Below are 72,089 nucleotides of genomic sequence, written 5' to 3' on the forward strand. Positions count from 1 at the left end.
TCCCCGGCAACATCGCCATTTTTTATAACACTGAAATTGCTCTAAAAATGATTAGAAGAATAATAGGTCGTTAGCAATAAAAATACCCAACAAAGAGTAGGGGTCGAATATCACAAGGAGTGTTTTAGTGATAAAAAATCAACTAGGAAATTAAGAATGCAAGCTAATTCATTCTAGTCATTAGAACAAGTGGGTGGATGATTCCACCAAATTTAAAAAATGGGTTTTGAGTATCAATTATCAAAATTAAACTTAAAGCAATAAAGATTTCTCAAAAAAAAGTTGATCTAGGGTTGTAGGATTGGTATTGATGCCAAATAGGTGTACAGTTGCTTGCTCAATATTGCTAAATAACATGTTTAAGCTAGGAAAACTTCAATGACACTAATCTTGTTTTGATCTCATACCATCAATTCATAGAATCTCCTTTCGGTCCCATCCATGTGAATCACAAATCAATCCAATATCTTACAGAAATCTCTCTTTCGAGCAGATTTGGCGACTAGAATTGAACCACAATTTCTCTTTCGAGCAAACTGTAGAAATCAAACCGAAATTGCATGCATCAAGTTATTTACCCACTTCACTTGACCTCTTTCAAGTATCGATCAATGATCTTGACTAGGATTAAGCTTGCAACCTTAACTCATGAATTAACCCCATGCTAAATAACCCAAATTCATGGATTAATAGTAATAAAATAGAGCAAGGCACAAGACTCACTAAATAAATCAACACCCAACCCCACAATCACACCCCTAGAGTTGGGGTTTTAGCCACACATCATAAAAGGCAAATAAATTATACCTATGATGTTTTCAGCTATCAATACGTTGAAATGAAGAAATAAGCGTCTATACCCACTTTGATTTCAACCCTTAATTGTCAATTGTGAGGGTGTATTTGAAAACTCCAAAACAAAGTAAAAAGTGCAACTAACTATGAATTAAGAGAAAAGTTTTATGTTTCAGATTTTAATTCTAAAGACTGTATCTAAGAATGCATTCATTTTCTTTCTCTTTTGGGCTATTTATAGCTTTCCCAAAATTAGCCCAAAATTCCATGCATGGCCTATTCGGCAATATTACTCGGGCTCGCCTAATATGTTTGACAGATCACCCTTCTTCGCTCACCCTTCTTTTTCTTTAGGCTTCAGGTGTTTGAACCGCAGTTGGTGAACTCGAACGAGTCACCCTTTCACATTCTATAGATCATCAATTACCACCTTGTTCACCTATTCAGCTTTCATTTTTACTTAGAAGTCGATCACCTTCACTGATGTAACTCTAGCTCGCCTAATCGTCTTTTGTGAATTGCCTTTTTAACGTATAGTCTACCGACCTGCCTTGAATATTTTCAATTGTGAACCTTATCAACTTGGGTTTGGCCAATTATGCAATCCACTCTTTTGGTTAGGCGACTACTAGTTGGGATTTAGTGTTATTTTCAATATTTTTAAGTCCTTCTTTTCATGTATTTATTCTTGCCTTGTCCTTTAGCCTTCATAGCTGCAAAATTTCAAAATATCATCATAATAAGACACAAATGCGCATTGAGGACACTAGTTGTTAAACTAAATAGGCCTTAAATAAGTGAAAATCTACCATTCATCCTCTTAGCTCGCCAAACCATTTCGGTGAAATGCCAAGTTTGAGTTGACATCACCCTTCGTGTTTGAGTAAAACTTATTTTGGTCCTGTGAATTTCAACGAGCTAGTCGGACCTGTTAGGGGAATCGTCTACCCATTCTGTGAGCCACAGGGTCTTGTTCAAAATGTTCTTCTTTTTGCAATTATTTTAAACTAACCTTCACTCGATGTTTATTTGAAATGACGTGATTTACAAAAAATGTCAAAAACAAAAAGTCTGGTCTCTTCAAGGATTGTTTCTTGGGACTCCTAGAAAGATTCCACTCCTTTTCAACCTCCTTTCAAAACGTAAAAGGGGTAGTGATTAATGAACCCTCTGATAGCAACAAGTCACTATGCGCACCTCTACGCGTGTGACTGAAAAGTAGAAAAAGGTTGTAGAAGAAGATATACAGAAGAAGAGAGTGCTGAGTGATGAAAGATTCTCTTCCTCCTCCAACTCTGGTGTGGGGATAAATGTAGCTTAGAATCCACCAGAGCCTACGATGGCGAAGAAGATTTTGCAACAGAAGAGGAACATAGTATGTTGCAATTTACCTCAAGACCCTACCAAAAATGCTAGTACTTCTAGGGTGCTCCCAAAAATATCTCCACGGGCCCTCAACAGGCTCAAAGCGGTGGGAGAGAAAACTGTTTTAGAGGACCGATGAATGTCAATGGATGCGATGGTCAGTCACTACCTAGCATGTCACACCCCGAGGCTAACCCCTTAATTTAAACACAGGACCTAGGATCACGAGTGACCCCAAGCTAACCCTGAGTTGGCATATCATAAGCAAAACTGAGTATATCTATGAAAGATAAACTAATGCGAAAGCTAAATCATGAGATAACTAATAGTGGTAAATACCCAAAACTGGTCTGAATATAGAAATACTGAATAAGAGTTGAGTGATACTAAACAATCACTCAAATGCTAACGCTGAATCTAAACTATGTCTGAAAAAAGCCTCTAACTGACTAGAGTTGCTAGGACATGTCCCTAGCTAACCCTAGCAAAACCAAAATTGAAGTGAAAGATTAAATTTGAAACATGTCTATTGTCCTCGAAGTATGGGGACTCACCACTGAAACTGCTGAATGTGGATCGAGAACTGATCTACGCGTGATCTGAATGCTGAGGACCTGAACCTACATCATGAAAAGATGTAGCGCAAAGTATGTGTCAATGCATGGAAGGTACTGAGCATGCAGGATAGGATAAACGTTGAACAAAACATATAAGCTGAACAAAGCATAACTGAGTAATGACATAATCTGAACATGATGAAAATATTGAGATATAGTGAAAAAAACTGAATTGAATGCAATGACCAAGTACATAACATGCTGAGACTGAATATTGAAGTATAATTGAAAACCTAGTCAAATACACTAGAGTCTGACTGTGGGAACTACTATTAACCGACATAAAACCACGTGAGCTAAATGTGGAGTCCGATGTATACGCCCCATCGAGAGGACCCAATATACCTTGTCAGAGGTATAAAGGCATGAATGGCGCGATCACTAAAGCTGATGCCCAACAGAGGGGACTTATAAATCTACGGGGGCACGTAGTTCTGGGACTATGAGGGTACACTGAACCCTTGTCCAACTCGGTGTTAAGCCTACTCCCAACTAAATATGTATATGATACATTATGACTGAATTACTGAAATATTGAATAGCTCAAAATACTGACATGCAAATCTGAGAATGTAGCAATTATATATTGATAATTAGGGGTGGCAAATGGTTGGATTTGGATTGATTTAAAATGGTTTGAACAAAAATGGGAAATTATCCAATCCGCCCATATTCTATATGGGTAAATATGGTTTGGGTAATTAATGTACGGATTGGATATGAGTTTACCCATATTTCATCCACATTGACTGAAGAATTGAAAAATGAATTTATATGTTTTATATTTTTAAAGTAATTTTTTATTCTACTCACTCCACCCGGCCCCTACCTCCAATCACCCACCCCCTAATTTTATTTTATTTTTTCTAACCCCCACCCCGCTTTCATCCTCCACCCCCATACCCTCCCCTCTCCACCTCACCCTACCTTCATCCCCCTTACCCCCACCTGCACCCATCCACCCCTACTTTTTTTATGTTCTTTTTTAAAAAAAAAATAATCTACCCCAACACCTCTCCCCCCAATTTCCACATTTTTTAATGTTTTTTCACAAGAAAAATTGAGTTTATTTTTATGTTTTTTAAAAAAAACAAAATTACCCTCCCCCCCCCCTCACCTTCCACTAACCTACCCCTATTTTTTTTGTTTTCCAAAAAAAAAAATTACCGCCTACGCCCCTACCCCCGGACACTCCCCCCTTCCAGCAACATACCCCGATTTTGTTTTTTCTTTTCCAGAAAACAATTATATTTTTCAGAAAACAAGGGTTTGGGTCGCCTTTTTGCTCCTCTTTTATTCTAAATTTGATTATTTTTCAGTGAATGAATCGCTTAGGGAAAGATCTGACTAAGTTATTAGGCTTAAACTGACCAAAACTACATAATTTAGGGATCAAACGACGTAGTTTAAGTGCCCAATGCATTGGGGAAAGGACCAAAATGACCCTAACTTAATTCTGACGAAGGCCACCCATGGAGGGACCTACGGTCCGTGGATTGACCTACCAACCGTTGGTAGGGGTCGTCAATCAAGTCTGCCCAACAGGGCTTCAAAAAAACGAGCATAACTTTTTACTCGAAGATGGAATTTTAACAAACTCAGTGGCGGTTGGAAAGAGGATTCAATTATCTTTCATTTGATAGGTCATGGGCCACCTAATTAATTTTGTGCTTAAAGATATGACGGTTTGAAGTTGACCCAATAGTCAATTTCCTCCAATTGGCTACTGACCCTCACCTACGGTCCGTAGGTCCACCCACGGACCATCCTGTTCGACCGTGGGTGGGGTTAGAGACCATAAATATTTGGTGCCCAATGATGGACCCCACCTACTGACCATGTGTCAGACCACGGACCGTCGATGGCTTCCGTAGTTCTTGCAACAGGTCTGGAAAACTGCATTTTTTCTATTTTCTCAAATCTAAGGTGTTACAATATCTCCCCCTTCGAAACATTCATCCTCGAATGAAGTCTAAACAAGCTGAGTATGGAGGGAAGAAACTGAAATCCCTACCACTAAGTACTAGAAACTGATATCTGACTGAACTGAGTTCCAAGAACATGCAAATATGTTGAAATACAGGAACAACTGATGTAATAAGGTACTAAGACTGAATTTACACACGAATAAACTGAGAGACTGGAGAGGAAACTATTATCTCAAGCTGAAATGGAATCGAAAGGAAAGAGAAGAGGGTACTTGGACATCATGGCTGCTTCTGCTTCCCAAGTAGCTCCCTCTACGGACTGACTCCTCTAAGTTTGTCAAATCTCATCACCCTTCACAGGTGATACTTTCAGGAAAACTCAATCATCTATCTCAAACTCTAAGTTCCTTCTCCTTACATTTGCATAGGACTTCTATCTTAAATCTATCTCTGATGAGTTGAACCTTTACAATAGCATCATAAACCGAATCTTGCCCAATCAAGGCTGCTTCACCTACTCATCCACCTTAGTAACACATAAGCGACCATGACCCCCTTGGGAGAAAACCTTTACTTTCTGCTGATGATTTGCACCTTCCAACTGGAGTAATATAGGATCACTATCCTGTTTTTCCTTAACCTCCGCTACCAATGAAGATTCGGATCTATTCTAAACTATCACACCACTATCTGACATGTTCGTAAGACTAACTCCTAAGCGAGCAAGCCGGTGAACAACTTTTGCTAATTCCTTCCCTTTTTCCTCAACATGTGCTACACTACCCTTTAGAGATCATCTTTCTGGCCTTAAGGTATGTTATAAATCGACCTATAGGCACTGAGCTACTAGTTATACAATCGACTAAGTTATAACAGGAATGTAACCAATCCATGCCTAGAATGATATCGAAATCTACCATTTCTAACTCTACAAGATCTGTTGAGGTGCCTTTCAAAGAGATTGTGACAGGGCAATTTATGTATACTCGTCTAGCTATAACTGGGTCACCAACTGGAGTAGAGACTGGGATGGGTTTTGAAAGAGTTTCTGGACTGACACCTAAGATTACTGCTATATAGGGAGTTACAAAAGAAAGTGTAGCACCTGGATCTAACAATGCATAAACATCTAAATGAAAGACTCGTAACGCACCAGTGACAACATCAGGAAAATCTTCCTGGTCCTGGCGAGCCTGGAGAGCATACAACATGTTCTGGCGCTGACCGCCACCTGTACCAGATGACACACCTTGCTGAGTTGGGTGACCTCCTGGTGTTATTGGGATTGTAGATTGAGCCCTACTATTGTTACCTTTTTACCCCTGCCTGACAAAAGGGCAATTCTTCAACCTATGACCAAACTGACCACATCCAAAGCATTCTTCTTTTCCTGCAAGACACTTGCTCGGATAGTTCTTACCACACTTTGGGAAAGTTGGGCAGACTCTATTTCTTGAAACACTTCCCTGAGATTTAGAGCCTGGTGCCCTACTATTCTGATCCTGTCAAAATGGTGAGTGATTTCCACCACCCGATTTCTACTGAGAGTACTCATAGTTCCTTGTTCTAGCTTTCTTATTGTCCTTAGCTATTTCCTTAAGATTATCTCCATCAACCTACTGAGCATGAGTCATGAGCCTAGAGATATTCATATCCTCTAACAACATAGCATTTTTGCACTCTGTCTTTACTAATTCGGATACTCCAAACAGAAACTTACTCATTTGTGCCTTTGGATCGGCAACCATATGTGAAGCATACCTGGAGAGTTGGGTGAACTTAAGTCCGTACTCTTGGACTGACATTGAACCTTGTCTCAAATTAATAAACTCCTGAGCTTTAGCCTCTCTCAACTCTCTTAGAACCTGTCCAGAAAAACTCTGGTAGAACACTCCCAAGTCATAAGAGTTGCATCCACACTCCTATTTTCTTTCCACTGAGTGTACCATATGTGAGTCATATCCTTAAGATGGTAGGATGCCAACTATACCGTATCATTACCATTCACTTGCATCACTCTAAAGATTTTCTTAACATCATTAATGAAGTTTTGTGGGTCCTCACAAACTTGCGACCCTAAAAACTCAGGTGGATTCATCTAACAAAATCTCAAACTCTAGCTGCCACTGATCCACCATTTCTATTAGTAGGAACTAGAACCTGCTAATTGTTTTGGTTAGTCATACTCTGAGCCAAAAGCTGAATCGCATTCCTAAACTCTGCATTCGAAACCTCATAGTATAGGAATGGAGGGACTATGTTAGCATTGCATGCATTAGCATTCCTTGGGTAAGCTCTACGAGGAGGCATGATCTTAAGAGAATAACGACGGATTAGAACGAGGAAATTGGATCATACCTCACGCATGATAAAAGTAACAAAGTAATGCAGAAGCTAAAACATGGATAACTAATAGTGGTAAATACCCGAAACTGGTCAGAATATATAAATACTGAATAAGAGTTTAGTGATACTGAACAATCACTCAAATGATAAAGCTGAATCTAAACTATGTCTGAAAAAGCCTCTAACTGACTAGAGTTGCTAGGACATGTCCCAGCTAAACCTAGCAAAACGGAAACTGAAATGAAAGACTAAATCTAAAACATTTCTATTGTCCTCGAAGTATGAGGACTCGCCACTGAAGCTATTAAATTTGGATTGGAAACCGATCTACGCGTGATCTGAATGCTGAGGACCTAAACCTACATCATGAAAAGATGTAGCGCAAAGTATGCGTCAGTACTTGGAAGGTACTGTGCATGCAGGATAGGATAAAAGTTGAACAAAATATATAAGCTGAACAAAGCATAAATGAGCAATGACATATTCTGAACATGATGGAAATACTGAGATATACTGAACTGAATGAAATGACCCAGTACATAACATATTGAGACTGAATATTGAAGTATAATTGAAAACCTGGTCAAATACACTAGAGTCTAACTATGGGAACTACTATTAACTGACATAAAACCACGTGAGCTAAACGTGGAGTCTGATGTATACGCCCCATCGAGAGGACCCAATATACCTTGCCAGGGGTATAAAGGCATGACTTTTTGATGTATACTCCCCATCGAGAGGATCTAATATGCCTGGGGTATAAAGGCATGAATGGAGTGATCACTAAAGTTGATGCCCAACAGAGGGGACTTCAAACCTACGGGGGCACGTAGTTCTGGGACTATGAGGGTACGCTGAACCCTACTCCAACTCGGTGTTAAGCCTACTCCCAAATGAATATGTATATGATGCATTATGACTGAAATATTGAAATACCGAATAGCTCAAAATATTGACATGCAAATATGAGAATGTAAAAATAATATACTGACAATTTGACATTAGAAACTAGAGCATATAAATCTGTTTAACTGACCTAGCATGTGTAATTCATGAACTAAAAGAATCTACACAACTAGGGTTCTAAGTTTCATGCAAAGAACTAAGCAACGATTCCACGAAAACTTGATAATCTAATTAGGAATACTCTAACAACTAAATCACAACTAATATCTAAGGTTTTAGAAACCCTAGGTCTAAGCAAGATATAGAGAATCAAGAATCTGACTGAATTCTAGGGACCTAGTGGATGAAAGGAATCCACTAGTGAAATCCCATATACCTGGTTATGAATTTCACTGATAAATCTTTTGATTTCGGGGCTGGAACTGAAGAAAACTTGTTGCGTTCTTGAAAGGGTTTGGGTCGCCTCTTTTCACCTCATTTGTTCTAAGTTTGATGATTTTTAGTGAATGAAATGCTTAGGGAAAGATCTAACTAAGTTATTAGTCTTAAACTGACCAAAACTACGTAGTTTAGGGATCAAACGACGTAGTTTAAGTGCCCAACACATAGGGGAAAGTATCGAAATGACCCTAACTTAATTTTGATGAAGGCCACCCACGGAGGGACCTACGGTCCGTGGGTTGACCTACAAACCGTAGGTAGGGGTCGTCGGTCATCTCTGCTCAATAGGGCTTCACTAAAATGAGCATAACGTTTTACTCGGAGATGGGATTTAGCAAACTCGGTGGCGTTGGAAAGAGGATTCAATTATCTTTAATTTGATAGGTCATGGGCCACCTAACTCATTTTGTGCTAAAAGATATGACCGTTTGAAGTTGACCCAACAACCAATTTCCTCCAATTGGCTGTTGACCCTCAGCTACGGTCCGTAGGTCCAACCACAGACCGTTCTGGTCGACCATGGATGGGGTCAGAGACCATAAATATTTGGTGCCCAACGAAGGACCCCATCTACGGACCATATGTCAGACCACAGACCGTCGGTGTCTTCCATGGTTCTTGCACCAGGTCTGGAATCCTGCATTTTTTCTATTTTCTCAAATCTAAGGTGTTACATAGCCATTTGGGATACGATAAAAATTCCATAGGTTTGAGCTATTCACAAGAGCTCGACCCCTATTTGTCCTAGCTTGTGTTCGTGAGTTTTATTCTTCCTATGCTAAGGCATTTCCAAAGAAGAGAAAGTGCATTGATTAGGGACCCTTTGAAGAGGTGGAAGTGCGGGGGAAGATGGTTCAATTCCAGTGGGGAGCTATTAATGATACCTTGGGAATGGAAGGCAATATAGGTGACATATTCAAGATTTGAATGAAGCATAGCTTGGATTCTTTTAAAGGGTGGTTGGCACCCTTAATTTAAGATATTACTTCCCCGTGGATGGCAGATAGAGCAAAGATTGAGAAAAAGGATATAAGCATTGGAGCTCGATATTAGTTTGGGTTCATTAGCAACAACTTAATGTCATCACAAAATATAGACTGCCTCTATAGAAGGTGATTCACTACTTAAGCAAAGGAAAGGCTAGATCAATTAAAGGAGACACTATGAGCCCTCTACCACACGCATTTGACCAGCTCGCATGGTTCACTGATTCACCAACTACACCAGAAGAGTGATTCAGTATTACATTGGTGCACTTGAAGCAGGGTGTGTGCATACCTTATTTGGATTGGACCTTCCTAATAATGCCCCACAGTGGTGGGCAAATGTGGTGCACACTTCTTTGAATCAAAGATACACAGTTTGAACTATGATTTTTGAATGAGTAATTGTTCAAGGAGAGTTTCTAATGATTCTCTTCCTTAATTCTTTTTTAACAAAGCCGTACATTTTCCATTTAAAAGATATTGGGAAATAATATGACTTTTAAAAACTTAATAAATATGATGTAGGTTGTAGTTTAACCTCTACATAATCCACATCTCCTACCATTTAAGGGTTTCTAGAATCTAACAAGAAAGAAGTAACGAGGCAAATATTGATTTTTTTCTTCCTCATATGAACTATGTTAAAGCTGAAGATAACATTACTACAAAAAAGGTAAATAAAAAAGGCATGATCGTGTATGGTTGATTCATCATGATGACAAATTTCATGATAACCAAAAATGGAAATTATTTCCATATAGAGGTAGAAATGGAGGAGTTCTTAAGCCAAAATCTCGGATTAGATTTCCACTCAGACTCCATTTGGTAAGATTCAACAATAAGATTTAGTAAGGGACTCAGAGATACTGAAAGAAGAAATTATTAAACATAACCCTTATCATATCTAAAAGTATACTTTCTAGAGAGACATACGTGTATGTTCATGGTAGTTGGATTGAACCGTAGTAGCTTTGACTCAAACCCTTCACATGAGTAATGAAAATGACTATGATATATGTAACACCCCGAAAACTAGTAGGCTAAACTAGAGCTTTACGTGAGGGTTAGAGTCGTGAATTTAGCTTCTCGTACTTAGAATGAAGGTTTTAGGGTTAAAACGTCAAGATACGACTCCCCAAGGACCAACCAAGGGTCCTTAAGGAGGACCCTAGAACTGCCCAAGGCAATGCACCCACGAGGGAACCTACGCCCTGTAGGGGGTCCACGCCTTGTAGATGGCCTCGTGGGTCAAGGTCTCAAAAGTTGAGCCACAGAAACTTACCCATGATTGACCAGCATGGACCGTGGATGGACCTATGGCCCGTCAGCATGGTCTCGTGGGTTGAGGCAATGGCCACCTAGAGACAGTAAAGTGAGGGATATTGTGGAACATTCCGAAATTAATTAGTTATTGAGTGACGTAGTTTTATACTAATTTAGACTAAATATATAATGATTTAAGACCCCCAAATTAAGTCATCTTCCTCATAATTCCAAAATCCCAAATCAAAACCAACTTTTCCCCTAAAATTCTCTCTAAAACTCCAAGAAAGAAGAAGAAGAAGAAAGTTGAAGCTAGGGTTGAAGGAGCAAGATTTTCTACTCAATTTCATAGGGATTAAAATCTAAGGTATGGTAGTTCTTCATCCATGGATAGTTTTCATCCATGGAGTCCCTTGAAACTCAATTTCAAAGATAGAAATTTCCCCAAAAAGCTAGGGTTGTACTTCAAGTCATGGATTCCTTTCAAAATATGATTCTATTGATTTAATTACTTAATATTATGATTGAATTGATGATTATTATGGTTTTTATGATGAAATCTCCCAAGAATCCATTAAATCCCCTAAATTCCCAATTATGATCTTGTGAATGTGGGTTTGTTGATAGAAGAAGGATATTATGAGATTATTCTTGTAGTAATTGAGTTATTTGAATCATGTTATTATCCATGTCTAATGTATTAATTCTAGATGTGTTGATTGAATTTGATCTTTGATCCTTGAAGGGTTATAGTATGAGAATTATGCATGATTGTGAGATTTATGTATGTGCTTTAAGAACACTTTGAGAGTGAAGTGTCCATGATTATGATAATGTTGTTGTGTTGATTGAAAGGCTATTCTCATGAACACATAATGAACATGATGTGAAAGGTTTTCTCACATAATGAAGATTCTAGGTTGAAAGGCTTTCTCACCTAATTGAATCTAATGTTAAATGAAGACATGGACGGTGAAAGGTTATTCTCAGGCATGATCTAAGAGCCATCCTAATGAACTCTTTTGGATTGATTGTCAAGTACATCCTTCCATAAGACATGAAGAAAGTTATGACTTAATAAAGTATTATGTTGGAATTATGCTTAGCACCGAGTGGATATTGATATAAGATGGAAGCCTTCATATGAGTTGAGTCCGGGTTTCTAGGAGCAATCTCTTGAGATGGATGCCCTCACGAGAGTTGAGCCCGGGTATCTAGTAACAATCTCCTTGTCCAATAACTACGTTCCCCCATAGGTTATTTATCTATTGGATACTCCTAAGCTAAAGTAATGGTTCTACCTTAGGCAAGTAGTACAACCCTTTTCGGTGTGGGTAACACTAGATTCCATGTTAAGCTCACATGGTCTATGTCGGTTAAGGCTATTTCCCACAAGGTCAAGTCTAGTATGAACTATGGCTACCCAAGAAGCTTTACTTAGTATGGGTGAGAGTATGGGATCTCATAAATGTATTGCACAAGTATACTTTGAGGATAGTTGTGGTATGTTCCTTTTATGTTATAATGATTATGTAATGAATATGCTTATGACTATGTGCTAAGTATGTTTGATATGAGGACTCCTTGTAATGATACATGTTTAACTTGGATTGTTGTCATGAGTTTATTTCCTTGGTATGATTGACTAAAGGTGAATGTTCCCTTGTCTATGAGAAATAAGCTAAGAATGAGATCTAAAGATGGTAAACATGAATGAGGACCTAAAGTGATTTTACTTAGCATGGGTGGGATTATGGGGTCTTATCCATGCATTGCACAAGCTTGCCTTGAGGTGGCTCATGAAGTGTTTCTCTTATGTTATGCTAAGACTAGATTGTATTGACTATGTCTATGTCTATGATGTTATCTCTTATGTTCACTAGTTATGATTATTGTCTACCATGTTATAGCCTATGTCTTATTATGATATCACTTATGTTTATGACTTGTGTTTTTCCACTATCTTCAAAATGATGATTTACCATAGCAAATTGCATGCATTCAACTAAAATGTTCCTTTTAGCATGTTTTCAAGGTTTTTATGCATGACTATCATACTTAGTGCATTTTTGTACTAACCCATATTTTCCTACATTTTCCCCAAGTGTAGGGTCCGGTTCTCAAGGTGGTCCTCATTGCGGCTAGAGCTTGGATTTGATCATATCTCCTAGCTTGTTGGTGAGTCCTCATGATTCGAGGATGGATGCTATCTTTGTAGTTTCTTTTATTGTACTTCCATTTTCGGACATGTTGTATGGGTAAGTCCCAATTTGATTCAAGGATTGTAATAGATGGCTATATTGAGATCAGCCTAGACTTCCGCATTGCTTTTATGAAAAGCTTTTTAAGACTTGAAATGTATTTTACTTCTTATTGTTCTAATGCTTTATGTTATGATATGCTAAGTGGCTTACATGGTGCCCTTCGGGGTATTATGTGTCTTGTTACATCTAGGGGGTACCCCTGGGTCGTGATAATATAATTCCAAACACGAACTCATATACTTCACTTTTGTATAAGGGGTAAAACTGTTCTACTTCTTCTTCAGCAGTTCTCTTGCACGATACCTAGATTATGCCTCTTAAAATTAGTATACCATTAATCTATAAGCTTCAATTAGTATGTACTAGTATAAAGAAACAAAATTGAAACAGACTGAAAAAGAAACAATGTTGTAATCTGGAACCAAAATTGTACTAGTTAGCACCCAAGGGTGTAGCCTTGTGGTCAATGAAGTGGGTTGAACACCATGAGTTTGTTCTAGCCTTGGGAACAAAATTACCCAGTACCTATTTTTGTTGGGAGGTGACATGTGTTTTGTGAAATTAGTATAGGTGCACAGAAACTAGCCTGAACACCATAGATATAAAGAGAAAAGAGTACGCGGAAGACCTTTACTCCAACTTGTGAAGGTAGAAAGATTGTTTTCGAAAGATCCTCGGCTCAACTAAGACATATCAAAACATGTTTGGAGAGGAAATACAATAATGAAGAAACCCTTTCGAAGAAAAAAATAGAAGAAGAAATGAACAATACCGACAAGAAATAATATATAATAAATGCTTACTACAGTAAAGAAAACAACAGATAACATAAATGAAATATGGAAACCACATCTTTAGTCTTACACAAATTTGTCTGTTGGTAACTCATAATATCAAATAATTGCTGTAGAAACGAAACTACGAAAACCAAAAACAATGTTCGACTGCATTCTGATATTGTAGCTTGCTAAATCCCAGGTATCAGCTAGGATTTTTCCCTCAAACACAAGTTTTTGCAGATGAACTGTCATGTTTAGCTTCTGTAGAAGCCTTCACATCCTTGACCAACTCCAGCCTGTGCACTTCTAGTGTAATACTTCCACTACTCGTCTTGATTAAGATCTGTATTGTTATACTCTTCACCTTTAAGACAGACTCTTCATTGATATCACACTGATAATGTCTTCGAATCTTCAATTTTTTGTTTCCCAAGAAATAGATCCATAGAATTTATCGAGTAGCCAACTCTGCTTTTCTATAACTAGTTCCTGAACACGCGCTTTACGCGTGAACCCTATGTCAATAAGCATACGATTTTAAAAAAAAGTTACATCGATTGATAATATATTAGTGTTGTAAAACAAAATAAAAGTTTGTTATACTTTTTATATCCACAAACATGATGTTCGGTCGGAAAGTTGTAAGACAACAGAAAACGGCAATGTTAAATTATAAAGCTTATTAAATTGAAGGACCTTGAATAGATATTTCAAATTGTTTTAATTTATACAACCACAACAACAACGATATATCTATATAGTACCATAAAGTGGGATGATTTTATTATGTTAAAGTGTTTGAATAAATATTCAGTGTAATCCAACAAAGTGATCTAATAATTACATTTACAATAGTATTTTAAATAAAATAAATTATATTTATTTTTGCATATTACAATTGTTACTTATAATGTATATGTATATATAGCATTCGAGAGCTAACTTTACAAATGTAAAGGTTTCTCAATGCAAATTCATTGTGAATTCTTAAATAACAGTAAGATTTAATCCCAAAGATATACTATAATTTTCTTTAATTAATTAAGTTAATATGAATGGTTCTCATATTTGTATTTCTTTTAAGTTCAACTTTTTAAATCTTTGTTAGAACGAATATTGATATTTTAGCATAAACAATTGTAGTAAGATCAGTGTTTCACTAAAATTTAAAAAATCTTTCAATTCTTTGGTGATTTTTTAGTATGCAGTTCAACTTTATAAGTAAGAATTTCTCACTTTTAAAACCACCCATGTGAAAAAAAAAATGCATAACTCATGAATATTGTCAATTTGGGAAAAAACTACTACCATAAAGAATTTTATGACAATAATGGTAACTTATCTTACTTATACAGCGTGAGAATATGTTAAGCCATTTTTATGTAGGATATCTAGTAGTAGTATTTATCATCGTAAAATTGTTCTCTAACTACATCATATTATGATTACAACATATGTCATAATTGGATACTTTTGAGATTATGTAAATTCTCTAGCATTTTATTCCTACATAATTACTATTCTGTAGTATTAATTATCCAAATATAATTACTAATTAGAAAGTATATTAAGAGATTCTTGAATTGGGAAAAATGTAATCCTAAAATTAAAATTCAAAATTCATGGTAACTTGATCCAAAAGGGAATGAATTATATATTGATAAATAAAGAGTGCATGTTATTGTTTTGTAAATAATATTTATTTATTATTGCAAAGAGTATTCACACTACCTATATTTAAAGGGATGAGAAATTTAAAAGGAACGTAACTGATAAATGGAAAAAGGCAAATATGAAAAAACATAAGTTTCGTGGTATAAGAACTCAAAAGTTTCCAACAAAAAAAAAATGAAAAAAAAAAGAGAGAGAGAAAGGCAATATTAAAATTAAAATAACAATTACCTGGAAATTCAAAATAGAAGAAAGAATGTGATCATAATAATCATGAACTTCACAGTATCCATATACAACAACCCTGCTCGACGTCAAAATTAAATCATCATTGTTAAACAAGAAATATAGAGATCAAAAGATATGTTCATCACATTATTTTACACAAAAAAAAAAATATTTGGAGAAATAAAATATTCATAAATATTTCAATACAGACTATGAAATTTTTTTACCTCATGTAATCTTCAATTTGATATAAAAAAAAAGTATTTCATGTGCACAACAAATCTAATCTTATTTGCACTTGTGTACAACAATCCCTTCATACGATCGGAAAAGCAATTCCTTCAAATAGCTTCTAAACTCTGTTTGTTGTACCCATGTTTTCCAACAATTTCATATCAAAACTGAATATACATTTGTAAATACCTAAAAGTCTTATGAAAAGTTTTTTTAAAAAAGAAGACAAGTTCTTAATAGAGAAATTTTAAGAACAAAGATCAAAGAATTGAACAAAACATTAACAGAGGAAATGAAAAAGAATCTCAAACTCAAAATAGGACTCACCATTTTGGCTTAGAAACGATTGTAAGATCAATGGTGATCTTTGAACTTCTGTTTATAAGATATTACCCACATAACATAGACTTTTGGACTTCTTATTAAATAAAATGAAAAGAAATAGTGAAAAAAGATAACTAAAAGTGGGAAAATCTGATATATATTTTTACCTTAATAATGGAAATAGAATCATTTAATTTTACAAGGGCATTTTGGTATTTCAACTTTTTATTTGTGATGTTCCCACTTATAATAATATAATATATGATGATTGTTTTAATGTCGCGAATAATTAATGCAGCCTTGAATTCTATTTTAACAATTACATCAGTTGGCATTACCATAGAAATAAGCAACTTGTCACTTGGATTGGAAACCATATGAAGTGTTTATCCACTATGGATTTGTAAAAACCTAAGATTTTGTCATCTTCAAGAAACTTCCGATTATGAATAAGAGAAAATTGCTTTGAGTTTACTCCTTGTTTGATCCGAATCCTTTATTTGACATCCTGGATAGTATCGAAAGTCCTTGAATAAACTGTAATTGCACAATTAGCCTCTCTTCACAAAAAATACCTTCGGGAATGAATTGTCGATATAAGCATGAAAGGTGGAGTTTTCTATAATGCCACAATCCATTAGCTTTTGTTCGTCGTTTGTTAGGCGAACATCTTTTGAAAATAGCAGTTGAAGACATTCTGGTATTCCCTCCTCATCATGTAATAAAGATTTCACATATCTGATACTATCTGATTCTTTAACTGTTATAGTGACTGTTTTAATGACCTTCACGTCTATAGTCATATGAAAGAGGATAAACAAAAACAAATTATGGTCCATAACGGTTTAATCAACTGTCAACATGTATTGTTGCAAATATTCTATAGTTCAATGAATTCAGTTTCAGCACAAGAACATTATTTAAACTGTGCTTACAATCATAAACACCAGAAAACGAAAACATTCTAAAGCACAGACCAAAAGTACAGAGCATGCAATTTTTTAAGGTAAAAATCATGTCGTCAACAATGCAATTGTATATTCGGTTTTGCATGTTCAAAGGATTCGGATTGAACTCCTATTGCTTTCACTCAAACCCTACATATGAATAGATAAATGGGATTGTGGTAGATTCCAAACTAGAATTCATATTCCTAAAATCCTAAATCCGCCAAAGGTGGATGTAGAGCATCAGTTATAGATTTATTTGAACATATACCTCATAACTTTACCTTCGACTTTGTATACATGTGTTAAATGTTTTACTAAATAATTAATTTCGATTCCAAATAATCATATGAGTTAGGGTTGAATCCTAAACTTCAAATCTTGGTTGTGATAGCAAATCCCACCATTTTATTTCAAAATTTATATCGATAATTACTTATATGTGTAATTAAACGTGGAATAACATTTTATCTCAGATTGTTACAAGGAGCAAACCTTTTTTTCTTTTTCATCTTCTACAGCAAATCTCCTGCACTTCATGCTTGACTCCATCTTTTTCAAAGCTTTAAATCTCCTACAAAATAACACAAAAACAATAGAGAATATGAGAAGAAGAAAAAAGGTGGTGTAAGAAGCAAGTATTCTAAGCACACAAAAGAACTTTAACTTTCTAGTACAATGTCTTATATATGTGTATGTACTCGGATCAGATCAACCTCAATTTGTTGTAGGAAAAAATATTAAACATCAAAGAAAAATGTGAAAAAGATTAACTAATCTTATAATGTTAACATTCATTATGGAAAAAAATGTTAAACCTCAAATTAAAATGTAAATAGATCTAGTAATATCATCATTATACTCTTTTTTCCTTCTAAAAAACCAATTTAATTCTTAATTAAGTCACAATTAATCTTGAATGTGTGAATACGAATTGACTTGGATCATATCAACCAATAATCCGGGACTCCCGTGTGGAAGGACTCTCACTCAATGGATCAAAGGTTCATCGGGGATAACATGCTGATGACTTCCAAGAGCTCCTATTGGCGGAGTCATTTGGCACCTCGATGTTGACTCATCCCATCTTGAGGTTTAAGAAGGTCAGATGAGTTGAGGATTTTGACTTATTTAGGATTTATTATTCAAGGATTTAGTGTCCTCAATGCCTGCTTTACGCACATAACTGATGTTAATATGTTGATATGCAGCAATGAAGGCTTTAGAGTGATGCATGGATATTTAGAGATGGGGACAAAGATTGGTATGCGCCTCCTCATGAACGTCAAAAGCCTAAGGAACCAAGGGCTGATCTTGAAAGCTTTCGGACCAAGGATATGCTTTTTTGTATAGTGAACAAGGTGGAAGGGTCGGACAAGGTATTTTATGGTTCACTTAACTCATACTGTGCTAAAAGTTACGGTCGTTTGAAGTTGACCCAAAACTTAAAAGAACTTACGAATGACTTGAATGGATTCTCTTTAGGTACTTTTTTTTTTTTTTTTTGATAACCGAGAAATCCGTCTGTGACCCGCCCTTTGGACCAATCACAGCCTTCTAAACTCGGTGGATAATGGGCCCGTCCCTCTACCCTTCTCCACTTAAATACCGGGCTTCGCTTTGCATGGTGTGGGGCTTGAACCTGCGACCTAAGCCACAAATCCTCCACCTTTTGCCACTTGAGCTAGGCCTTGGGGGCTACATCTAGTGACCTTAACACTTAAGAAAATTTGAATTTCTCGGTAAAATCTTACTCACAGCGAAGAATGGTTTGAGTCTTAGCTCAAAAATTTTCCGGGGTGTTACACCTTCGAATAGAAAAAGTCATGTACTTCTCCCTTTCCTTAGAATAGAGAAAGACACATACTTCTCCCTTTCCTTAGAATAGAGAAAACACATACTTCTCCCTTTTCCCCTTAGAATAGATTCTTAGTTCTAGTCAAATGTGGGCATAATAAGGACCACGAAATTAATTACTAAGTCTTCATATAATGGAAATAATTCCAATTAATTAATTTGAATTATTCTTACCATAACAACTTACAAATCATTCCACTAGAAATTCGTAATTGCACTCCTCTATTTATATTTCGAAATTCTCTATTAAACACATATGTAATTCTCCATGTTAAGATTACAGATACTAATCAATTAATTAAAATACTGACGAATTTAATTCAATGATCAATTTCCTTTAGAGCACTGCTTAACTTATTTCATGTGTCGGATTCATAAATTCACTTGTAAAGTTTGACACGATGAAAACTTATAAGCTTCTCAAAAAGGCATATCATCAATCTCTATATCGAGACATGGATTCCATCAACTAACTTATTATTTCACCAATATGCATTATCATCATCAAATCTACCAGGCATATTGACCTATCTTAGAATCTCACATTTTAATAAATCAAAATGATAATTAACATATACAGATCATAATAGTTAAATCAAGATTAAGAATATATGTACAATTAATAGTTTAGAGGATATTATTTTGTTAGTCAGTCTAAAGCAACTATCTCTACTTGGTCCCATTCAATACATACAAAATACACTAGCACAAGAAGTTGGAACTATACCATTCCCATAATCAAGATAAACTACATATAATCTTGTGCTACAATCGTACTGATGACATTTCCAATTCCCATCTTAGATTGTGAATAAAAAAAATTATACTTATAAGAACTGATGATTTAGTGTATGAGCTAAAACTCTATACACTAAATCATCGACTATAAACATCAATTGGAGGAAAAGCTATATGTACCCTATTAATGAAGTGCAAACCATGGAGTATCTAAATGCAATATTGGGTGGGGAAATAGGTGTTTTGCCAACAACATATTTAGGGATGCCTCTGGGAGCTAGTTCTCAGTCTTATGAGATCTGGAACAAGGTGGTAGAAAAGTGTGAGATGAAGTTAGCAAGGTGGAAATCACAATATCTCTCCAGAGGTGGGAGATTTACTTTGATAAATTCGGTCCTTGATTCCCTCCCAACTTATATGATGTCGGTGTTTCTAATTCCTCAGATAGTCATTGACAGATTGGACAAAATCATAAGAAAGTTTTTGTGGCAGGGAAATAGTGAGAAAAAGAGTTATAACCTAGTCAAATGGGATGTTGTAACAGTGGGTAAAAGACAAGGGAGATTGGGTATTAAGAACTTGAAAAATCAGAACAAGGCTCTCAGAATGATATGGCCGTGGAGGTTTTGCAATGAAAATCAATCCTACTGGAAGGAAGTCATTAGTGCAAAGTATGAAGGGCAAGATTGCTGAATGACCAAAGTATGAAGGGCAAGATTGCTGAATGACCAAAACTGTTACTACACCTTATGGAGCAAGTGTATGGAGGTCCATTAGATCCTTGTGGGATGATTTCAAAAACAATACAAGGATCAAAGTGGCAAATGGGGAAAGAACTAACTTCTGGATGGATGTATGGCATGAGGCTGGCAGGCTAGAAAATTTGTTTCCAGATATTAGTACCTTAGTGTCACACCAACACAAGTCCATAGGTGATCACTGGTCTCCCCAAGGGTGGAACTTCATTTTTAGAAGACACTAAAATGATTGGGAGATCCAGAGAGTTACTGATTTTTACAACACCATTGGTCCGGTCAATGGATTGGAAGGTGGGCAGGATACTTTATGGTGGAAGGGCAACAAAAAAGGTATTTTCAAGGTGAATTGTGCTTATAACTGGTTGAACAACTCCTACCAGTTGACAAGTAACTGGCCTTGGAAAGGAATATGGAAATCCAAAATACCCCTCAAAGTGTCATGTTTTGTGTGGTTATTGGTCAAGGAAGCAGTTTTGACCCAAGACAACCTAATGAAGAGAGGGATTCCATTGTGCTCAAGGTGCCTATTTTATGGGGAAACTGTTGAGACAGTTAACCATCTTTTTCTACACTGTAGAGTAACTAGCCAACTCTGGAGACTATTCCTAAATCTCAAGGGCGTTTCATGGGTCATGCCAAGCAAGATCACTGAAACCATTCAGAGTTGGGAAGAAGCTGGAATGCAGTCTAAGAGCAGAGAGAGATGGAGAATTGTCTCTACTAGCATTTGGTGGGTAATATGGAAGGAGAGGAATTCCAGATGTTGTGATAGTACAGAAAATAGTATGGAAAAAGTCAAGCTTAATTGCTTGTTGCTACTGTGTTTTTGGTGTAATCAATTATACTCCACTGACACTATCTCCCTAATTGATGTACTAGACTCAATTTAGGATCAGATAGCTGGATTTGATGATCTCATTGTAAATATGGCTCAGTACTAGCTATGTATTGTTGTAGTAATATGCAAAGTTACATGTTTCAAAAAAAATCGACACCATAAATGAATATATTATCTATTAAAAATGAATAAATAATTATTCTATAATAAATATTGTATCTATACACATGGTTAATAGTATATATTCCCAACAAAATTTAGCCACGTCAACTTTAATCAGAAAGTGAAATTGGTGAATCCTATCAGAGCTTTTTGAATGAAATATTTCACCTCAATATATTATTGGAACATGAATAATAATAACAATTATCTACTCATAAAATTATAATGATGGTAAATTTTTCTCTAATGTTAAACAGATATATTCGAGCATTATGAATTAAATCATTTTTCATAAAGAACAATTTACCCCCGAAGTATAGTTCTCACCGCAAATCAGGATTAATTGAATTCAAAAGCGAGTAGTGTGTATTGTCTTGGAAACGCAAAAAATAAAACAATTATTTACACATACAACGTAACTACCTAAATCCAATTTTCTACACTAGTGTTTGGCATCAATTTATTTATCAAGTTAGTACTTCCATATAATTATTATTCCACTATTGGTGTTTATGAAACCAACATCCACAATGTAATGTCATTTCGACACTATAAGATAAAAGGTGTGGTGTTTCCTTTTTGTAAGACCACACATGGATAATTCAAGAAAATGAACTTGTACTTGTACAATAGTTGAAAGTGGCATTATGAACACTTTTGACCTTCAATCATTGATCTTCATTGCCAAATCAAGCAAACAATTAAGCATGATATTCACTGAAAATCGGTGGTTATCACGACCCAATTTAGGAACGTGACCGGCGCTAAGGGGGAGAATCCCAAATCAAGCCTTACTAGAATTCTACAGAAAATCGGACAAAATTTCTTTTGTTTCTAGGCATATCCTGAATTTTTCCTGTCTCAATCAACAACACAACTAATATCAACTATAAGCCAAGATATAATATCCATCGATGATCTAATTTCCATGCAATAATACTAATTCATCTCCAAAATACGAAAAAAGAAGTTCAAAACTAGTCATTGGACTACAATACGAAGGAATAATCATGACTCAAATAAAAGAAATGACAAATGGAGCGACTCTAAGAGTTTTTAAAAAATAAAATAAATCATAGCAATTCAATATGTCTGCCACGCGAAGCAATGCGAGGCTCACCAGATATTATCAATCCACACTCTCTAATTAATGAGATCTTCTCTAATGTCACCTAAGTTCTCTGTAAAAACATTTAGCGAGGAGTGAGACACTAGCTCACTGAGTAATAATACTTAACCACAACCATTTTATTGAGGGAACAAGTCAGAAAACATGCTAGTATAATAATCAAAATGATGAAATCAATGCCCTTTCAGAAACGGTAACAATATTTAATCTTATTTGTCTCCTGTAAGCAAAATCAATGTGAACTTTTAGAAATAAACTTAGAAAAACACTTTCATATCAATCTTATATTTGGGAGGTTTCCAAGGATGAATCATGTAAGCATTGTGGCCTTATCTTTAAGAAGTAACCAATAACTGTGAACTCCTCATAAAGGAGTTAAATATTCATATTGGTAGATCCCTACTCGAGGGATATCGGTAACGATATGCTAGTCCTACATTTCCATTATCAAGGGCTTTATCAGTAATCTATAACTACAAGGTGCACTAGGTCTAACGAACCTATCGTTAGCTACGGGATCCATCAAGGTCTATTCTCATTTATACTTTTCTTTGTAAACAATAAAAACATTTCAAAATGTTACAAGACATTTAAGTTCTTATCATAGTATATAAAACTATAATAAAAAACATACGTCAAAATAGTATTTCTCAAGTAAATGTTAAACTCTTTTGATAACGGTAATCATATCTCAAGTACCAATAAACATGCCTTATAAAAATGAGTTCATCTCAAATAACTATTTCGGTATCATATCAAATAAAAGACTTGTACAATATGCAAGTTCAAATCATTTCAGTAAATCATTCACATTATAAACCATGTATAAATCATGAATGTTATAAAACATAAATTATGGCAAGATTACTACTCACTGTACTCGTCTTGACATACCAAGCTCGTCACTCGAATGGTCCGTATGAATTTGTTTGGTCAAACTATAAACACATTTATAACAATTTTGTGTTAACTCCTTCATTTAGGCTATTTCATGCTAAATTCAGAATACCCAGCCCCTTTTGGACTTCTTGATTGCCCACTAACTTGATGAACCATACATATTCAAACAATGAGTAATTCAATTGGAGCAATAAGCTATTAACTTCATCTAATTTATCCATCCTATTCATCTAATTATATATCTGTAGTAATAAAATTTCCATCCCCCAAAGTAAACTACCTAGACTAGGAGTCTTAGAAGATCTGTTGAAGAAGAAAGAAAACAAAGATTTACCTCATACCTCTTTCTCCTCCTATGCCCCTCATAGTCCCACCCTTCAACTCTTTCTTCTCGTCCTTTCTCCTTCGATGGAAAAGAAATGCAACATCTAGTGTTCGTTCCCTTTTTCTTACTTTTTCAAAGTGGTGAAGGAATATTGAAAGGGTAAAACCCTTCCCCTGTACGTATAATGGGCTAAAGCCCTCTTTCTTTTAATTGTTTTCTATTTTTAATAATCTAGTCCCTTACTCTTTCTTTCTTCCTTTTTTTTCAAAGAAAAGACATAATTGTCCTTATTTTTACCACTTTCTCTTCTCTTCCGCTTCAGAGGTTAATCAATAGGGAAATCCGCATATTTTTTATCCTCCTCTAAAAAAATCTTTTTGCATGGGCATCTTCTATTCAAAAGGATCTTACTCAATTCAATAGAAACTTAACTTCTACTCCACTTTTTTTCTTTTCAAGCTAAATTGTACATATAGGGTATTACATTCTACCCACCTTAAAAAATTTTGTCCCCGAATTTAAACAAGTTTGTACCTGTAGGCTGAAACAAGAGAGGATACTTGACTCGCATATCATTTTCCAACTCTCAAGTAACTTCTTTAATTGTGTGGTTTTTCTACAAGATTTTTACGGATAAATTTTGATCCTAACCTTTTTTACTTGTTTGTCAATAGTAGCCACTGGTTCTTCGGCATAAGTCCACTTCTCCTCAAGTTGTATAGTTTGTGCTTCAAGCACATGAGAAGAGTCTGACATACATTTTCTTAGCACACACGACATACTGGGCAAGTAAAATACATCACAAAAGGAAATGCTAAATGACACAACACCACTCTCTCATAGGGCCAAGAAGTTTTTATATGATCTTATAAATTTTGAGCTCAATTTTCCTCCTCTCTTTTTTTTTCGAATCACTTCACTTCATTTGCTAAGGGACTCTTAGGAAGATTTGGTCCCCAACTATGCATTCTAAATTCCATTTCCTCTTATATGTATAAGACTTCCACCTACTTGAATTGTGAGCAACTTTTGTCTGATTAATTGAACCTTGTCCCTAGCTTCCTGTAACAAGTTTAGGTAGTCCCAAATTCAAATATATTAGCCACGTCAACTTTGAACCATTTGATGGAGAATGACATCTTCTAGCATACTAGGCTTCTTATAGAGACCTCTAAAAGCTTGACTAAAAGTTATTATTGTAGCAACATCGGCTATTGGTAAGTAAATATCCCAACTACACTTAAAATCAAGAATACAAGCTCATAACACACCCTCTAATATTTGTACAGTACGCTCAGACTGCCCGTTTGTTTACGAATCAAATGTAGTGATAAAATCTATTTATGTACCCAATATTTCATGGAAAAATTCACAACAACAGGAAGTAGACAGTAATACTCTGTCAAATATGATGGACACTGAAACTCATGGAGTCAAATAATTTTGGTCATGTAAATTTCTATAGTTGTTTCTCCATTTATCTAGTTTTGAACAGCAAGAAGTGTGTTGACTTTGTAATTCGATCTACAAATACCCACATAGGGTCATAACCTCTAAGTGTTTGTGGTTATAACCCGGTCATAAAATCAATAGTAGCTCTTTCCAATTTACCTCCTGAACCTCAAACTACAGTAATAGTCTTGTATGTTGCTTATACTAATCTTTAACAAGTTCACAGGCCAACCAACTAGAAGTAAAGTAAGCAATATATTTGTTTATATATTCTCACCATTACAATCACTTCAGGTAATGATATGCCTTAGTGGATCCAGAATCTACAATGTATTTAAAGTTATGGGTTCCTCAAGAATAATCTCTCTCTCACCATCTATGTTCGATTATCACAATCAACCACTTACTCCAAAAGCAACATATTGTTAATACTCATATTCTTGTCTTTACTCACAAGAACCTTATTTCAGTATTCACAAAATTTCCATCCTTGTATTAGGTGACCTCAATGGGTATGCATATCTTAGGTGAAAAGTATATTTGCAAGAGTTATATGTCAATTAGCTCATGGATTTGCTTCTCAATGCATCTGCCTTAACGTGGTCATTTTCCAGATGACACTGAATAGTGAATTTAACAGTCATCGAGTAGTTTCCTCTGGTGGTGTAGATTGAAGAATCAAATCTTTCTACTTGAACATAAATACAAAGCTCTTGTAGTCTATAAAAATCTCATCGGTTTCATGGTATAAATAGCACATCTAAACCTCTACCATTATCTTCAAATTATGAGTGGAATAGTTCTGCTCCTACCAATTTAGTTTCCTCAAAACATAAGCTATTACACGACCATTTTATATAATAACATATTCTAATTCCATCCTTAAAGCATCACAAAGCACCATGAATGCTCCAATGCTAAGAATAGCACTATCACTGGTATGATGGTCAATATGTCTTGAGCTTATAAAGCTCTACTCACATTCCAACATCTACTGAAATTTGTTTCTTTTCTTTTTATAACTTGGTCAGTAACGCAACAATTCTTTAGAACTACTCCACCAAACATTTATAGTACAATGTCAAGTGATTCTATCTTTTCAGTACACATAATAATTTCAATTCGTTGATACACTAATTTACAATTACAAAACTCGACATAAAGTTGATATTCTTGTCATTTTTTAAATACCATCCAGAGATGATCCTTGTGTTCATTATAGCTATGAGAATAGACTTGGATATAATTTAAACATTGGCACTGAAAGATTCATAATTTTCAACTCTTTAGTAAAATTCCAACAAAAGAAAAATATCCCACGGGAGTAGGAACCAGTAAAATTCATAATTTTGAACTCTTTAGTAAGATTCCCATAGCAGGTTCTTAGTTTTGGTCTTTTGAATGAATGTTTGATCGTTCACTAATCACGTTATATATTTCCAATCATTTTAGCAATGTCAACTACCTCAAAGTACACTAACGTCTTCATATAAAAGGTTTTTAAAGGGGCTAACCAACCTTCCAACAAATCTCTAAATCTTAAAAAACTCTAGTCAATCGAAAAATCTAGAGTAATATATCAATTCAATCCATCTTTTTGAACTAATTTCTTAAGCCTATTATCAAGTTACTCACTTTTAACGGTCTAGAAGGAAAAAAATCATAAATAACTTAGGGAATCGCCTCAATTTGTTGGTGTTCCCCTACTAGTATCTTGATTAGTATAATATCATGTCATGTATTTAGTCATGCATCGTCGGAACGTTGCCAAATTTACAGTACTCTTGTTGGAACATGCTAGAGCTCATAAAGCTTTAAGTATTTCACCCCAAGAATCTTTACCGAAAATCTCTAAGGATTTTTGAGTTGTTAGAACCTACGAATCTAGGAGGTTTCATCTTTAGAAACTCCGAAGCATACTTTTTTTGAAAGTTTGAATCTTTGTAGTTGCTTGAAGATGGTCTTGGGACCTATTTGGTGCCTGACTCCATTCATTATGTCCATTAATATCTCTAAATCATTACAGGAACATACGTGTCTTAACAGTAACATTCTCATATTGTTAAAGTGATAGAGTAGTGCTCTTTCCAGACGAGATATATATTACATTTCACATATGTGCACAAAATCCCTCAAAGTGGCATAACGACCTCTTTCTTGGACTTTTCAACTACTTCAGTAAGCTCCCCTTAATTGGAAGAGATAGATGTTTACACGGTGACCATTGAAGACTCCAAACCTTTGGACTATTCTTGTTATTGGGTGACTAAATTCAAAATGTGTTATAGAAAGATAAACAATGTTAGATTCATATAGTTGACCTTATGAGTCGCACACATAAGGAGGAATGAGATAGAAAGACAGACACATCCTATCACGTCTTTGCAGAATCACGATTATAGAAATGGACAACAACGTAACCATAATTGAGATTCTACTACTAACGTATGCTCCATAAGTCAAGGGAATAACCTAAGCTCTGATACTAACTTTGTCAAGACCCAATTAAGGAACGTGACCGGCGCTAAGGGGGAGAATTCCAAAGCAAGCCTTACCAGAATTCTATAGAAAATCGGACAGAGTTTCCTTTGTTTCTAGGCCTATCCTGAATTTTCCCTACCTCAGAAATCCACAACACAACTAATAAGAACTATAGGCCAAGACAGAATATTCATCGATGATCTAATTGCCAAGCAATAATACCAATTCATCCCAAAATACAACAAAATAAGTTCAAAACTAGTCATTGGACTACAATACGAAGGAATAATCATGACTCAAATAAAGGGAATGACAAATGGAGCGACTCTAGAGTGTTTTTTTAAAAAAAAAAAATCATAGCAATTCAATATGTCTCTTGCCGCGCGAAGCAATGCGAGGCTCACCAGATACTATCAGTCCACACTCTCTAATTAATGAGATCTTCTCCAATGTCACCTAAGCTCTTTGTAAAAACATTTAGCAAAGAGTGAGACGCTAGCTCAGTGAGTAATAATACTTAACCACAACTATTTTAATTAGGGAAAAGTAAAAAAACATGCTAGTTTAATAATCAAAATGATGAAATCGATGCCCTTTCAGAAACGGTAACAATATTCAATCTTATTTGTTTCATGTAAACAAAATCAATGTGAACTTTTAGAAATAAACTTAAAAAAATACTTTCATATCAATCTTATAGCTAGGAGGTTTCCAAGGATGAATCATGTAATTAGTGTAACCTTCTCTTTAAGAAGTAGCCAATAATGGTGAACTCCTCATAAAATAGTTAAATATTCATATCGCTAGATCCCTACTCAAGGGATATTGGTTACGGTATCATAGTTCTACCTTCCCACTAGCAAGAGCTTTATCGGTAGTCTGTAACTACTAGGTTCACCAAGTCTAATGAACCTGCCGTTAGCAACGGGATCCATCAAGGTCTACTCCCATTTATCAATAGAAACATTTAAAAATGTTATAAGACATTTAATTTCTTATCAAATCATAGTATATAAAACTTTAATAAAAAACATATATCAAAATACTATTTCTCAAGTAAATGTTAAACTCTTTCGATAACGGTAATCATATCTCAAGTATCTATAAACATGCCTTAGAAAAATGAGTTCATCTCAAATAACTCATTTGATAGCATATCAAGTAAAAGACTTGTCTCATATGCAAGTTCAGAGCATTTCGGTAAATCATTCACTTTATAAACCATGTATAAATCATGAAAGTTATAAAACACAAATTATGGTAAAATTACTACTCACAGTACTCGTGTTGAAATACCAAGCTCGTCACTCGAATGGTCCGTATGAATTCCTTTGGTCAAACTATAAACACATTCATAACAATTTTGTATTAACTCCTTCATTTAGGCTATTTCATGCCAAATTCAGAATACCCAACCCCTTTTGGACTTCTTGGTTTCCCACCAATTTTATGAACCATATATGTTCACGCCATGAATAATTCAGTTGGAGTAATAAGCTATAACTTCATCTAATTTATCTATCTGATTCATCTAATTCTATATTCTCTAGCAATAAAATTTCCATCCCCCAAGGAAACAAAGATTTACCTCAAACCTCTTTCTCATCCTACACCCCTCACAGTCTAACCCTTCAACTCTTTATTCTCTTCCTTGCTCCTTCGCTGGAAAAGAAACGCAGCAGCTAGCGTTCGTTTTCTTTTTCTATTTTTTTCAAAGTGGTGAGGGAATATTGAAAGGGTAAAACCCTTTCCCTGTACGTATAATGGGCTAAAGCCCTCTTTATTTTTTATTTTTTTCTATTTTTAATAATCTGATCCCTTGCTTTTTCTTTCTTCCTTATTTTTTTCAAACAAAAGACATAATTGTCCTTATGTACATATAGGGTATTATAGTTCTTGACTAGTACGGGTTGTAGGAAGTCTTACGGACCTAGGTCCAAATCATAGAAGTCATTTGATAGTTAATTTTAAAGGTATTTGGATCTTTTCCTATGAATTTAATACCTATACAATGTTGTTTTGACCCTAATTCTAAGATCTATAAATACATTTCAACTCCTAATTCTACCTAAACCTTTTCATTCTCTCAAATTTCCAAATTCCATCCAAGTTCATCCCCTCTAAATTCTCTCAAGCTTAAAGGAAAAAAGCTAGTGTTCAAGCTTCAAGTCTCCTTTTTCCTCCTTTGATTTTGAGATTTGTCATCATGGTATGTGGGAATTCATCAATGAGTTCTATTCACCCATTAAGTACCAAAAGATCTCAATTCTCCAAATTCAAGTTCATCAAAATTGGTTAGGATTTCATCAAATTCTCCATTGGTCTTCGTTGTTACGATTCAATTATTTGATTTTATTCTTCTTATGAATAATTTGAGTATTACATGTTTTCTAGTTGATTTCATATGGACACATGTTTCATTCATGATTTTGACTATGAATTTATGAAGATATGAGTTTATGAAGAAAGCTATGATTTTATGAATGTTGATTTATTGAAAGTCTATGCATGATTTATGAAAAGACGTTTTATGATCTAAAGGTTGTTTTTGAAATAAGCATCAATGAAATTGTGAAAGGTTTCCTCACATGTTAAGGAATCATGGTTGGTGAAAGGTTTTCTCACACATGCATGATATATGATTTAAGGAGCTATTCCATGATGATTTAAGAATTTAATTGTGTTTTTCTACGTATGATGTTATGTTTGTGAAAGCAAATATTCCATTGGGATTTAACTTAGCACCGAGAGAATTTTGAGGTGGAGGTTCAAATAGGATAGTCTTTGGTAGCAACCTCTAGTTCCAAAGTACGTATCCATGTAGGATTGTCTTAAATGACCTAGCTAGTGGATCCATAAATAGCATATTAAATATGAAATTAAGCTCTACCTTGGAAAGTAGACTCTCCCTTCTCGTTGTGGGAGTTACATCGGATTCCATGTTATAGCTTGGATGGTCTTTTTTCGGTTAAAGCTAATATCTCACAAAACAAACTAAAGTTACTTTAAAGGTTTTGCGAAGCTTCTACTATGTTTTAAGATGTATTGACCATATTAATGATTTATGATTCCTCTTTAAAGGTTTTTACTATGTTTTAGCTTGGTCATGCGTACCATGTTTTCCTTTATGTCTTCTTATGATCATATTTTGCGTTCTTATGCATATCCCTCATACTTAGTATATTCCATGTACTAATGCATACTTGTTTCTACATTGTCTCATAACGTAGGGTCGGCGCTTCTCCTCTTCCCAATCATGGCTAGTGATCGAATGCTTGATCGTTGAAGACTTGGTGAGTCCTCATGATCCGAGGATCATGTCATTTTAATTTGTTTTCCTCTGTTTAGTTTTTGGATGTTGTATGTGGTGTATGGGTTACGTCATGACTACGTCTTTTGATGTATTTGATTGGCTTGTCAAGACTGTGCAGACTTCCATTTTTACGCCAAACTCTTTCATTTTCTAAGATTTTCTACTTTTGTCTATTATGTTATGTTGTATGTATGTCAAGTGTATTGTGTAGGACCTCTTTGGGTCTTATGCACTATGTCACGTCTAGGGTGTACTGTGGGTCATAAAATACTTGGTATTCAGAGCACAATGTTTTAGAAAAGGTCCTAGGATGTCTGAAAAATCTCTTTTAGTAGAGTCTTGTTCATGAGTGTGAAGCGCGCTACATTTATGAATAGGAGGCTACAAAGCGTTTAGGAAACTTCAATTTTTTATTACTTCAAATATGTACCTTAGAGTCTATCTCTATAAATATCCTTCTCCTAAATCTTGCTCGATGCTTTTAAGGAGATGGCCACTTGAAGAACTTATGTGGGAAGGAATGCGAGTGAGAATGTTGAGCTTGAGGTTCCTCAAGTTCTATCCGATCATTTGGCTAAGAAAGTGACTCATTTTAAATCCCAAGCCACTTTTCAAGTGTTTACTCAAGCTATGATGGTCCAAGAAAATAGGGAAGTTGATGTTCCTATTAACCCAAATGTGGGTACAACAACAACAAGGATAAGGAATTTCACTAGGATAAATCATTCAGAGTTTCATGGGTCAAAAGTGGATGAGGAACTTCAAGAATTCATTGATGAGGTGTATAAGATAGTGGGAATTATGGGATTGTCTACAATGAAGAAGGTTGAATTAGTCACTTACTAACTCAAGGGTGTTTCTCAAGTTTGGTTCAACCAATGGAAGGAAGAAAGGGGGGTTGACGTGAGTCCTCTTGATTGGGAGAAATTCAAATAGCTTTTCTTGATAGTTGATTTCCTTTTGAAATGAGAGAAGAAAAAGTGCTTGAGTTCATTACCCTCCAACAAGGGAATATGAGTGTGAAGGATTATGCTTTGGAATTCACTCAATTGGCTAAGTATGATCCAACTATGGTTGCCGACTCTAGGGCAAGAATGAGTAATAAGTTTGTGTCAAGTGTGTCCGAATTGGTTGTCAAAAAGTGCCGTACCGCTATGTTGATTAAGGAGATGGATATCTCCCGTTTGATGATACATGGCCAAAAAATCGAAGAGGAAAAGCTCAGGGAAAGGGAAAGTGAGTCCAAGAGGGCAAGGACCGATGATGGTGATTTTTCTCATTCTAGGTCTGGTGGACATAGGCGTCCTCAATTCCAGCAAAGGTTTTTCGGTCAAGGTTCTTCTAATGCTCCGACCTCTAAGTTCAACAAAGATAGGGTGTCTAACCATAAACCTCAAGGAGGTAATGGTGGTGGATTTTCTATAACTATTTGCACTAGGTGTAGTAAAAAACATGATGGCAAATGTTAAGCCGGTACGGATGGTTGCTTTGGTTGTGGAAAAAGTGGTCATAAAGTGAAGGATTGTTTGTTGCAAGCTAGTAAAGGTAAGGATGGTAGGCAAGCTCAGCCAGTGGTTCTGGTTTGGGTGCTCCTCGATCATCATAGTAGATTTTATGCACTTCAGACTCGATAGGATCACGAGGATTCTTCGGATGTTGTGACTGGTATGTTGAAAGTCTTTCATATTGATGTGTATGCCTTGATTAATCCAAGTGCTAAGTTATCATTTGTTAGTCCTTATGTGTCCATGAGATTTGATGTTGGTCCCGAAACCCTTTCTAATCCCTTTCATGTCTCTACTCCTGTTGGTTATTTTGTTGTTGGTAAAAGATTTTATAGGAAATATCATATTTCCATTTCTCATAGAGTCACTCATGTTGATCTTATTAAGCTTCATATGTTAGATTTTGATGTTATTCTTGTGTTGGATTGGCTTCATGCATGTTATGCTTACATAGATTTTAGGACCTGATTGATCACATTCAAGGTTCCGAATGAACCTGAGAACAGGGAAATTATGTTCTTAAGGGTCTTTTTATATCTCGCCTAAAGGCTAGGAACATGATTTTTAAGGGTTGTATCTATCATCTTGTTTGGGTTAGGGATATAGATTATGAAATCCCTACTCTTGAGTTAGTTCTGATAGTAAATGAGTTTCTGGAAGTGTTTCCCGATGATTTTTCTGGTATTCCTTCTGAAAGAAAAATAAACTTCGATATTGAACTTCTCCTAGATATGCAACCTATTTCTTTTCCTCCTTATCGTATGGCACCAAAGGAATTTAAGGATTTAAAGGATCAATTGAAAGATTTGTTAGATAAGGGTTTAATTAGACCAAGTATCTCTCCATGGGATGCTCTGGTTTTGTTTGTTTGAAAGAAGGATGGTCCCCTCCGGATGTGCATTGACTATCTACAATTGAATAAAATTACCATTAAGAATAAGTATCCTATTCCAAGGATTGATGACTTGATTGATAAACTCTAAGAAGCAAGTTACTTTTCTAAGAGTGACCTTCAGTCGGGTTATCGCCAATTAAGGGTGAAGTAAAATGACATTTTAAAGATGGATTTTTGAACCCGGTAGAGTCATTATGTGTTTTTTGTGATGTCTTTTGGTTTGACTAATCCCCCGGCGGCATTCATGGATTTGACGAATAGGATCTTCAAGAAATATCTCGATATGTTTGTGATTGTGTTTATCGATGATATTTTAATTTACTCCCAAAATGAGGATGCACATGTTGAGCATTTGAGGATTGTGCAACTAATTCTCAAGGATTGAGAATTGTATGCTAAGTTTAGAAAGTGTGAGTTTTGGTTGAGGTCCGTTGTTTTCCTTGGCCATAATATCTCCAGTGAAGGTATTCAAGTCGATCCTAAGAAAATTGAGACAGTTAAAAATTGACCTAGACCTTTATCCGCTTTAGATATGCGGAGTTTCTTGAGTTTGGCCTGTTACTATAGAAGGTTTTGTGGAAGGATTTTCCTCTATTTTTTCTCCTTTAACGACATTGACTCAAAAGAAAGTGAAATTTCTATGGTCGGAAGTGTGTGAGAAGGGTTTCTAAGAGTTGAAAGATAGAGTCACTTCGGCCCCAATTTTGGCATTACCTGAAGGATCGAATGGTTTTGTGGTTTATTGTGATGCCTCATGAATTGGTCTGGGTTGTGTTTTGATACAACATGGGAAAGTTATCACTTATGCTTCAAGGCAATTAAAGGTGCATGAAAAGAATTATCCAACTCACGATTTGGAATTAGCGGCGGTAGTGCTTGCTCTAAAGATTTGGAGGCATTACTTATATGTTGTTCATGTATATGTGTTTACCGATCACAAAAGCTTGAAATATGTGTTGAATCTAAAGTGTTTGAATCTTCTCCAAAGGAGATGGCTTGAGTTATTAAAGGATTACGACATGAGTGTCCTAGATCATCCATGTCAGGAAATGTGGTGGTGAATGCTCTCAGTCGACTATCAATGAGAAATGTTGCTCATGTTGAGGATGACAAGGAGTTAGTTCGTGATGTTCATATATTAGACCGATTGGGTGTTTGGTTGGTTGACTCTAATGAAGGTGGTGTGGTTATTCTGAAAGGTTCCGAATAATCTTTTGTATCAAATGTGAAGGCTAAGCAAGATCTTGATCCGGTATTAGTTGAGTTGAAGAAGTCAGTTTCCAAAAAGGCCATTGAGGCTTTCTCCAAAGAAGGGGATGGAGTCCTTCGATATCAAGGTCGGTTATGTGTTTCGAATGATGATGAGTTGAGAAATCAAATTTTGACAAATGCTCATTGTTCTCAGTATTCTATTCACCCGAGAGCCACCGATATGTACCGTGATTTGTGTGAAGCCTATTGCTGGAATGAAATGAAGAGGGATATTGCGAAATTTATGGCTAAGTCTGGATTGTCAACAAGTGAAGGTTGAGCATCAGAAATCGAGTGGCTTGGCTCAAACCATTAGTATCCCTAAAAGTGGGAAGACTTGAATATGGACTTCATTATGAGTTCACCTCGTACTCGTCATTAGTTTGGTTCGATTTGGATTATTATGGACCGAATGACAAAATCGACTCACTTTCTTCCCATTAAGACTTTATTTTCAAAGGAAGAATACACTAAATTTTATATTAGGGAAATTGTAAGGTTGCGTGGAGTGCCCTTTTCTATTATCTCAGATCGTGACACTCAGTTCACATCTCAATTTTTGAAGTCATTTCATAAAGGTCTCGGTACCCAAGGGAAACTTAACACGACTTTCCACCCTCAAACCGATGGAAAAATCGAGCATATTAATCAAACCTCAAAAGATATGTTAATAGCTTGCATCAAGGGTAATTGGGATGACTATTTGCCTCTCGAGTTTTCTTATAATAATAACTATCATTCTAGTATTAGGATGGCTCCCTTTGAGGCTCTTTATGGTAGTAGGTGTAGGTCTCCTAATTGTTGGTTTGAAGTTTGTGAGGTCTATTTGATAGGGCTCGAGTTGGTATATGAGTCAATGGAAAAGGTTCAACTCATTCGTGAAAGGTTGTACACGGCTCAAAGACAGCAAAAGTCTTATGCCGATGTTAGAAAAAGAGAGCTTGAACTCAATGTTGATTATTGGGTCTACTTGAAAATTTCACCCATGAAGGGTGTAATGATATTTGGAAAGAAAGGGAAGCTTAGTCTTTGCCATGTGGGCCCATAATTTTGAGGTGTATTGGCAAGGTTGCTTATTAAGTTTTCTAATGATTTAGCATCGGTACATCTGGTATTCCATGTCTCTTTGTTGAAGAAGTGTGTTGGAGATTCGACATCCATTGTATCTTTGGAAGGTTTGGGATTTAAAGAAAAATTTCTTATGAAGGGGTTCCGGATGAGATTCTAAATCGACAAGTTCGGAAGTTAAAAAAACAAGGAAGTTGCTTATGTGACGGTTGTTTGGAAGAATCAATTCTTTAAGGGTGATACTTGGGAGGCCGAAGCGGATATGATATCTAGATATCCTCATCTCTTTCCCTCTACTTTTATTCTAGATTGAGGTCTTAGTCCCTCATGGTTCATTTTTTTTTATTCATGTGTTTTAGTCATTCTTGTATTTACATATGTATGCATGTTCATAAAAAAATCGATTTTGATGTTATGGTTTAGCTTGGATTCTCCATGTTTATGTGCATATGATGAGGTTTGCATTCATGTTGGGTTGTTAGTTTCTCTCTTACTCTATCCATGCTAGCTTGAGTCTCTTTCGAGGACGAATGTTCTCAATGGGGAGATATTGTAACACCTCGAAAATTGACAGTTGAGTTGAATTGGAGAAGTTTAGAAAAAAGATATTGCATGAATCTGATGCTATGGATCGACCTATGGGTCGTAGAGCTTCCTATGGGTCGTAGAAAGGGTCTCGTAGACATTGGGTAGGATTTTGGAATCCTAAGTTTCTGAAGTTTGACCTATCGGTAGCTAGGACGAGCCGTGGGAATTTGGACAGGTCGTAGATGGCACTCGTAGAATTGATCTTGACTTAGTAATATTTTGGACTTGAAATTAGGTTCTACGGAAGGGGTCTACGGACTGTAGACTTGTTGACAGATCGTAGTTTGGTTTTGTGAAAACTAAGATGATGTTGGGTTTCTGAAATTGGTTCAACGGTTGACCAGTACGGGGCGTAGGTCCAAATTGTAGAAGTCATCTAACAGTTATTTATAAAGGTATTTGGATCTTTCCCTATATATTTAATACCTATATTATGTCATTTTGACCCTAATTCTAAGACCTATAACTATCTTTCAACTCCTAATTCTACCCAAACCTTTTCATTTTCTCAAATCCCCAAATTTCATCCAAGTTCATCCCCTCCAAATTCTCTCAAGCTTCAAGGAAGAAAACTAGGATTAAAGCTTCAAGTCTCTTTTTTCCTCCTTTGATTTTGGGCTCTGATCATTAAGGTTTGTGTGAATTCATCAATGGATTTCATTCACCCATTTAGTCCCAAAAGATCTCAATTCTCCAAATTCAATTTCATCAAAATTGGTTAGGGTTTCATCAAATTCTCCGTGGGTCTTCATTGTTATTATTCAATTGTTTGATTTAAGTCTTCTTAATTTATTCATTACATGTTTTCCAATTGATTTTATATGGACCCATGCATCATTCATGATTTTGACTATGAGTTAATGAAGATATGGATTTATGAAGAAAGCTATGAATTTATGAACGTTAATTTATGAAAGTCTATGCATAATTTATGAAAAGGGGTTTTATAATCTAAAGGTTGCTTTTAAGATAGGCATCAATGAAATTGTGAAAGGTTTTCTCACATTTTAAGGAATCATGGCTGGTGAAAGGTTTTCTCACATATGCATGATGCATAATTTAAGGAGCTACTCCATGGTGATTTAATGTTCAATTAGTAATTTAATTGTGCTTTTCCCTGTATGTTGTTATGTTTATGAAAAAGACTATTTTGTTGGGATTTAACTTAGCATCGGGAGAACTTTGAGGTGGAGGCTCAAATAGGGTAGTCTCTAGTAGCTACCTCCAGTTACAAACTTCGTGCCCCTTAAGATTGTGTTAAATGATCTAGCTAGTGGATCCACAAATAGCATATGAATCATGATACAGAGTTCTACCTTGGAAATTAGACTTTTCCTTCTCGGTGTGAGAGTTACATTGGATTCCTATTATAGCTCGTACGCTCTATTGTCATTTAAGTCTAATATCCCACAAAACGAACTTAAGTTACTTCAAATGTTTTATGAAGCTTTGACTATGTTTTAAGATGCATTGACCATGTTCATGATTTATGATTCTTCTTTAAAGGTTTTTACTATATTTTAGCTTGGTGATGTATACCATGTTTTCCTTTATGTCCCCTTATGATAATGTTTTACGTTCTTATACATATCCCTCATACTTGGTACATTTCATGTACTAATGCATACTTGTGCTTACATTGTCTCATAATGTACGGTCTGACGCTTCTTCTCCTCTCGCTCGTGGCTAGTGATTGAGTGCTTAATTGTTGAAGACTTGGCGAGTCCTCATGTTTCGAGGACCATGCCACCTTTACTTTGTTTTCTTATGTTTTAGTTTTCAGATGTTGTACGTGATGTACTAGTTACGTCTCAGATTCTTCTTTTGATGTATTAGATTGGCTTGTGAAGACTATTTGTAGACTTCCACTTTTACGCCAAACTCTTTCATTTTATGAGATTCTCTACTTTTTTCAATTATGTTGTGTTGTATGTATGTCAAGTGGTTTGTGTAGGGCCTCTTGGGGTCTTATGTGCCATGTACTTTCTAGGGTGTACTTTGGATCATGACACTAACTATGGATGGCTCAGGTACCACACTGGTACACTAATTATAGATAGCTCAGACACCATGTCGGTACACTAATAATTTGTGTTTGGGTTCTGCGAGAGGACCAAGTATGTGATTGCGGTTGCATGAGAAAACCATACATTTGAATTTGTGATCATATGGGACATGCATCTAGGTATTGTTGTTTCATAACATGTGACTGAGAGTCTATGTGGTTTGTTACTTGTTGTTATATGCATTGTTATGTGTTACTGCATTATAGTGAATTGTTTACATTCGTATCTTGGACTGTCTGTGTGATCCTACTAGTATATTGTGGTCTGTATAATAATACTACACCTATTCTTTTCCTTGTTAAGTACATGGTATCTTACCACAGCTAATTCGAGACCTCAGTTAAGAGATGCTTGAATTCGAATTTCAGGGTGAGCTATATCTTTCAAGCTTCCATGGATTCCTTTATTTTTCTTGTCCATCTCGTTGGATACAGACATTAGACTTTAGTTTTATGTTTAGTTTTGGGATTGTATCCCCTGTCTTGATTATTAGAGTTTTGGTATGATGACTTTCAGTTCTTAGGGGTTGTTTTCTGCATTAACTATTTTTGAAATATTGGTTGAGTTTATGGGGAATCAATTCTTTAGTTGACTAAACTAATTTCATTGCTTTTATATGATGGACTTCTCTTATTTAAATAGTGTTGGGTTGATTTCAGGTTAGTCTTTGATTCTCCCACCAGGTGGTTTAGTGTGGGTATCACTCACGACGGTTGGGGTCGTGACAACCATTTGCATTTCTCTTTTAATTTACATTTAACCCTCACTCTATGTGCTTCATTAGGCCTTAACTTAATCTGATAGTTGTATTCTACTGTATATTTTTCCAAATCCTTTCTAAATTCTTTAACACTCCAAAAAATCATTTCAAGTTCAAAAATACCAACTTCATATTCATCATCATATATGATTTTTTTTACTCTTCCTCCTTAATCAACACCCATAATAGCTTCTACATCTAGCACATTTGTGCTATCATCGCTATCACATTCTGAACTATCAATATACTGCTCATCTCCTCCTAATTCGCTAACATATCTATCCTTTTTATTTCTTCCAATATTTTAAAGCCTTTGTCAATAGCAGCTTCACCTGCTGGTATCTCTTTAGGTACTTTTTTTTTCTTCCTAGGATTAGGATTTTTTTTATTCCTCCTTTCAAGCCTAAAAGATCTCAATTCTTGATCAATATTTGGACCATCTTCATCTGGAATAACATTTATATTAGGAAGATATGTAGCAGCCCCATGCAGAACTAAAACAACTTTATACAGCACCTTTAAGAATAAAACATACAATCACAAGAAAAATTTGTTAGAACCTTCAATTTCTCCAATGTCGTAAAGCCTGACAAAACGATAATCTCCAATACTTGATTTCAACCTTTAAACCTAAAAATGCTGACATAATTTACAATAATAGTTAGTACTAATTACGAATTGAATGAAAAATAAGGTAAAATTCAACGAGTTACAAGAGAAATCTAGCTATGATTTTGATTAAGTGAATTTGAAGAAAAGAGAAAAATAGGAGTTGAAAGATCAATTGACCTTTAAATTTGGAGTCAATATGACGTGTAAAGGTTTTGAGAGTTAGCATGATATAACTACTTAATTAATCTATGTAGACAAGATTGTGTCACACATACTTGTAGTCAACAGGAAATTGTGCACAAAGTGTAAAAATGACATAACGAGACCCGACATAAAGTGTCTAAAATGAACAAAGTCAATTGAAGTATCTAAATAAAAGTTAACTTAATTTTAAAGGACCACCTATAAATTTCGTCTAAAAGTGAATTTAGTACTAATATTTAAGCTAACAATACTAATAAAATACGACAACCATCCAAACAAGGGGTAAAGGTAGCATAATGCTTCACGCAACTGAATAATTCAGTCTGAATTTCTATTGGCGGGCGAGGGCGCTATCCTCCCCAAAGAAGCCCGCCCACACAGCAAGTCAGCAACTGTCTGCTTTTGAATTGGTAAGAATGTCAGTTATTGCTCTGTTTACGGCGGCTACCAAGCTCGCCGGCGTCTTAGTAACTATCACCGTTGCCGCCAATGCTTTTTCCTTCTCCGTCTACCGGAAAAAGAACCTCAAGCGTTTCCGCTCTCCCATAAACGACTCCGCCGATGTTCTTGCTCACTTCAATATCAATCCGTCTGGTAACACAACTACTTTTAGCTTTTTAACCTAATTCAAGCTTTTTCAATTAGCCTACTAATGATTCTAGCTAAGGCATACTCTGTCTGTTTCATTTTATACCAAAGTGTGTGACTGAACATGGAATTTACTGCACGATAAAGTAAGATGTTAATTGTTAATTTGTTATGGAAGTGATTTGGTTTAGAACTTAGTTCAGTTTAAAATTTGAGTAGTTATGTGAAGATGATGTTATTAATGTAACGGGGTTAAGCCATTTAGAACGTCCAAAGTAGAAAGAGTTCCCTATGTTAAAACGGAGAGATTATGTTATTCAATTTTTGGATGGTAGTTGATGTAAAATGACCCTAATCAGTCATCAGTAAATTAACATGGACTTCTGTTGGTCTATCAATGTTGAAGCAAGATTTCAGTTTAGCTTATGCTTGCTTAAAGGTTAGATAGGCTGGTGGTGTGCCCTTATCCCTAAAAAAAATATGTGGATGCGCCTTACCTGTATATCCACCTTCCAAAAACTCTTGATTGCGGGAATTTCTTCATTTTGCATTGAATCCCTATAAGCTGAGCAGGATATAGTTTCTTCCAGCTTTTATTTGGGGGGAATCTTTTGTAACTTGTAAATATGATTTCCAGCAGTGTCTTTTTGCTGCTGATTAGTATACTGTTATCTACTTTTTTAAAAGAAAAGAATGAACTCACTCTGCATTGGTTCCACCATTTCCTAAGATTAAGTCAGTATTTTGTGTGTTGTAACTGACATAACATTGACCGATAAAACAGTAGCTGAGGAAAACACAAAAATCAATGGTTTCCCCATAGAACCCTGCAGGGATGTAACCTGTTTGGATTGAGTTATTTTAAGTGCTTCTAAGCTAAAATAACTTTTAAGCACTTTTGTAGTGTTTGGGTTAGATAAAAAAGTGTGTTAAAGCCAAAATAACAAAAAAGTCAGTACCATAAGTTAGAATTTATAACTTATGGATTTTGGCTTATAAGCCCATCCAAACAGGCTCTATGTTATCATACAATTTAATGCTGTAAGTATCTCTTTTTCCATTATTCGACACTTTCAGCATTTATATGATCCATGCCTTCACATAGATGCATATGATTGTCCACAAAAATTTAATATTGTAATTGAATATCTGTATATGTGTGAGTATGTGGTTTGACCCATTTGTGATACTCTCTAGAAGGGGAGAAAGGATTCTTTTTTGGATTGGCTACAGCACCTGCTCATGTGGAAGACAGGCTTGATGATGCTTGGCTCCAATTTGCCGAAAATACAGAATCACATGAAATCCAGCAGCCTCAAACAGCAGATGCTATTATGGGCTCTGCTACAGGTGATGGTGGATCTCAGCAAGCTCCGTTACCTCAGAGAGAAGCTACCAAGACCATAAAGAGGAAAAAGTCCCTTAAGATAGCCATTGAGGCACAAATAAGAGGATTTGAGAAGTACATAGAAGTGGAAGAGCCAACTCCAACTGAGCAATGCCATCATAATGTTGCTGCCTGGCATAACGTCCCACACCCGTAAGTTTTATGGATCTTCTTCGACATTTTGATTGTAGTCTCGGAAATTATGGTGCATAACACGTTGAATTATAACTAAACTAAACTCGTAAGCTTTGTTCTTTGAACCTGTGAACCATAGATAGCCTGATACTACATTAACAAACCCATTACACTCTATTTGCTTTGATTCAGTTAACGTTTGGGATTGTGTTAGGGAGGAAAGGCTAAGGTTTTGGTCTGATCCTGACACTGAATTGAAATTAGCTAAAAATACTGGAGTGCAAGTCTTTCGAATGGGGGTAGATTGGTCAAGGATCATGCCTGAAGAGCCACTCGGTGGACTGAAAGAAACTGTAAGAAATTACAACGAAATTCATTGTCTACCTGTATATTATTATTATTATTATATCCTGTATGTAACCTTTCTTTCAAATCATGATGACACCTTGATTTCTACAACTCTGTAAAACCTACTTCGATCACTAACATCATCCTGTTTGAGAGATGTCCCAAGGGAAATGGATTTGAGTACATCACCTGTGCTAAGCATCCCTAATTTCAGCTAATTTGTTTATGTCAAAGAGTTGTGATATTTGTTTCAGTTGTCCCAACTTTCTTACCTACCTTTACTTTTCAATTTGTTTTTAAATTAATCTCCACCTAAAGAAACCATATCTACTACATGGTGTAATATGACACCAGAATTTATGTGGATATACCTTTTCAAGTTTCAACAAAACCTTTTTATCTTTTTCGCTTCTTAGAAAACCTAGAGTGAGAATAGCCTTCACATGTTCCCCATTTATCCTAACAACTTGTTTGGATGGTTGTTACCCATTGTATTGTATTGTGTCATTATTTTAAATACAATGTTTGTTTTGATTGTTATTTAAATTTATTATATTATATTGTTAAATATGTTGCTATGTAACGATAAAAAGACGCATTTTATGTCACTAACAAATAATGTGGTGGAATAGCTATGTTATTTCTCTTTCTCACTGTACTCTTGTTATTTCGTAATCACATTTATTTTTCTTAACCCTATTATTTTACTTAACTCCACTCTTTACCTACTAGACATCTCCACCTTAGATTTTTGGTTTGTTTATTGCTATCCCTTTTATCATCATCCATCTTTGTTTCCTTTATGCAAAAACATTTTTTTTGCTGATTTGGTTTACCGTTTAATTTTTATTATTATTTTCATTGGGAGTTGCATGAATTCAATAGCTTAAAATATTTACAAGGCATAATTGGTGATAAATTAGGAAATGAAAGCAGTCTTAAATTATTTGTAGTATTTGTTGATAAATCTAGCATTACAACAATTAAGGGTATTTTGGTAAATTTATTGTTTATTGTACAATATGGTACACAATCAATCCTACTTTGCAGTTTGCACCCTCTTTTTCTGAACATGTATATATTTCTGAGAGTTCACCAATTCCGTCTTTTGCGGATTTTGTCTGTCTAACTCCTTCATTTCCCCCCACAACTCTATCTCCTATAGCTCTACCTTTTACTACCACCACTCTTTACTTATAATTATCATCTGGCCCCTTCATCCGGTCCAAACGATTCATGCCTGACACTCAATTCGTTGTTGGTTGCTAATTGTCTCCACAAAGTCCTCCTACTTTCACTTGGAAAGGCTTCCTTCTACTTGTAATCCTAATCCTAATCCTAACTATACCTATTTGAGTTATCATCGTTTCTCACTAGCTCGTTATACCTTGTATCATCACTGTCATTTGTTTCTATTCCAACAATTACAAGTGAAGCTCTTTCTCCTCTAGGCCATAGCAAGCTATAACTGAGGAGATGCTTGCTTTACACTCTAGATATATTGTGAGCTTGTTCCTCTATCTCCCGAAAATCTATTATCAGTTGTCGATAGTATACACAATGGATAGTGAATATTGGCCCTGATGGATAGATTGATTAGCTAAAGGCATGATTGGGTGCCAAAGGTTACTACACATATTTTTAGACTTGACTATGACAATACTTTCTCTCACGTGGATTGCTTCAACCATCTTTTTTTGTCTATGGTTGCTGTTCGTCATTGGTCATTTCACTAGTTGGACATTAAAAATGACTTCTTCTTTTTTTCAAGTAAAATGTAAAAAATAATGTCTTTCTTCATGAGGATCAAGAAGATAAAAGTTTGTATGGAGCAACCATTGATGTTATTCAAGGGGAGTCTAGTAACACTGTATGTAGGCTATGATGATCACTTCACGGTCTAAAGCAGTCTCATCGAGCATGATCTAGCAAATTCAACATAGTTATTAAAGAATTTGACAAGATTTGCGATGACGCTGGTCATTATATCATTGCCCTCCATATTTGTGCCTGTATTTGGTGGTGTATGTTGATGATATAGCCATAATAGATAATGATGAAAAAGGAATTTCCAAATTGCACCATGACCTTTTTCAACACTTTTCAGAGCAATGACCTTGGGTGATTGAGGTAATACTTAGATGTTGAGGTTGCTAAATCATCATTATGAATTTTCATTGCACAGAGGAACTATGCTCTTGATATTCTTGAGGAAACAAGAATAATAGACTTCAAGAGTATTGATACTCCAATAGATTCCAAGATTGAGCTTTTACTAGGTCTATGTTAAAATAGAACCTTAATTTATTACTTATAATTAGATTTTAGAATGCTAGTCAAGGGAGCCTCTTGGTGATCTTGTAAGATACAGGAGGTTGGTGAGAAAGTTAAATTACCTTACTCTGACTATTCTAATGAAGTAAAGCCTTAGAGTTTAAGCTATCTTCCTAAGACCATATGTCTTTTATAGGATAATACTATCTAGAATTCTTAAGTCTTGAGTACTCTATGATAAGTACTTCACATATAATATGTTTCAAGAAGGTTTCATATTCCATAAGCGTCTTAAAGTTCTCTTTATGATAATTATGCTAACGATGAATTGATGAAGCTTTTGATTTCCTTAAATACTTGCATGATGCTTTTGAATGTACCTTACTCTCGCAATGATTTACTAAATGATGCTAAAAGTATAAAAAATAAAGGGCTAATGACCCTATGATGATTTACGAAATGGCCAAATGTGCCATATGTTATGAGAAGGGCCAAGTGTGCCAACAATATGAGATATGTTCATACCATGATTTTGTAACGAGACAATAAGAATGAAGTCTTATTGCAACCTAATGAGATGATAAGGATAAAGTCCTATCGCAATCTAATGAGATGATAAGAATGAAGTCCTATCGCAACCTAATGAGATGATACAAATAAATTCCTATTGCGACCTAAAGAGATGACAAGGATGAAGTTCTATCACAACCTAATAAGACGATAAGGATAAAGTCCTATTGCAACCTAATGAGACGATAAGGACAAAGTCCTATCGCAACCTAATGAGATGATAAGGATAAAGTCCTATCACAATCTTTTTTTTGAAATCAATAACTTTGTATCATATCAAGGATCAAAACAGTGTTACAGTACTTGGGTAGTACTGAAACCATATTTATAATAGATCTCTAGTGTCTTTCCTCTCTAGCTATAAAGAATCTAGAACATCTATGATAGACACAGTATCATTAGAGTAAAATCTGATTACACCAAAAATATGACAGTAAGATGAAGTTCAACTTGATCTTCTGCACATCATTCTCTAAGCTCTCAAAACATCTGGAATTCCTCTCCTTCCAAATTGTCCACCAGAGCTGGGACAATTCTCCATCTACTCCTATACTTAGCATGTGAACATGTTCCGCCCCAGCTGCTAAGAGCTTCTGTTATCTTGCCTGGCATTGTCCATGCTGTACCCTTAAGGTTTAGGATGATTCTCCACAAATGAGCTGTGTATGGACAATGCAGAAATAGATGGTTGACTGTCTCAGTTGTTTCCTGTTTCTTTACACATGAAGCATCTTGAGCACAGTGTCATACCTCTGCTCATCAAGTTGTCCACTGTTAAAGTGGCATCCTTTGCTAGTAACCATAAAAAAATTGATACCTTGTGGGGAACTTTTATCCTCCAAATCTGCTTCCATGGCCAGTTTGCTATCTGGTGGTTGGACTGGTTCATAATTTTATAGGCAGCATTGACCTTAAAAATGTCTTTGGAGTTGCCCTGCCACCATAAATGATCTTCACCAACTTGAACCCCAGGAAATTGATCAAGTTTGCTGAGGAAATTAGCCACTCTTTGAACCTCCCAATCATTGAAATGTCTTCTAAAATTCAAGCTTCACCCGTCAGATGTCCACATGTCAGCTATATTTTTCTGTTGAGATGATAATGATAAAGTCCAATTGCAATCTAATGATATGATAAGGATAAAGTTCTATCACAACCTAATGGGATGATAAGGATAAAGTTCCATCACAACCTAATAAGATGATAAGGATAAAGTCCTGTCACAACCTAATAAGACAATAAATTAAAGTCCTATCGCAACCTAATAAGACGATATCTCATCAATGAGGATCTAAGGCCATACAAATGGAACATTCCAGAAGCTTCTAAAATCTAAAGACTGGCAGATAAAAGATAAGGTCTTGTCGCAATTTGATAAGATGTTGGGATAGTCCCACCGCATCGTGATCAAATTGAGATATTCCCTAAATGGGATCTCTTCATGATTAATTCATGCCATGTCGGTCCACATGACATTGTGGTGAGATTACCCATTCCATTTGGGTCAAAGATTGGGTGCCATGTTGTACACATGATGTAATGTATGAAGGTCGGCATTTAGGTGACTCCCCTATGTAAAAAATTATATTTATGTAAAGTTTCCCTTTTCTTAATTATAAATGCTTGTTTTAAAGAAACGTTCCCTCACACATTCCATGTTCATGTCCAACGATGGGACATGTATACTACTCCCAAAGACTAAAAGAATAATGCTAATGTGCAACGATCCCAGAATGCGAGTGTATAACAACCCAAAAGATGTGATCGTAATAATCCAAGAATATTGTAGTAATATGATTCACATGATGTTTCCTAGCTTGTTTTTTTCTTTTGATGACTAGGGAAACCAGTCGCTACCATTTGGGTGCGCACAAGGTAAAAACCCCTCTCATGTGCAATAGCTCGCAAACCACACATGAGAGGTAACCCAAACCAGGCAAGTCCATTGTGACGAGCTCAATTCAGAAGGCAAAACTCCTTGCTTTAGCTGACAAGGGGTTTCGAACTTGAGACCTCCTACCTGGAAATCCCAACCCAAACCACTGAGCCACCCCCAAGGGTATGATGTTTCCTAGCTTGTTCAGGCTATGAACATATTATGTTTCCATGTTCCTCTTGTATGAGCTTCATTATGTACCTTATTATTCTGTATGCCTTATCATACGCGTCCTTTTCCATATGTATTCACATCCCTTTTGTTGAGGGCGCTACACTCACATTGTAGGTACAAACATTCATGGTGACATGCCGCATTGATAGGCATTCCCCTTAAACTTTCAGTTATAGTTGGTGAGCGCCACTATCATTTGGGGCCTTATCATGTTTCATGTTAGGTGTATAGATTTTTTGGGTATGCCAGGGCCTTGTCCCGACATTTTTTCAGTTTATGTCATGTAGCAGAAGCTTCATAGACTAGTACGTTCAGGTTATGTTCATGTATATTGACTCAAGTCTCCGGTTTTTCCTATGAGGCCCACTGATTTAGTATTTTGTACTAATGACTTCTATATGTATAAATGAAATATTTTCTCATATTAGTTGAGGTCATTGTTTCATATCGATTGCATATATGCCTTGAATATGTTCAAGTAGAGTTGGTTTACTCGGTCAAGTTATGGTATCAAAGTTAAAAGGCAATGAGTGTTGTTTGCCTTACCCAAATTTGGGGATTGACATTCATATTGCACATACAAATTGATTTGTCATTTCGTTAGGGAAAAGATACACTCAGGAGATATTGTCACAAAGTTTGTGAAGTTAATTGATTAGCTCACATATATATTCACCAAGGCCCTTGCTGGTCCTATAACAAGTTATAGATGTAGCAAACTTGGTACATATAATTTGTGTGCACCAGCTTGTGGAGGAGTGTTATCTTATGATACTAGGATCTTGTAAATATAGTGTAGGATCAATTGACTTGATTTATTTCCAGCTTGAGAGGGAGCGTTAGAATCTTATGAATATTACTAGGATCTTGTAAATATAGCATAGGATCAATTGACTTGATTTACTTCCTGCAATTATGTAATTTTCCTTTCTTAGAACATGTAAATCTCACTAGAACAATGACAATAAATAAAAAAGAAAAGATGCAGATACACTATTCAAATTTTAAACTCCAATAGCTTGAGGGAATAATCAAACAATTTTTCTCTCAATCTTCTCTTCCCTGTTTCAATTATCGCCAAAGTAACATGTTGAATATGCTACAAATATTCCGATGGTGTATTAAGTTACTTGACGTATTCTATAGGTCAATTTTGCGGCATTGGAGCGATATAAATGGATCATTAATAGAGTCCGATCCTATGGGATGAAGGTCATGTTGACATTGTTTCATCACTCTCTACCACCTTGGGCAGGAGAATATGGAGGATGGAAACTGGAGAAGACAGTTGACTACTTCATGGAATTTACCAGGTTTGGCTACTGTAAACTTTAGATCTCCATAGTCGGGTTTATATGTATCAGATAATTATCCCAGCAGCGTAGCTTAAACTATAGATACTTGATACTTTTCCTTTACTTCTATTCCCTTAGTCTGCCAATCAACTTTCTCAATATCTGTATCGTTTAGTAGCAATTTTGAACAAATATATGTAAAGCACTTTGTCAAGCAGCACAATTTTATGCATTTCACCTTTTATCACTGTAATATACTTGCAAGTGCTACTCTCCCATGAACAAATGGATATGTTTTCGTACAGGCTTGTTGTTGACTCTGTTGCAGATATAGTGGACTATTGGGTTACCTTTAACGAGCCTCATGTCTTTTGTATGCTCACTTACTGTGCTGGTGCCTGGCCTGGTGGTAATCCTGATATGCTGGAGGTTGCTACTTCTGCTTTACCTACAGGTGTCTTCAATCAGACCATGAACTGGATAGCAATTGCGCATACAAAGGCATATGGTTATATTCATGAAAAGAGGTTTCCAGCTACTCCTTGTACCTTTCTCTTTTCTTTCCATGGTACAATGAGATTTTCATTTCTCCATCATGTTTGAAGGCATTTTGAAGACCGCAAGTTTGTTATTTGATTAATTTTCTTCCTACTGCTTTCTAGTTTGTTGCTACTATTACTATTTTCTCTTCCAGAGAGGAATTATTGTGAAATTGGACTGATAAAAGACAAGGAGAATTTTGTAAGATTGGAAAGAGGTCATTGAGACGTGTACTACACTACTATAATAAAGAACTCCATACATACTAGTTATGAGCTATCCCTCATGCCTTGGGATAGTAGGGCCTAGGAAGAAACTAAGTCAATATAATTTGCGGGCGAGTGTGGAGGCGGAATCCATAATGTCTTGGTTAAGGATATGCTGGCGAGTATTTGCCAATATGAATATTCAAGCCATCTAATTTTAAACACTGACATGGCTACACTGTCCAAATGGCAGTGTAGGACAGAAACCATACTCAATATGAGGCTAACTATTACCAACAACAGATCCAGTGCAATCCCACTAGCTAACTGTTATCATGGCCAATAATTTCAACAATAGTAAAAGAGCCAGCTAAAAGCTCATTAATAGAAAGTAAAAACCAGCACCCAAGGATGTGGCCTAGTGGTCAATGAAGTGAGTTGAAAACCATAAGGTATCAGGTTCAAATCCTAGGAGAGACAAAAAAAATACTAGGTAATTTCTTCCTATCTGATCTAGCCTTAGTGGATATAGTAACCTGGCATTTGTTATTGGTGGGAGGTGGAAGGTACTCCGTGGATTTAGTCAAGGTGCGAGAAAATTGGCATATACACTATGTTTATAAAAGAAACAAAGTATAGACCTATCACCCAAGAGTGTGGCCTAGTAATCAATGAAGTGGGTTGGGAACCATGAGGTCTCAGGTTCAAATCCTAGCGGAGGTAGAAACATTAGGTGATTTCTTCCCATTTGTCCAAGCCTTGGTGAACAGAGTTGCCCAGTATGGTAGGAGGTAGCAGGTACCCCATGTGACCAATCGAGGTGTGCGCAAGCTGGCACATACAACATGATTTAAAAAAAAATGTAAAAATGACTCTTCAAGCAATTATAAATATTTAATGAAAAGAACAGTTTAGCAAATAAGTATTCCATTCAGTGCAATGACAGTTCTACAAGCATTTATTCACAACAATCGAAATGAAAAGACAAAAAAAATATGTGCTGAGCCTTCAAAAAGAAAAACCCTTCGGGGTGGCCCAGTGGTTTGGGCTTGGGACTTCCATGTTGAAGGTCTCAAGTTCGAAACCCCTTGCCAGCGAAAGCAAGGGGTTTGCCTTCTGGGTCAAGCTCGTCGCACCAGGCTTGCCTAGTGCGGGTTACCTCTCCTATGTGGTTTGCGAGCTATTGCATAGGAGCGGGAGTTTTACCCTGTGCGCACCCAAAGGGTAGCGGCTGCGGGTTTCCCTTGGCATAAAAAAAATAAAAATGTGAGAAAAGGCTAAAAGTGAATATGATCTACAAGAGCGTTTGGCAGGAGTCTTGAGTTTGAGAACTGAAATAGTGAACTACTCAAGTGTTGGTGCAACATCAGTTCAAATTTTAGGGATGTCTTTAGGTGATGTATTTTCGTGACAGAAAATTCTGCTACTTAGTCCTCAAATTTGAAGGAATGTGACATTTTTGTAACAAATGTGTGATTAGCAAGTGGATAGACAAGGTTGCATATTCTATCTTGAAAACAATATCATCCTACTTCAAGTAATAGCTTGTTACAAACCATGTCGGTCCATACCTTCCAAAAGAAAACCACAGGGAAACTTGGGAGTTTTTTGAATACCTAGAGTTGCAACAACATGCTTTCTAAAGCTGCAGTCTGGCTTCTTCATTTACATCTTGGTACTTAGTTAGGAAACTGACTCCTATTTCAGCATAGTTGAACTTCAGTTATCAGCGCCCCTTGTCCATGTGAGCATTTGAAACATTTTAATTTAATACTAATTTTCATTCTATTTTGAGTTTATTTTTGTCCTTCATCTGTCTTGATTTATTTTAATTGTTCTGGACTTATGTTACTCAGCAAACCAGCGAGTGCCATTGTTGGAGTAGCTCACCATGTCTCATTTATGCGTCCATATGGACTGTTTGACATCGCTGCTGTTTCCATCGCCAATTCCATGACCCTTTTTACTTTTCTGGATTGTATATCTGACAAAATGGATTACATTGGGATCAATTACTATGGACAGGTATTGGAGTGTCTAGAAAAAGTTCAAATAGAAAAACTCTTGTTCTGCTTTTCCGTTGCCTCTTCTTTTAACATTAAACCCCGCACTTCTTTGACTTGAGCAGGAAGTCATTTGTGGTGCAGGATTGAAACTAGTGGAGACAGATGAGTACAGCGAATCTGGGCGTGGTGTGTATCCTGATGGCTTGTTCCGTGTGTTGCTGCAATTTGATGAAAGATACAAACATCTTAATCTTCCCTTTATAATAACTGAAAATGGTGTTTCTGATGGAACGGACTTGATTAGACAACCATACTTGTTGGAACATCTGCTTGCAACTTATGCCGCCATGATGATGGTTTTTTCTCTTGGGACTTTATTCTTTTAATATATCCAAAATTTCAGCAGTTTTGTTTGATTGGTAATGTGTACTTGCATATATTTATAATATATACAGGGTGTTCGTGTACTTGGTTACTTGTTTTGGACGATCTCTGATAACTGGGAGTGGGCAGATGGGTATGGTCCCAAGTTTGGACTTGTAGCAGTTGATCGTGCCAATGATCTCGCTCGGATTCCTCGCCCTTCATACAATTTGTTTTCAAAGGCATCCTTCTTTCTGATATCTCTTCTTATTCTTCTTGATAATTTTGCTGACATCTTGATTTTCAGGTTGTGGAATCTGGAAAAATAACGCGGGAAGACAGGGAACAGGTGTGGGGTGAGCTCCAAACTGCTGCTAAAGAAGGAAAAAGGAGGCCATTTTATCGATCAGTGAATAAATATGGCTTAATGTATGCAGGTAATACAGGATTGTCAAGCCTAGTTTTGCCCTGAAACAGGTTTCAGATAAGTAAAGATTTTAATCAAAACTTTGATCCGTTTCCCCTTGGATAGATGGGTAAAGGTTATACTTGGGCCAGATTTAGATGTAGAGTTGAAATACTGCAATTTTGAATCTAAAAGAAGTTACGCTTTGATGGGTTGTTCCAGATGCCAATTTGGTTCCACTGCTCTGTAGTTATCCATTTGTCTGTTGGTCTAGCCATAAATAACTCTCACATGATATTGTACTCTTGCTGGAGAGCATTCTACAAGACAAAATGGCTTTCCTCGTCATTGACCTTTCTCTAGACTATTTGCTGTGGTTGGTAAATGAGGTTAGCTTAGGGAAATGTCACTTTAATTGTCTTAATACCTTAGCAGACTACATAAGTGTGGGACCTACTTGAGGGATTCTTTCTTTCCGACCTCAATGATAAGTATTGTAAAAACTCTGTTTACACAGTGATTCCACCCTCCCTTTTTTTGTGGTATTATAAATTGCCTGTTGTTGCTGATTATCTGTTCTTTCCTCAGGAGGCCTTGATGAGCCCATATGGAGACCTTATATAAAAAGAGATTGGCGGTTTGGGCACTATGAGATGGAAGGTTTACAGGATCCCTTGAGCCGTTTAGCACGATATCTTCTCCATCCTCTCTCTTTTATAAAGAAGGCAGAGACTCAGAGAGAGAGTGATCAATTGACTCTTGAGCCTCTCATTGCAAACATCTAGTTACAACTGTATCAGATTGTTTAAAGATTCTGCTTGAGAATCCTAAACTGGATGCCATTGTAAGGTATGACTGTAGCAACCACCGTGCCTGTGCAATGGTTAGGGGATAAAAAGATCATGTAGAATACTATTATTTTTGTAGAAAAAAAATCGTATTATATATAAATATTTTCTTATTTTAAGCCTTTCTGTTAGTAATTCATATCTACTTGGGGATCTAGATTTAATGCAGGAGTATTTGTTCTTTATCTAGGTTTTAAGAAGCCTGTGAGCATCAGGCTCTGCTTTTATTTATTTATTCATTGACAACTATGAGCACATATTTTGGAGGAAACACGTATGAGATGAAATATGTATCTGACTTGATATCAATAAATTTAAGAGTAGTTTGTAGTCAATGTCTAAGATACGCCATTCTTGCATAACTAGTTGAGTTTTGATTGAAAAATATTTCCATCTCAAAAGTTTTGGTGTTGTGATGGCGCTTAACCTATTACAATTATATGCAATTTCAACATTCCACTTGAAGTTTTGGAGTTTTGATGGAGCATTTTGAAGTCCCCTTCCTAGAATTAATTAAATACTAGTATTTCATCTGTTACTGTACTTTTCCCCAAATATTTCTGTTAAGTTGCTGATGAAATATTGTATTTTCAGTTGTAGGAAGCTAAGATGTGATTAAACAGTTGAATAGTTCAATCTCTAGGTGAGATGTTTGACTGGGAAATTGAGAAATGACAAGTGCAATTTGTATTTGGTTTGGAGGTGGCATTTATACAATAAAACTTTCTTCAAGTATTAATTTGAAGGATTAGCTCCAGCATTTTGTAGATACTCGGTGCAATTGTACAAGTGAACAACTAGTGTTATATTTTGTACTACCATTATGGTGTGAATGAAAAGGTAGCAGTGTAATAGTGCTTAAATAGTATCTCCAATGTTTCACCGGACATTTTCTTTCGGAGAAAACTCTTTTTGTGCCATCTTTTAACAAAATATGTACATTGATAGTATATACTTTATATTAATAGATATATACTATACATACCTGTACATATATTTTTACTTCCTAAACGAGATGGTCAAATGATAAAAAAAAAAAATTATTAGTGAGTAATAGATTAGTTTCTTTTCGAGGTCAGATTAGTTTTCAAAAGCTTATGATACTACGTGGATGAACCAAAAGAAAAAAAGATTTTAATAGTATTTTTTTTTTTTGGGAAAATGGTCAAAAATACCTCTCAATTTTAGTTTATTAGTTGATTATATCTCTACCGTTAAAACAAAGTTATTCATAGGCTCGCCGTTATTAATTTCACCATTTATACCCCTTAATTGACGGAAATTTCCAAATCAAACAAAATTGACTGATTTCTTAAAAAATGACTCATTTCCCATTTTAAACCATGCCCGACCCATCTATCTATCTTAAACCCAAAATAATTTAACTCATTATCTATATCCATTCTAAAAAAAAAACATTTGAAGCCTGTCATGATAATTCTACAATTGTGTTACCCTAATTCGGCCATGATTCTTCATTTGAACTTCCTTTTTTCTTAATCAACAATGCAGCAACCAAGAAATACTAGAAAATAAAACGAAAACAACCAGTCAATAAATTTTATCAGCTTCACTGCTATATCGTCGTCTCATTTGCCTCTAGAGGAAAATCGGAGCGGTGACCACCTTGCTTGACAAAATAGCGCAAGAATCACTTGTCCTCCGCGGCACCATGAAAGCCCACACCGATTGGGTCACTGCCATCGCCACTCCAATTGATAACTCCGACATGATCGTTACTTCCTCCAGGGACAAGTCCATCATTGTCTCGTCTCTCACCAAGGACGGCGCACAATACGGTGTCCCCCGTCGCTGTCTCACCGGCCACGGCCACTTTGTTCAGGATGTTGTTCTCTCCTCCGACGGTATGTTTGCTCTCTCTGGTTCTTGGGATGGAGAGCTTCGCCTTTGGGATCTTCAAGGAAAATAGGTTAAATTATTTTGGGTTTGAGATAGATAGGCATGGGTTTAAAATGGAGAATGAGTCATTTTTTAAGAAATTGAGTCAATTTTGTTTGATTTGGGGATTTCCATCAATTGAGGGATATAAATTGTGAAATTAGTAACGACGGAGATATGAATAACTTTGCTTTAACGGTAGGAATATAGTCAACTAATAAATTAAAGTTGAGGGATATTTTTGACCCTTTTCCTTTTTTTTTTTGTACATTAATTTTGTTATTGGGTCTTGTAATCTTTGATCATGTTGAAGTACCAGTCAATTTGCTTAAATGAAGCTGGTCAAGAAAGAAATATTTACAATAAGTTATTGCTCAATATATATTAGTTTATGATTTTTATGTAATCCTTCTGGTAATATGAAAAATATTAATCTTGTGATCTATTTTTTTTGTTAGAAGATACAAAACAAAATAAAACATTGTTTTATCATATAAGTCATATAAGTAATGCTGAAGTCCAATGAGAACTCTTAAATAAAGATATCATCGTTAAACATTATTTTAAGTAAAACTTTTAAGAACCATACAACATAAGGAGTAAATTATATCTTATTCCTATTCTTTTTCTAATTATAATAATTCCTTAATTTTTATAACTTTCGAATACATAGCTCATATGTTGGATACATTAGTGCTAATACATAATGTATCAAGCTGTTACGCTAAAAAAGATGGGGGATGAAAAATTAAATTAAAATAAAATCTCATAAATTACGCTTACATATTTCTTCTTACTGTCAATTAGTCAGTTGTAAATCCTAATAGAATCAACAAATTCAAAATTCAAATTTCTTCTTCCTGTTCATCAAAGAACCTTTCAAACTTGTCGACAAATTGTACTGATACAACATGAACCTGTCAATCTTGTTGAGACATTCCGAAATCTGGGAAAGTGAGGTGAGGTATGAGCGATAAAAAAAAGTGAAAATTGTTGTTGGTCAAATATTGATTTTGTGAATCTCAAATCAGTCATTGCAGCTGAATTAGAGATCGTTGAGTTGAGAAAAAATAAGTAGATCCAATACATCGTTGAGGTGAAGAAACAAGAGCTTGAATTTTCATTGTATTTGTTATGCATTAATACAAATGACAAAACGGTTGAAGAGATACATAGCTTTGATGGATCATCCATACATTTTATAATAATGTTGTGTAATCGTTTTTGAATTTTGTTTTTGAGATGTATAGACTTATCAATTCATTACTATTTATGTATCTTGTTTAAATTGATAAGTATTGTATTTCTACTAGATATTTTAAATAAGTAATTATTGCTCATAAGATGTTAGGTTTGAGATCGATACATTACTATGTGGTAGTTGCTATGTACCAGATACATTTAGTATAAATTCAAATTTACATAGCATGCCTAAAAAATTAGTGCATGATACATTACTATTTATGTATCTCTTTTAAATTGATTAGTATTTTATTCTTACGGGATACATTAAACAAGTAATTGTTGTCCATAAGTTGTTTGGTTTGAGATCGAGGCATTACTCTGTGGTAGATTTTATGTATCAAATACATATAGTATAAATTAATATTTATCTATCATGCCGATAAAATTTTGCATGATACATTACTATATATGTATCTTATTCTCATTGAAAACTATTGTAGTTTATAAAAGATACATTATATATATAATTGCTCTCAAAAGCATTTATTTTTTTGTGATTGATACATAACACTAAGGTTAGTTGATATGTATTTGATACATATAATAAAGTTTGAAATTTATTGAATTTTATATATATTGTTGTCACTACCCAAAGTACACCCTAGTCGTAACATGGCGTAGAGGACCCCGAAAGCCCATATACAAACCACTTAGCATACATCATACAAGATACAAGAATTTAAAGAGTTCAGAAGACATTTTTGAAACATAAAGAGTTTGATAAGAAAAAATAGCGGAAGTCTAACATAAGTCTCAAAGTCATCTATTACATCACAAAGAAGTAATTGAGAAGTAACTCATACATCACATACAAAGTTTGAAATGAAAAGACATAAAAGCAATAAAAGAGTCTTGGTCCTTGGAACATGAGGACTCACCAATATTCAATGTCTATATGGGATCACTAGCCACGACTGTACGTAATGGAAGTGTCAGACCCTATATTAGTGAAACAATGTAGGCACAAGTATGCATTAGCACATGACATGTACTAAGTATGATAGCAATGTATAAGAGTTATGTAATCATGCTTAAAGGGACATTATATCACATGAAATGACCAAGCTAAATCATAAAATAACATGTTAGAAGACATATTTCGAAATCATGGTCAATGCAAGCTAAACATCTTTAAAACATATCGGAGATACTTCTAGAAGTAACTTTAGTTCATTATTGTGGGAAGTTTGCCTTTAATCGACATTGACCATGTGAGCTATAACATGGAATCCGATGACTATCCCACACCGAAAAGAGATGTCCTTACTTGCCAAGGTAAGAACCAGGTGGATCCACTATCTAATGTCTATCTAATATCAACCTATGGTGGCGCATAGTTATGAGATAGGGAGATTGCTACTAGAAACTCTACCTCAACTACGGGAGAGCTTCCATATTGATATCCTCTCGATGTTAAGCATAAATTCCACAGAATAGTCATTAATCTTATCCTTTTCATCATCCATGAAAAGGCATAATCAAGTATCCAATCCAAGCTAAAATTCATTAGAATAACTCCTTAATCTCGATTCATCTTATGTGAGAAAACCTTTCGACCTTATGAATCCTTTATGTGAGAAAATTCTTTCACAATCATGTTTTGAGTAGTATGTGAAAAATCCTTTCACAACAACAACAACAACATCGATGATTTACTCTCAAAGCAAGCTTAAATCATTTCCACCAATTTCATAAATAAACATGCATATCTTCATAAAATCATCTTTCATAGTTCAAAAGCTTCATCATATGATAAAAATCTAGAACTCATAGATCATGCATGGGTTCAAGTGAATTCGACTTAAAAACATGCAACCATCTCAATTCGTGCATAAAAAAACATAAAATAATCAATTGGATCATAATTGAAAGGAACTTATGAGATGGAAGAAAATCCTATCTTCAATTGGATTCTAACTTGTAAATTTGGAGTATTTAGGAGCTAGCCTATGGAGGAAATAACTCCATAGGTGAATACTATCATACCTTGATGTCAAAAGCCCATAATCGACAGCGAATTGCAGACTTGAAACCCTAGACTTCTTCTTCAAGCTTTAGAGAGAGAAATATTGGGGAAGAACTTTGATCAACTTTTGAGAATTTAGGAGAATGAGTTCAATTAGGCAATTTGGGGGTTAAATTTTTTTATATAGGGCCTGGGGTAGAGGGTAAAACGACATAGTATTGGATTAAAACAATTAGAAAAATACCCAAAAGTCCTTAAAATAAAATTGTCGAACCTCCACTGACGGTTCGGACCTATGGTTCATAGGTCCTATTACAGACCGTCCTGGTCGACCGTAGGTGGGGTTCAAAGACTTGAATTTGGACCTCCAAACGACAGGGCCCATGTACGGTTCGTAGGTCTACCTATGGACCGTACATGGTTACCGTAGGTCCTAAGAAATTTCCAAAAAAATTACTTTATTTTTCTTCTCACCTATGGATGCCACCTACAGTTCGTAAGTGCTCTTACCAATTGTAGGTCACACCTGCAACCCAAAAACTGCATTTTTTTTATTCTTTTCAAATTTGAGGTGTTACAATATCTCCCTCTTGTGAACATTCATCCTCGAATGGGACTCAAGACATCATAAAAAGGGTAGGAAGAAGATCTAACAGCCCAACATGGATGCAGTCACATAAATGCGCATATCCAATGAGGAAAATCAACTCCAAGCTAGAGAATATCCAAAGTGTCATCTCATAAGGTCTATATGCAACTCATACTCAAATGCACATAAACATGGAGAAATCAATCAAGCTAACTCATTTTCTCAAAATTTAAGCTTTCATGAATATGTGTAAGTGAGGAAACATGAGAATATCTAAGACACATGAAACCAAAATACAAAATCATGAGAAACTAAATGCCCCAAGCTAGAGTAGGAACGGAGGGAAAGAGATAAGGATAACAAGACATCATATCGGCTTCGACCTCCCAAGTAGAATCCTCAACTAACTGATTCCTCCAAAGAACCTTTACGGAAGCAACTTCTTTGTTTCCCAACTTGCAAACTTGCCGGTCTAAAATAGCAACCAGAACTTTTTCATAAGAAAGACTATCTTTTATACCACGACTCTCCAATAGTACTATAGATGTCGGATCACCAATACATTTCTTCAACAAGGAGATATGGAAAATCAGATGCACCGATGCCAAGTCATTAGGTACATCAAGTTCATAAGCAACTTTACCAATACGCCTCAAAATTTGATATGGGCCCAGATAATGGGGACTAAGTTTCCCTTTATTTTCAAATCTCATCACACCCTTCATGGGTGAAATTTTCAAATAGACCCAATCATCTACATCAAACTAAAGATCTTTTCTTCTAACATCAGCATAGGACTTTTGTCGACTTTAAGTCGTTTTAACCTTTCTCTAATAAACCAAACTTTCTTCATAGCCTCACGTGTCAACTCGAGACCTATCAAGGAAACTTCACAAACATTAAACCAACGTATATGATATCTACACCTCCTACCATATAGAGCCTCAAATGGATCCATACCAATGCTTGAGTGATAGCTATATTATATGCAAATTCAATCAAAGAAAGATGATAATCCCAATTACCCTTGAAGTCAATTACACAAGCTCTCAACATATCTTCCAAAGTCTGGATAGTACGCTGCGCTTTCCCATCAATTTGAGGATGAAAGGTTGTACTAAGCTTAACACGGGTACCAAGCCCTTTTTTGAAAGACTTTCAAAAACTAAGAAGTGAATGGGGTACCACGATCAGACATAATGGATAGGGGCACTCCACACAACCTAACCATATCCCTTAGATACAACTTAGCATAGTTTTCCGCAGAATAAGAAACCTTGATGGGAATGAAATAAGTCGATTTCATCAAACGGTCTACTATAACCTAAATCGAGTCATGTTACCGCTGGGTGCGGGGTAAACCAATAATGAAGTTAATATTCAAATCTTCTCACTTCCAAGTAGGAATACAGATATCTTGGGATAAACCTCCCAACTTTTGATGCTCATCTTTCACTTGTTGACAACTTGGACACTTAGCCACAAATTCCGCAATATCCTTCTTCATCCCATTCCATAAATAGACCTCCCGCAAGTTACAGTACATATTGGTGGCTCCAGGGTGAATGGAATATCGAGAACTATTGCCTTCTGATAAGATTTGATCTCTCAAGTCATCTACATTGGGAACACACAAATGACATTGATATTTAAGCACTCCATCTCCCCCTTGGGAGAAAGCCTCAACTGAATTCTTAAGCACCACTTCCTTAAACTCAATCAAGATCGGGTCAAGACCTTGTTGAGATTTCACTTCCGACACCAAGGACGATTCTCAACCATTGTGAACCATAACACCACCTCTGGTGGAGTCAACCAACCAAACACCCAACCGGGTCAATCTATGAATATCACAAACCAACTCTTTCTTATCTTCCTCAACATGAGCAACACTACCTATTGATAGCCAACTAAGAGCATCCTCTACTACATTCACTTTGTCGGGGTGATAGAGGACACTCATGTCGTAAACTTTTTAGTAACTCTATCCATCTTCTTCGGCAAAAAATTAGATCTTTCTGTTTAAACACATATTGCAAACTTATGTGGTCGGTAAAGACATCAACATGAACACCATATAAGTAATGCCTCCAAATCTTTAAGGCAAAAACAACTGCCGCTAGTTCTAAATCATGGGTAGGATAGTTCTTTTCGCGAATCTTAAGTTGCCTTGAAGCATAGGTAATGGCTTTTCCATTTTCCATAAGGACACATCTTAACCCAATTCTTGAAGCATCACAATAAACAACAAATCCAACGGTTCCTTTCGGTAAAGTCAACACCGGAGCGGAGGTAAGTCTATCTTTCAACTCCTTAAAACTCTTCTCACAAGCTTCCGACCATAAGAATTTAACTTTCTTTTGGGGCAATGCTATCAATGGAGAGGCAATCGAAGAAAACCATTCCACAAACCTTCTTTAGTAATTGGCTAAACCCAAGAAACTTCTAATATCCAAAGGGGATAGAGGTCTAGGCCAACTCTTAACCACATCCGTGTTCTTAGGATCTACCGCAATACCCTTTTTGGAAACAATGTGACCAAGAAAAACCATAAAGCTTAACCAAAACTCACACTTACTAAACTTTGCAAAAAGTTGTTGGTCCTTTTAGGACTTGCAACACAATCCTCAAATGATCGGTATACTCATTTTCACTCCTTGAATAGATCAGTTATCAACAATAAACACGATCACGAACATGTCAAGGTATTATCTAAACACCATATACATCAAATCCATGAATGCGGCCAGAGCATTAGTCAACCCAAATGACATCACCAAAAACTCATAGTGACCATATTGATTCCTAAAAGTCGTCTTCAGAATATCATCTTTCTTCACCCTCAACTGGTGATAACTCGAGCGGAGGTCGATCTTAGAAAAGTAACTTGCTCCTTGAAGTTGATCAAACAAGTCATCTATCATTGGGAGATGATACTTATTCTTAATGGTAACCTTGTTCAACTGACGGTAGTCAATGCACATGCAAAGTGAACCATCTTTCTTACAAATAAACAAAACTGGGGCACCCCATAGAGAGATACTTGATCGGATGGAACCCTTATCCAACAAATCTTTCAATTGCTCCTTTAATTCCTTAAGTTTTATCGAAGTCATTCAATAATGGAGAATAGAGATAGGTTGCATATCTGGGAGAAGGTCAATACCGAAGTCCATTTTCCTTTTAAGAGGAAAATCGGGTAAATCATTGGGAAACATTTCCGTAAACTCATTAACAACGGGACTGACTCAAGAGTAGGGGTTTCAGAATCCATATCCCTCACCTTAACTAGATGGTATATCCAACCCTTAGAAATCATTTTTCTAGCTATAAGACGAGACAAAATTACCCTTAGGCATATAATTTCCCCCTTTCCACTCTAGGATGAGTTCACTTGGAAACTAAAATTTGACTACTCAGGTTCTATAATCAATAGAAGGCATAACAAGAATGTAGCCAATCCATACCAAGGATGACATCAAAATTTAACATATCAAGCTCTACAAGATCAAATGTCGTTGTACCCACATTTGGGTTCACGGGGACCACATCCTCCCTATTGGATTGGGCCAACACTTGAAAAACAGCCCTAAACTCCGCATTAGTCACTTGTTCGACCAAAGGATTGGCCGAAACTTGAGGAGCTTGAGGAGGAGCTTGAGAAGCTTCTCATTCACATTCCTCCTAACATATGCTCTTCGAGGGGCCATATCCTGAAAAACATCGAATATGGATTAAGATAAAGATGTATAGAGTTACACTCTATCGAACGACTTTAGAGTAATGAAAGAAGTAGAGTTTCCTAATCAACTTATAGCTTTTTATTTATATATGTGGTGCGCTTCACACTCATGACCAAGACTCTACTCGACGTGGCTTAGAGTTTTCCTAGGACCTTTCTAATTGTTGTGCTTTGAATACCAAGCTTGTCACGACCCAAAGTACACCCTAGTCGTAACATGGCGTAAAAATCCCTGAAAGACCCTATACAAGCCACTTAGCATACATCATACAAGATACAAAAATTTAAAAAGTTCATAAAAGACATTTTTGAAGCATAAAGAGTTTGATTAAAAAAAATACGAAAGTCTAACATAAGTCTCAAAGCCACCTATTACATCATAAGGAAGTGATTGAGACGTAACTCATACATCATATACAAAATCTGAAATGAAAAGACATGAAAGCAATAAAAGAGTCTCGATCCTCAAAACATGAGGACTCACCAATCTTTAATGTCTATATGGGATCACTAGCCATGAGTATGCAGAATGGAAGTGTCGGATCCTACATTAGTGAAATAATGTAGGCACAACTATGTATTAGTACATGAAATGTACTAGGTATGATAGAAATGCATAAGAGTTATGAAATCATGCTAAAAGGAATTTTATATAACATGCAATGACTAAGCTAAATCATAAAATAACATATTAGAAGACATAAGTCGAAATTTTGGTCAATGCAAGCTAAACATCTTTAAAACATATTTGAGATACTTCTAGAAGTAATCTTAGTTCATTATTGTGGGAATTTTACCTTTAATCGACATAGACCATGTGAGCTATAACATGGAATTCAGTGTTTATCCCACATTGAAAAGATATGTCCTTACTTCCCAAGGTAAGAACCATAAACTTCTAGCTTAGGTGGATCCACTAGTTAATGTCTATCTAAGACAAACCTATGGTGGCACATAGCTATGAGATAGAGAGATTGCTACTAGAAACTGAGCCTCAACTACGGGAGAGCTTCCATCTCGATATCCTCTCGGTGCAAAACATAAATCCCACAGAATAGTCATTAATCTTATTCTTTTCATCATCCATGGAAAGTCACAATCAAGTAGCCAATCCAAGCTAAAATTCATTACAATTTCTCCTTAATGTTGATTGATATTAAGTGAGAAAACCTTTCGACCTCATAAATCCTTTATGTGAGAAAATCCTTTCAGAATCATGTTTGAGTATTATGTGAGAAATTCTTTCACAACAACAACAACATTGATGCTTTACTCTCAAAGAAACCTTAAATTATTTTCATCAATTTCATAAAGAAGCATGCATTTCTTCATAAATTCATCTTTCATAGTTCAAAAGCTTCATCATATGATCAAAATCTAGAAATCATAGATCATGCATGGGTTCAAGTGAATTCAACTTAAAAACATCCAACTATCTCAATTCGTGTATAAAAAGACATAAAACAATCAATTGAATCATAATTGAAAGGAACCATAAGATGTAATAAAACCCTAGCTTCAATTACAGAATTCTAACTTGTAAAATTGGAGAATTTAGGAACCCTATGGAGGAAAGAACTCCATAGGTGAATACTATCATATGTTGATGTCAAAAGCCCGCAATCATTGGTGAATTGGAGAGTTGATCTTGAAACCCTAGACTGCTTCTGCAAGCTTTAGAGAGAGAAATATTGGGAAAGAACTTTGATCAACTTTTGAGAATTTAGGAGAATGAGTTCAATTGGTCAATTTGGGGGTTAAAAATGTTTATATATGGCCTAGGGTAGAGGGTAAAACGACATAGTATTGGGTTTAAAAATTTAGGAAAAGACCCAGAAGCCCTTAAAATAAAACTATCGAACCTCCACCGACGGTTTTGGCCTACGCTCCATAGGTCTTACTACGGACCATCCCGGTCGACCGTATGTGGGGTTCAAGGATTTAAATTTGGACCTCCAAAAGACGGGGCTCATTTTCGGTTCGTATGTCTACCTACTGACCATGCATGGTAACCGTAGGTCCTAAAAAATGCCCAAAAATTTTACTTCATTTTCCTTCTCACCTACGGTCTGTATGTGCTCTTACCAACCGTAGGTCACACCTGCAACCCAAAAACTGGATTTTTCCATTCTTTTCAAATTTGAGGTGTTACAATTGTGGTTAGGGTTATGTATCAAAACTATTTGAATACGATACATTGTACATGATAAGATTGTAATGTATCATAAAATTGAAATGAAGGAATTATACATTAATTTAGGAATAAAAAACAACTAGATACATTGAAAATATGAACCTTGGGTAAAGAAGAGTGTCCAGTAACATGTTTTGCTCACCCTTTTTTTTGGAAGCTTTCTCAATGGGTAATTTAGAATTTGAAATGCATCCTTCATCGATTTCGAATCACAAACATGAGGGACAAGATCTTCTGTTTGTGAAACTAATTGGGTAAGACCAGTATTAAATGATAGACCAGAATTCATATGTATTAGAAAAAGATAAACAACAAAAATAAAAAAATAAAAATAATTTGATCCGCTGAAAGCAAAAAAAATGATGAAGAAATCATTCTACACTTTGTCCTTTGCTCTGTATCAACTCCCGTAGCTTTTTTCCACATTCAATAATGGTGTCACCCATGGATCTCAATCCAAATTCCTTACCAGAGACACCATCAACTCGATCTTTTTCTCTTTTTTGAGCATTTTTTCACAGTCGATTTCAAAATCTTCGTCGTCAAAATTAGGAACATGGTCTACATTAGATGAGACTAATTTCATAATTTCAATACTAAAAAATGGAGCATCATCCATATGTATCGGAAATTTGTAGATGAAAATAAAAAATTAAAAAAGAAGAAGAAGTACTTATTAAGCAAGTTGAAATTGATTGACCGGAGAGAGAAGAGATTTGAAATTCAAAAATGAATTGATGGAGGTAACTGATGTGATTGTTAGCGTTAAAATAGGAAGAGAAATCGTGGAGTTAGATTGGAAAAGTAATGTATCCGGAAAATGAGAAGTTTTGAGAAAAAGAGGAATTTTAGTAATTTTTGGAATAGTAGGGAATAATAGGAAATACGGAGAAGTAAAATGCCCCTCAAGTATTTGAATTGGTACAAAATTGCCCTCCATCCACCTATCGGCCCTAAAATACCCTTGACGTCCATCTTTCGGCTCAAAAAATACCCTCGATGTTAATCCTTTGACTCATATTTGCCCTTATTTTTTAATAGCTCCCTTAAAGTAAAATTATTAAATATTTATTTATTATATTGCTTAATGTGATTGGTCCAAATTTAAACCATTCTCAAATAAATAATAAAAATGATATTTTTAAAAATTCTATATTTCTATAAAAACCACTTATGATTCATATTTTGACCCGATAAACTTGAAAATAATATTGAAAAAATAATTTCATGATATCTTCCTATTGACCTATTTTAAATCAACCTCAATTTATTATAACGTGATTCAACTCATAAATGGGGATCCAACTAAAATCCATACTTCCCCAACTGATTGTCCATCTAAAAATATTATTATTTTCATTAATATAAAATTTTCATAAATGATTTTTTTATTCTTTTATTTTTAATTTTGGGTACACACAAAAAAATGTAATATTTGTACATATTAAGTAATCTTTTATTGAACTAATCATTTCTATATGAATGTATCGTTATTTTCCTCCCTTTTTTCTCTCTTGTTTGTCATAAATTAAAAAAAAATTGTGGACAAGATCCAAATAAAATAATAATAATGGAAGAGATAGGAAGTGAAGGGTCGGGAAGGGAGTAGTTTAGAGAGTAGATGCCTAACCTTTTTATAATTTTAAATTTACTATGAAATTCAAAATCAAGTCAATCATGTGAGCTTATATATTAACTAATTTCAAATTATTTTTACGGAAAAGGGCCTAAAATGCCCTTAAACTTTGAGATTTGGTACAATATTACCCTCCATCCGCCTAATGAGTGTGATCCGTTAGACATAAGGGTATTTTTGAGCCGAAAGGTGGACGTCAGGGGTATTTTAGGACCGATAGGTAGATGAAGGGTAATTTTGTACCAATTCAAAAACTTGAGGGACATTTTAGGCCATTCTCCGTAGAAAATAAGATAATAAAAAAAATGTATAGTAAGGTAATTTTCACTCTTACATCATATTTCAGTTTATTAGTTCCCTGAATAGGTTGCCATAGCGACCACCTCACATTTTTTAAAATTTTGAACAACGTAATTGTTGCCGTAACAACTCTCTCATTGATTTTCGATGCTATTTTACTACTTCATTTGGTAAAATACCAAAATATATGTTTTGAGTATTAGTTATATCTATACAAATTAATCATATATCAACTTTAAGTATATTTATTATTTGAGAAAAATAATACTACAAAATTACTTACTTCAAAATACGAATTTTCAATCAAGTACGTATTATATTTTATTTTGTCAACTCAAGGTCATTTACAACTTAATTACTATGATTAGTCTATTTTATTAATAAATTAAATGATTATTTTGACTTTACTATGACTAGTCTATTTTATTCATAAATGATTATTTTGACGTTTTTCGGTGTTCAATCAAATTCATCAAAGAACATTAATATTCCTAACTCTTATGTTGCCCTTTTGGTTAGAGATCCACATCAGTCTAGTATGGGCGGCCCTAAACTTTATGTTGCACATTTAAAATTGGCAAACTTGCTCATGCAACAAATATTGCTTGTTTTGTTTGTTCTATCCCCATTTTGAAGCCCTTAAAGGATACTTTAATTTATTGAACACTTTGACGAGTGAGCAGTGGCGGAGCCAAAAGTTTTATGCAAAGAATTATGAAAATAGGATGCAAGAGAAGGAGCAGGTTACATCTCTTCCAGACTCTTGTAGCTTCGAAAATTCTGCCCAATTGTGTCACGATAGTTCCATCACTAGATGCGGAACAAGTTTTAACTAAAGCGAGTGCTCCAAATAGTAATATCGCAGATAGTTATGTTTTCTAATGTCGTTGGGTAAATCGACATCTCTCCTAGACAATACAGAAGTGAAAATACAAAATAAAAAACAAAAGTCATGATAGACATCATAGTTAAGATGATAAAGTGTTTGAGGAGTTTGTCCCAAAACAAATAACAATGAGAGTCAACAAAGTAGTGTATGAGCATAGGTCATGAACACAATTTTGATATTAGAGGCATCAACCAGATGTTGTAACAACTGAACTTTGAGGAATACACTAGAGTATGAATGGATTGATATATCACTTTAACTCTTTCTGAACACATCACTTTCTAATTCTCAACACTTGACTTGATTTTTCATAAATTCATCTCTCATTTAGGTCTGAAGCTGTTACTTTAAAGCTATGGATCTATCCTTCATCTCTAAACTAGTCTATATTTACTTTACTTACTCGGAAAATGCTAATCTTATGGCTACTGAACTCTCCATGCGCATGCACTGATATTCCTTCTAAGTCTTCTTTCTCAAATACTTCTCGTAACTTCTTTCGGCTTCTATACAAGACTTTCTATAACTGTTATCCACATTTACTTATAAAGCCGCTTAATCTAACTCTGAAAGGAAAAATAATGCTTACATCAGCCTATTCCATATTGATAGCTCAAATATACTATCTAGGCACACATGAAAAATCATAAACTTAATTAGAACCTCGTCTGATTATATACGATCTTGGGCACACCTCTTAATGCTCTTGCTAGGACTTAGTCACATTTTATTGCTCTCATCTAAGATTCATAATACAACACCTGTACCACTAATATTTATCAAAAAGTAGCACCTTATCATGACACTCATCTCAAACTAGAAAGTGTTTATCCTAGGAGAAAATAAAAAAATAATGGTCTCAGACTAGGAAGTGTTTATCCTAGAAGAAAAATAAAAAATAACGTCTCAGACTAGGAAGTGTTTATCCTAGGAGAAAATAAAAAATAACATCTCAGACTAGTAAGTGTTTATCCTAGAAGAAAATAAAAAATAATGTCTCATACTAGAAAGTGTTTATTCTAGGAGAAAATAAAAAATAACGTCTCAGACTAGGAAGTGTTTGTCCTAATCGAAAATAACTAAATCTCATTATGCAGGAGGGTCCTGCTAATCCCATTATATATATATATATATATATATATAACTTGCTTAAAATAATTTTAACTGATGATAAAATAATAGTAATAAATAAATATATGCTTCTCAATAAATTATCTAATAACATATATGTTACGTGATGTTTTAGAATTATTATATAAAAAGAGAAATAGGGTAAATTAGATACTTCAAAAATTATCTTTACAATCCAAAAAGAAAAAAACAACATCATGAAATTAAAAAGTCTAAAGAGAACCAAAAGAAATGACATAACATGCTTCGAAATTGTTGGAAATTTTGTTCTTGAAGAGCTTGCTCACTGGTTGCATTCCTTATGAACGAGGCCTTTTGAGAAAAACAAGTGTGATTGATATTGGATTGAACATGTTAATTGGTCGATTATCATGTTCATTAGGGTGTTTGAAAAGTGTGAAAAAGTTGAATTTTGTTGAAAATTTGTTATATGGACACATCCCAGAAGTGATGTGTTCACTAAGAAATAGTGAATTTAACTTTTGTCGTATAATTATTTTACAAAATAAGGTCATTATGTAAGAAATTGATCAAAAATAAAGTTCTTAATATTGAAAAAAACTGCATTATTGGCCTTCTTAATAAGAAATCTATACCGGAGTGTGTAGTATTTAGGATACAAATTAGAAATAAAGAACGAGAAATTTATTGGTAAAATACATGAGAGGGGAGAGAATTGAGGAGTGAATGAAATGAAGAATGGTTAGTGTCTATTTATTTGTGACATAGACTTAGTTCTAGAATAATCTTATAATTTATTGTTTCTAGAAAAATCATGTAACTTGTGGAGGAAATTTAGCCACTTAAAAAAATATTTTGACAAATATAAGAATAGAATTTGTAAAATTTTAAAATGAAATATATATGAATTGACCGTATTACCCTTGATCATCCTCAACTTCACATTTCTATAAAAACATAAAATAATAATAGAATAGAAATATATACTTGTATAGCATCATTGACTAATGAGTAGGGGTATGAACAAGAAACCTTAATGATACTACAATATATATATATATATATATATATATTATTATTATTATTATTATTATTATCATTGACTAATTAGTAATTTCTGAACAAGAAACTTTAATAATACCACAACAAGAAACTTACTAATTAGTCAATTATTAGTCATTGATTTAGTATCAGTTAAGCAAAATTATTAGTTGGGTATTTATTATAATTATTAGTGGGGGTACCAATGAAACAAGGTATATGTTTGTAATTAATTTGCATTTATGGAGTATTTGCTTAGTTTCTTCAAAATTCTATAAAGAATTAAGATAATTTTGATAATTTATGATGTCTTTATGTTTATGAGCAAAAAAACACAATTTTAAAATCTAAATTATTATATGTTCAAACAAAAATTTAACTTTATATCATGTAGTTTCAAATCATGATTTCACCTCCTATAACCAAACAACCATATCACTTACTCCTTCCGTTTAAAAAAGAATGTCCTAGTTTGACTTGGAATGAAGTTTAAGAAAAGAAAGAAGACTTTTTAATCTTGTGGTTCTAAATTAAAGTTATATCAAATGTATCAAAATGTCCTTTAATCTTGGGGTTTTAAACATGTCATGTGGAAAGTTGAAGTTAAAGTTAAAGTGTTGCCAAAAAAGGAAAGGGGTCATTCTTTTTTAAACAGACTAAAAAGAAAATGAGGTCATTCTTTTTAAAACGGAGGAAGTATTCATTACACTTAGTGTGATTAATGAAAAGTTCAATTTCATAAATCATAATTTCATCTCAAATATCCAAACAAGAGTAGCTATGCATTCCATTTGGTTGGTTAACAAACAACCCTCCACCCCACCCCCAAAAGAAAAAGATGAAAAAAGATCCATAAAGTATGTGTGTCAGACCTCCACATTTTTCAATTTGAAGCATTCTCCTGAAAAGTGTACATACAATAAAGCACCAACACAGCTCTCTCTCCTATTCCTATTCCTTCTCCCTCTCCCTCTGCTTCCTACAATTTCCACTCTCACAGTAAGTAACCCCTTCTCTCTTAGGGTTTTCCACATGCCACTGCATACAACCCCACAATGCTTCAACAAAGGAGACGCCGTGGAAGTGCTAAAAACCAACCCTTTTACCATCTGGTTACCCGCCACCGTACTCCGATCAACCCCATGTAAGAAAACCAGAAATGGTCAAATTTATGTTGAGTTCCAGACCCATTACTGCGAGGAATCTTCTGGAAGCCGGAGGGAGTACGTAAACGCCGGTGATGTACGTCCTGCACCTCCACCGGAGCTTCACAGGTACTTCAAGGTTGGGGATAATGTGGAGGTTTTTTATAAAGAAAAAGGATGGAGAAAAGGGAAGGTGGATGATATATTGGAGAATTCTATGTATTTCGTTTTACTTGATGGTGTAGAGGAAGAAATTGTTAAAGTGGAACAATGGGGTTTGCGGGTTTATCGAGTCTGGGATGATGGTTCTTGGCTTCCTCCTCTTGAGTTCCAACAAATTCCCCAGGTAAAATGTACCTAAATTTTAGCTTAAAAGATACATTACTTTAGTCCAATTTTGGTCAAATTAAAAAGTAGCATGCAAACTTGGGGAGAAAGAGTACTATATAGACCTCATTGCATGTTGGTTTTAGGAGTTTATATACATATATTGAAATCAAAATGGGGATTAATAGACTGCTTTATGTTTTAGTTGGCTGCTTACCTTCTTTCTATCCCAAAGTTGTATTTTTTATAAAATGGGAGCTATGAATTGTCTAAGCTAACAAACGTGTATATTCCAGATGAACGTGCGGTAGAAAACTTAATTTTTTCGGTTTACTTACATCCCTTCTTGAGCTGTTATTACTGTTTTATTCCTTGATGCATGACTTTCCCAAGGATTATGTTGTCGGTACTCGAGAGAGATGTGTAGCTGACAATTCTACTGGTGTTTTTGTTTTCAATTTGAATTTGGACTGAAAGCCTTGCATTTTGATCCTAATTTTAATTGATAGTTAGGTGACAATCTCTTGATTGATCTGATTTTTTGACAGTATAGCAAGAGGAAAAATTAGCAATTTGGCAGAAATAGTGTGATTCCAATGGCTGTAGTAAACTAAAAGGCATGGCAGATTTTTTTCTCTTTCATTCCTTAACTACTCTTTATTCCGAGGAAGATGCTATGGTGAAATATACATGAGATGAATCAAATCATTCTCTTTTGTTTTTTGATTATGCATATGCTAGTGAATCTTTAAGCATCGAATACATTTTATTTTTCTTTCAAGATTTATGTGCCGGGGGGAGTTGAATCGGTATATCTACCTGTAAATTTCTCTTCTTGTCTTCCTATATCTAAAATCTTCCTCCTATTATGCCTTTTTTTGTTAACAAATAAACAAAAAAAGATGTGTAGTTGAGAATGCTTTCCTTCTAATCACGCTTATTTGGCATT

General features: G+C 35.2%; 2 protein-coding genes and 1 long non-coding RNA gene across 8 annotated transcripts in view; 2 read left to right on the forward strand and 1 right to left on the reverse strand.

Annotated features, from left to right (window-relative positions):
• Positions 1–13,701: 13,701 nt before the first annotated feature.
• On the reverse strand, positions 13,702–29,513 carry LOC102593055 (uncharacterized). 4 transcript variants are annotated; one of them, XR_001472719.1, is made up of 6 exons: positions 29,326–29,513; positions 29,015–29,077; positions 17,593–17,671; positions 16,489–16,687; positions 15,596–15,668; positions 13,702–14,208 (listed from the first exon to the last, which is right to left on the reverse strand). It is a non-coding gene; the product is annotated as an uncharacterized lncRNA (long non-coding RNA). The 4 variants fall into 4 exon arrangements; XR_001472710.1 differs by having other exon boundaries at positions 16,489–16,943; XR_001472716.1 differs by lacking the exon at positions 16,489–16,687 and adding an exon at positions 22,571–22,631.
• A 10,750-nt stretch (positions 29,514–40,263) lies between these two features.
• On the forward strand, positions 40,264–53,408 carry LOC102593280 (beta-glucosidase-like SFR2, chloroplastic). The gene is given in 10 exon segments (XM_006337933.2): positions 40,264–40,593; positions 41,785–42,127; positions 42,324–42,462; positions 48,558–48,724; positions 49,012–49,233; positions 51,309–51,572; positions 51,574–51,814; positions 51,914–52,063; positions 52,129–52,258; positions 52,816–53,408. Coding segments are annotated over 10 exon segments (2,031 nt in total). The 5' UTR covers positions 40,264–40,415; the 3' UTR covers positions 53,013–53,408.
• Positions 53,409–70,445: 17,037 nt separating this feature from the next.
• LOC102593605 (uncharacterized) overlaps positions 70,446–72,089 on the forward strand; it is a 4,230-nt gene continuing 2,586 nt past the window's right edge. Inside the window, exon 1 of one of the 3 annotated variants that reach the window (XM_006337934.2) lies at positions 70,446–71,159. In XM_006337934.2, coding sequence (XP_006337996.1) covers positions 70,449–71,159 — 711 coding nt within the window. In that variant the 5' untranslated portion in view covers positions 70,446–70,448. The remainder of the gene's footprint in view (positions 71,160–72,089) is intronic. The other 2 variants (XM_006337935.2, XM_006337936.2) reach the window with 2 other exon arrangements.

This window comes from Solanum tuberosum, unplaced genomic scaffold (genome assembly GCF_000226075.1).
Source record: "Solanum tuberosum cultivar DM 1-3 516 R44 unplaced genomic scaffold, SolTub_3.0 scf00001, whole genome shotgun sequence".
Lineage (NCBI taxonomy): Eukaryota > Viridiplantae > Streptophyta > Magnoliopsida > Solanales > Solanaceae > Solanum > Solanum tuberosum.